General features: G+C 35.7%; 2 protein-coding genes across 5 annotated transcripts in view; both read left to right on the forward strand.

The window, feature by feature from the left end:
* The first annotated feature begins 7827 nt into the window (after positions 1 to 7827).
* Positions 7828 to 55596, forward strand: LOC110733220 (187-kDa microtubule-associated protein AIR9-like). 4 transcript variants are annotated; one of them, XM_021913237.1, is made up of 38 exons: positions 7829 to 8286; positions 8917 to 9812; positions 11333 to 11404; positions 13114 to 13179; positions 13312 to 13383; positions 13468 to 13533; positions 13653 to 13715; positions 13799 to 13864; positions 17973 to 18072; positions 18151 to 18252; positions 23678 to 23904; positions 24008 to 24122; positions 25727 to 25847; positions 26165 to 26340; positions 27681 to 27816; positions 28654 to 28754; positions 28834 to 28881; positions 29987 to 30171; positions 30262 to 30379; positions 30899 to 31026; positions 31126 to 31294; positions 31652 to 31770; positions 32184 to 32352; positions 32739 to 32823; positions 32900 to 32973; positions 33039 to 33158; positions 34993 to 35188; positions 35281 to 35402; positions 35756 to 35963; positions 36295 to 36368; positions 40896 to 41034; positions 45687 to 45868; positions 46953 to 47108; positions 48151 to 48282; positions 48703 to 48761; positions 52292 to 52324; positions 52417 to 52548; positions 55176 to 55596. In XM_021913237.1, the coding sequence occupies exons 2-38, from the start codon at positions 8961 to 8963 to the stop codon at positions 55350 to 55352; spliced, it is 5160 nt and encodes a 1719-aa protein (XP_021768929.1). In that variant the 5' UTR covers positions 7829 to 8286; positions 8917 to 8960; the 3' UTR covers positions 55353 to 55596. The 4 variants fall into 4 exon arrangements, with proteins under 4 accessions (XP_021768926.1, XP_021768928.1, XP_021768927.1 ...); XM_021913234.1 differs by having other exon boundaries at positions 7828 to 8286; positions 17973 to 18252; XM_021913236.1 differs by having other exon boundaries at positions 7828 to 8286; positions 17973 to 18252; positions 35819 to 35963.
* Positions 55597 to 71529: 15933 nt separating this feature from the next.
* LOC110733174 (protein FAR1-RELATED SEQUENCE 5-like) overlaps positions 71530 to 72089 on the forward strand; it is an 850-nt gene continuing 290 nt past the window's right edge. The window contains exon 1 of the mRNA XM_021913187.1: positions 71530 to 72023. Within this exon, the coding sequence (XP_021768879.1) occupies positions 71530 to 72023 (494 nt within the window). The remainder of the gene's footprint in view (positions 72024 to 72089) is intronic.

Raw genomic sequence — 72089 nt, forward strand, 5'->3', positions numbered from 1 at the left:
GGGCAATCCTACCTTGCCCACCTCCTTGTTGTTCTCCTAATTCTCTTGTGGAATTCGAGACGACTAGCCGCCTAGTGTACATGATCGAGATGAGGAAGGTTGCCTTGGTGAGGGACAATTGGAGGATAGGATCTTTATAGTCCAAGCTTTTGAGCATGAGCTATGTGGCCTTCAACCAGGAGCATTAGCTAGCTTGTCCACCTATCTTGTCAAGAAGCTTGCGCATCCTTGTGATTGCATTGTAGTGAAAGTTCAACCATTCATGTTTGTGTTTCTTTCCCTTTTTATTTTTCTATTTTTCTATTTTTCTATTTGTCTCTAAAAACCTTGCCTTGATTTAGTGCGAAGTTGTGGGTTAATCTCTCTCGAAAACCCTCACGAGAGCATACTCGTCCTCCTAAGTGACTTGGGGGTTTAAATGGCTTGTCGTTTACGCTAAAAACGACCGTGATTCCTACGAAAGTGAGTTAGTGTATAGACTTATGCTTTTGGTTATTTTTGTTTGCTTATTTTACTTCGCTCGAGGACGAGCAAAGGACTTAGTTGGGGGGAATTTGATCAGTGGCCATTTGGCCCACTTTTCTACTTCGTTTCTTCCCCGATTGAGCCCTTTGTTTGCCCTTTTTCCTCTATTTTAGCTTAGTTTTGTTATTATTGAGCATATTTGTTACTTGGAGTGGTTTTGAGTCATTTTTGGCTCATTTCCTAAGGTTTTATTCCCTCTCCTTTAACCCATTTCAATTTGCTCCTATTAGAACCTTTCCTATGATTTGTGTTTTCCATCTTACAGGTCCTCCCGTGGCAAAGAAAGCAAGGATTGGATGCAAGGATTAGGCATGCTTTGGAGTCAAAGGGATTGGAGCATTAGAGCCCAAAATATGAAGGAAAGAAGAGTTCAGAGCGGGCGCTCTAGATATGGAGCGGACGCTCTGTATTCCTTGCTGCAGAAAAACCAAGTACCCAACCCTCAGAGCGGGCGCTCTAATGATGAAGCGGGCGCTCTAGCTCCCAGAATAATCAGAGCATTTTCTGCGAGACTTCAGAGCGGGCGCTCTGGCCTTAGAGCGGGTGCTCTGGCCTTAGAGCGGGCGCTCCGTGTTCCCCTGACCGATTTGAACTCTGCTACACGCGTAGGCCGACGGCTCTAATTATTTTACTCTGCACGTGATGCCTAAAATTTTGGGCCTTGATTTGGGTTAGGTTTTAGAGGAGGGTATAAATACCTCTCTTCCTTGTAATTGAGAAGGAGGAGATAGGTAGAGAGAGAAATATTAGAAAATCAGATTTCAGCTTATTGTTTTTTTTTCTTTCTTTTGCACTTTAGATTAGTTAGGGTTTAGTTCCTCATTAGATCTAAAACACTACTCTTTGTTACTCTCTTTCATTTTCAATCCAAGATTAAATCTTTTGGTATTATTTCTATCCCTACTCTTTATTTATTGCTTTATTTATCTATTTTAATTAGTTTTAGCTTATCTTTAGTTGTTATTTCAAGTCAATAGAATAGTTTAATGTCTTAGTTGCCTCCTTGTTTAAACTTGCAATTTCTGGTTTTGATCCTTTATTTTCTTGCTATTAGTATAATATTATCCTTATTTGCTTAGATTTCATGCTATTTAGAATAGATTACAAGTAGACTTAACTTATTCTCTTCAAAGTTAACATCTTTAGTAAAGTTTAATCATCCTATTTTCTGGTTTTAGCCATGTTTCTCTCATTAAACTTAGTTTTTGCTTTTGTTAATGTTCTTGTGTGCTTTGGTATGACCCTTCCTTCTCTAGGCTAGGTTTCTAGCTAGGGGAGGGGGGAAATGATGAACTAATGATGAAATGAATGATATGTGGTGCAAGATTGGGTAGATTGAGAAGTTTTGCAATTGATTCCAACCTAGGTTTTAGTTGTTAGGAATTAGAGATTGATCACCTCTAAGACCCTATTTTGTGTTGCATGCTAGTTGCGCGAGAGTGAGCTTGTATGTGATGATGACTAGGTTAGGGATGACCTCGACCACCGAGGCGGGGTTGGGTAGGCGGTGTTTAGGTGAGCCCGAGAGGGAATCCTAGATGTTGGACCATAGGCCCCAACTGCTTGGTTGACCGATTGAACCATTCTTGTTGCCTCTAATTGTTGAAATCATTGTTAGTTAGGAATTCTCCCCTATCCCCTAGTGTTTGCTATTCCTTGATTTTCGAAGTTTTATACCTCTGCTTGTTGCTTGTTAATTTAGTTCTTAGTTTATTTGTTTCCCTAGTAGCTATAGATAAATCCATCAAAAATTTATTCCTCCCTTTCCAATTGACTTATAAGTGATCTAAGCAAGAGACGTTTGACCTTCCCTGAGGATTCGACCCCTCTTCCACTATGCTACCTTTGGTTAGTTTAGGACGTGGGTTTTCTTTTTATTCTTGACTCGACCTTTAGGAACTAACGACACCTAGGGGGCCGATCACTAATTATAGAGAAAATAAGTCGGATGGATAAAAAAAAATTAGAGTTTCAACGAGAATAAAACACAATTAGCGCCAGACGCTGGTCATTAGCGCCAGGCGCTGAAGGTTAGCGCAGGCGCTAATGCTTGTCGTCAGGCGCTAATGATCAGTTTCATGCGTTTTTGTTTTATCATATCTTTTGATCCAGAAGTCCAAATAAGGCATATAATATGTCGTTGGAAAGCTCTTGAAGTCTACTTTCCAACCCAATTAGAATCAGATTAAAATATTTTGCAGATAAAAATAAATAGCCGAAATAGTAGGACGGTGTCAGTTTTGGATAGAGTTTCATATTCCATTCATATCTTTTTCGTTATAAAACGGATTTAATATTATAATATATCATTGGAAAGATAATTTCAAGATATATCCAACCATATAAAATTTGGATAAATATTATAAGGAACGAAAATAAAATCTGAATATATTCCACTTCGTACAAAACAAGGATTCTAAAATGGAGTAGTTTTATTCAATTTCAAACTCTTTGAAACATAATTATCAATCCTAACTCCATTAGGATTTAAGAGAACCTTCTAATATTCTAGAAAATTATAATCAATCCTAATATCTTTAGGAAAGATAATTAATAATATGCCCTCCTCTAGATCATTGGGCCGCATATAAAAACCAAATCAGGCCCAGTTTAGTAATTTGGCCATAACTTCATCATTATTAATAGGAATGGGCTTATAATATATTGTTGGAAAGGTCTTTTCAAGCCCTATCCAACTACACCATTATTGGACCATTATCATGGACCAAACTAAACTGGAATGCACATTTTTCATAAATAAAGTAAGAAAAGAAATATTTTCAAAAACAAAAATAAGAGATATTTTAGTAAAAACATCCTCATCACTAGACTTTTCACACTTTCGCTTTGTTCGATAATCAAATGACATGAAAGGTATCCATCACTAGGTTTGGTTTTGGGCAGACACAAATGGATGTCTACAATTATAAATTCATTTAGAACCACGATATGCAACATGGTCCCGTGTAGTAATTAACACGATGCACAATTGCATATATCAATCCATCAATCAATTCTGTGTTCTTATTTGACATCAATATTCAATAATCAAGCTAAAAACCTAAGAAATTCAATAGAAATATCCCTACTTTATAAACATTAGAATATTGCTCTTATGAATAGTGTTGTGACAATTATAACCCCAAAAATGTGTATTTACGCATTTGCCCCCATTTAATATTACAAGATTTTTTTTAATATTGTATATTTTTTCTCTGTTATTCCGTACTTTTTCATCTTCCCATTCAATCGGTTGAATTGTTAGTTTCAAGTTTCAACCACAAAGTCACTGACAATCTTCAAAGGTATTTTTCAATTTTAATTTCAATTGTTTTATAGGGTTTTGATTGATTTTAGATTTTAAGGTATTATCCTTTTTAAATTTTAGGGTCTGGGTATTTATCTATTTTTCCTAAATTTGATTGGATTTTGAAAGAAAAAATATATAGTAGATAATTAAAGTGAATGGAGAACCAGAAACACTATAAGAAAGGGAAATATACCAACTTTAGATTCGTTGTTAAAGTGAATGCAGAACCAAAAACACTATAAGCAAGGGTTTTTTAGGATTTTTACTTATGATCTTTAGATTGTACTTTGGTTTTGATTTTGGGGATTGTAGAATTTTACAAAGGTCTCTTTCAACATTGCTATTAGATTCGTTGTTATGAGATGCAAAGGACATCTAAATTTCGATTATAATTTTGGGGATTAAGAGCGTAAAATGAGAGTCCACAACTTTAAAAGATGCAATTTTTCAAGGTACATGTTTTTTAAAGGGAGTAGAATGCCATTGTGCTTAGGCTCTGGATGTATATTCTATATTTGAAGGAAAGGAGGTGTGAGTAGTTCTCTTATCAATCCTAACCTACCTTAAAGGTTTATTGTTACTTGTTAGAAGAGAAGATACCACTTTTCTGGTGAGATTCTGATATGATGCATCCTAATAATGCTATATGCTCTGCATCTAATGAGTATCAGCTTATTAATGATTTACTATATTTCTTTATATTGTTGAGTTGAATTAAGCTGAGCTCAAGCTTGCCTGCATTGGATAACTCAGCTCTTCTTACATTGGGTTTAATTACATAGTATTAAAAAATAAAAAATAAAGCCCCTAGACCAATATACAAAGAGAGGGAAAAAAAAGCTACTCCATATTTTATTATTTTGGATTTTTACATTGGGTTGTTCAAGATACCAAAATTTTATATTAGATGATCATATTAGACTTAACAGCAATACTAAGTATAAATGTATGGTGCATTAGACTTGAGCAAAATCCAAACTCAAAACTAAAATTTAACACCTAAGAGTCCTAACTACTCATAGGGTACTCAAGAACAAATTGATGCAAAATTTCATTATTCCTCTGTTTGTTTCTCTTTGTTTTTCAGCTTGTAATATGTATCAAAATTTTATTCTAGAGAATCATCTAGACTCTATAAGAAAAACATATAAATGTTATGTTTTACTCTTTAGAATACATAAGAAAAGGTTAAGGATATATGATTTTGAACTTAATAGACGATTATTACTCTTTCTAAAGGTTCATTGTATTAATCCTTACCAGTTTCAAGGTATTTAAAGATTGCATAAGACATTTTACGTGCAAAATGCTTACTAATCATAACTATGTACAAGCTAAAATCTTAAGTACAAAGACAAGCCTTGATAACTTCTCCGCATTGGCTAGCCATGTCGCGCCCTAGTAAAAAGAAATGTGAGTCTTGTTCTTACAAAGCAGTAAGCTCCTCGAAAATAAGCTTGATGTAATCAGTAGAAAGCAATGCATGATCCTTAGTTGCAGCTCTTCCTTTATTCCGACGCTTTTTCTTATTCGAGCTTTGGAGAAGTGCCTGGAGCAATCTAAGTTACCTTGTTATAGGATTAATAGGAATCAAGGTAATGCAACTAAATTTGGTAATTGTGTTATGAACTAATTAGCCTAGTATTTGACTCTTTGTTGGGTTGGGTGACTAATCTCTGAAATTTTCCATCGGAATACTTCCTTGTTCTTTGTTTGTTGATACATTTTAATCACATTTTCCAAGACAGAAATTAAACAATCAATATCTCATACCATATTTTGGTAAATTCAAGTATTCAGCAATCACCCATCCAAATTAATTCGTTTTGATCAAGCCAATACACAATTGGAGAGAGATGATACCTGTTTGAGATGCCATGAGCTTCCATAACCAGGATGCAATTGCGATTGGAAGAATGACTCCATTATTTTCTCTGTCTTACTTCAAAATCAACAATTCAAAGATATCAAATTAATTAACATCAAACCTAGAACAAAAAAAAAAATCAATTCAAAATTTTTGAAGAATTATGTTATCTTATATTACTTGTGTTATTCCAGAAAAATCACAATATAAACAGTAGACCAAATTACAACTTCTATTAATTTTTTTAAAAAGAATTAAGGAACAAATAGATGTACTTGGCATACCAGTAGATACCTTACACCCAGAAAAATCCTCGGCCAAATCTCCAGAAAGAAACTTGAACTGTATTTAAAATTACCTTAAAATCAACCCTCAATTTATGGAAAAACAAACACAACCAAATCATTAAAAAAAATCACCTCATCAAAATTAGGAGCAATTCAAACGAAAATGAGAGAGAATGAGAAAGTCGCGCCTTCTTCGCCGTCGTCGTTTTAGCAAAAGAAGTTCTCCTCAACTTTGAATTCGATACAGACTTTAAATTTCGATGATTCAACTTGGAATTTGAAGTAGATCATTTTCTACTAGTGAATTCATCGTCATCGTCGTCGTCGTTTGATAAAACTACAACAACATTACACCTTTTCCCCATTGAAATTACAAACCCTAATGAATAATTTGCTTAATTAGTTTAGTTGATGAAGATGGTTGAAACAATCAGAAACCCTAGTTTTATGACAGGAAACAATCACAAAATACAAAATTACCACAAAAATACCCAAAAAAATATAAATTCACCCAAAAAAAAGGCCAAAAAAAATTATATTATTACCTGACCTTTAACCTTGAGATTGATGTGAGTAGATTGATCAGTAGCAGGCTTCTCATTCTCATTAAACGCGAACCCAATTTTTTTTTTTTTTTTTTTTTTTTTTTTTTTTTTTTTTTTTTAAAAAAAAAAACCCTTAAATAATGAAGCAGCAACAGAAGATGAAGAAGGCGATGATGAAGTATCGAGGACAAAAAAGTGTTAATTGAAGGAAGCAATAGGTTATAAACGTGTCTTAAGAAAAGCATACTAATTTTGATTGTTGTAAGCTCAAATTTCGAACTGAAGAAAATCATGGCTTACATGATTTAGGAGAGAGAAGTGAGGTGAGAGGAAAATTGTAGAGAAAGAAAATGAAATAAGAGAGAGAGGAAAGTAAAGAAATTTGGACCACATGTCAAAGTCAAGTGCTCATGATGTGAGAGGTGAGAGGAGAGAGAAAATTTTGAGGGTAAATTCCGGAAGAACACTATTCATAAGGAAATGCTGGTTAAAATTTAGGGACAATATCGAAAGTGCACTATTCATAAGGAGTTATAGAAATTTTGATGTTTGGTTCTTTTATTGGGTTAGGGATTAGGGATTTTGAAAAGATACTTATATTTATGCGGGAAAATTTTCTCTTATTAGGTAATACTTCTTTTTCGAATTGATGCCTAACTTTGTTTGTTAAAGCAAGTTGAACTTGTTTAACCTGTTCTTTTAGATCGCTTACTTTTTTTTTATTATTATTATTATTATCGATTGTGGTTATTGATATCTTATTTTCGATATTAATACAACGAGCATGTATATTAATTCACCAATGTGATCTACTATATAATTAAGGACTAGGCCAAATTATTAGTATTTTAAGGAATATGATAATAATGCTTAAAATCAGGTTTCTTACACTCAGTAGAAGGTCTAATATTCTCCAGTTTAACCTAATTATTAATTAGATTAACAACTTAATTTAACTTTTAACCGTATGACTCTGATACCAAATCTCACAGCTTAACAATTTCTAATTTAAAATAACAATATTTTCTTCTTTAATAACATATTTCACTTATGCGATAATAGTATACAAATATAACAATTATTTTCTAATACAAACACTTGCATTTTAATATATAAGTATTACCGAAAAGAGTAAAATGACACCTCAAAAACAATATTGAAGAAACATATAACGACATTAAATTTATTATAACAAGCTCAAACTTAAAATAGCAGTATTAAAATAGCAAATGGCGTTTTTCCACCACTTAGTGAATTTTTTTTTTCAAAATAGATATGGACCTTTGTTGTTCGTAGTGTACAATACTTAATCGTAGGAATAACCATCCGTAAGATAGCCAGCATTTGAAACGCAACGACAATCTACTTTGAAATTTCATTGGAGGGAATATTACCCTCCCACACTCCCTCCCCGTTATCTTTTAAAATTAAGAACCAATCGTTTTCTTTAATTTTAATTTAAATAATTTCATTCCCGTTCAAAAAAAAAAAAAAATTTCGTTAAAGAATCTAAAGCATGGATTATCCAACTGACTGCGTTTACACTCTCTCCTCCTTGCATTGCAATGGGCCCCAAATTTAAAAAACGGAAGAATTACTTGTCTTTAATAATTTCTTTCTTTCTTCCACTTTTAAACTATAAAGCTTCATTCACTTTCACTCTTTTTTCTCTCTCCTCCATTAAAGCGTACTTTGAATTCTCCATTAAAGCGGCTTTCTAAGCTTTCTCTCTTCTACGGAAAAAATTTTAAGGTAATAATTCTGTTTCATTTTTGTAACAATTGAATGTCGGTTTCACAATCTAGCGTTTAGTTTCACACTATTGTTTGTATTACATATACTCAATTTTTAGGGTTGAACTGTTGAACTTTTCGTTTTAGTTATGAAAGATTATAACCAGCGATTTTGTTGTTTGAATTTTATTGTTTGCATTTTGAGTTGCAAGTGTTAAACGAGATTGCTAATGTGTTGCCGGTTTTTCTGATTAACTATGAAAATGGTCCTTTTTTCCCGGCCATGCCGGGCGGGGTGGCCGGGTGGGCATGGAGATGAGTTGTTAGGAATAATCATTATATAACCTCAATTTCATTTTATTTGCAACTTTGGTGTATGATTTGCAAGATATAATAATTCCAAAGTTGCAAAATAATATGAAATAGAGGTAGTATTATTATTTGGATACTAAATTGTATTGGTGGGATTTTCCTGTTACTATTCTTGAGTCTGGACGGATTTTATTGTTAATTATGACCTAAAAGACAAATGTGGTTGGTTTGAAATGGTGCATTACTCAAACCTACCAAACTGCGTAATAGTTAAATTAATAATGTCGGTGTTGCAATGATTGATTTGGGTAGTGTGTAACTTGTTCGTTTCTGCTAGAAGAATTGCTTGACGCATTCTTGGAGGTTGTGTTCTGGTCTTAAATGGAGGATCCTATTGTGCAATTTCAACCATTGATGTCTGAAGGGATTGAGGAACTATGCAATGGTTCTGCTGATGGTGGTGAAAAAGTTGTGGAAGTGATGAAAGCAGCTGTTGGGTCGAGTAATAGGAGAGCAGAAGCAAGGAGTAGTTTAGGTTTGAAAACAGGTGTGGCTAAATCATGTGTAAGTGGGAGTCCACATAATCCCAATGTGGTAACTGTAAGGGCAAGAAGAAGTAGCACTGGTGGGTCGGGTGAAAAGCAGTCTATTCCTGCAAAAAAGCAGCAATCTGGTTCTGGTTTGGCGGGAAGAAAAACTGCCGGTCCTTCTGTTTCAGAGCCAGTACGGCGATCATTGCCAGAAACAAGGACGTCCAAGGTTTCTGATGTTGGTAAGAGTGTTAGCAAAATGGGTATCAGAGATACAAAATCAGGGCCAATTTCACCTGGGACTAGAACTTCGAAGATGTCTACAAGCTCTAGTTTAAGTAAGAATGATTCTGATAACAAGAAGTCATTTACACCTGCTATAGGTTCCTCAACAAGTAAGTTTCATTCTTCTCCTTCAGTTGATAGTACAGTAAGCAGCACTACCAAAAAGTTATTGTCAAAGAACTCTACACAGTCAGCTCAATCCCCATCAGTATCAAGTGGATTGAAGAAAAGTACCAAGCTTTCTTCACCTTTGACTCGGTCTCCATCTGTAAGTAGTGGATTCAGAAAAGGTACCGTGTCAGCTTCACGGGACCAGAGTTCAAGCTCATCTGGTCGAAAGAAGGCAGCAACCTCTGATTGCCAGGATTCTCATTTCATAGTTCTGCCACAGGTAGAGACCAAAGCCGGGGATGATGTGGTAAGTTGCTATCATTGCTTTAGTTGCAGTCTAATTGCTATTTGTGCCTCATACTGCATGTGTCTGTTTGTAGAAGCTTGCAACATGATCACAGTCAGGTTCTTATTCCTATAATTGTTAGACTCTATCTATCCTACAAGTTAGGTTGCCTGTAGTTGGGTATGATAGTGCTTCATGATTTTAGCAGAATTATATATTACATATTTATGAAATCACCTGAACTCATTCTTTCATGGTAAATTATTTACAAATTGATGCACTGTGTCTATGAAAGATAAAAATAGTACTTGGTAGAAGACTAAAAATATTGCTTGTTGATGAGCTATTGCAGAATACAAAATGGACATTTTTTTTTGGTGTAAAATCATTAGCTTTGTTTGGAATGAGCAAGGTTTAACCTTTTGATGTTAAAGTGCTCTCTTAACTTAGATATGGACGGAGAAAGTTTGGTTTAATGAAGCGTGGAAAATGGTTTGTTGATATTTTATTGGTGCATTTGTAAAGGATCCAACCAATATGGAGGGTATAGCCTCCCATGACAAGGTTTTGAGATCGAACTATAGTGAGAGATAGTCGGTTTCTCAGATAAATATAATACACCCTAACATCCACAATTAAAGGTAATCCCTCTTAAACTTGTAAAGAAACTGTAGGAAAATCACAATACTATGTAAAAAAAAGGAAAGAACTAGTGACTATATTTTGGTGATTCAGCATCTGGTGCTCATTGGTGATATAGGGAATGGAGTCAAGTCATGAAGAAGTAGGAACTACTTTGTGAGTTTATAATCTAGCATCTTTATGTGCAAAATGACGGTGTTGAGCCCATTAATGATAGTAATCAATTGATTGGTGTTTTGCGTCTATGGTTGGGCATACAGTGGTTGATATTTGGTAGTGTGATTGGTGGTGAAATATTAGATGGTTAAGCTAGAATTCAAGTTAGGGTTGCTGCTGGCTAGAATGAAGAAGGATAGAAAGCAACTAAGAAAGTCACACAGAGCTATTGATGGAGAAGTGGATTAATTGGTGGGGTTTGAGTGTTTTTTTTGGTGTGGTTTAGGGGGAAGCAAAGGTTACAAATTATGAGAAATACAGGCCAATTATTCATATTGTTAATGTCATTCCATGCATAATCATTTTTTGTTGTCTGTTAAAGTTAAGCATATTTGTGATTCTATTATAGTTAGCAAAGAATTTAACTTGTAAATATATGTTTAAAAGTTTTTCTCCAAGAGGACTACTTATCCTCTTGTGTTCCTCTTTGTGAGTTTTTATACATTCTATTCTTTAATAATGTGTTCTTGTTACGAGTTATTAGTAGATTATCTATTTCTACTTTTTCATTCAGTTTAAGTAGAATAGAGTAGATCCCCGTTAGTGCATTTTACTTAGTTATTTTCTTGGATTTGTCCTTCTCACTTATTAATTTATTTCCAACGCTTTAGTATTTCTCTTATCCTTTGGAGACAATATTAACATGCATTTTGCTTGATGTTTGCTTCATGATGTGGTTTTAGAGGCTAGATCTGAGAGGTTTGAGGATCCGTAGCCTGAGCGCAAGTGGTGTGAATTTGTCTCAAAATTTAGAGGTACTTTTCTTATAATAAATTCCTTCTAAGATGGCATACAATGAAAATTGTCTTACTTTCTCTTTAATACCTATATTTGACATACTATCATAAAAAATGTGCATGCACTGTTTATATATTTGATTTAAGCTTCAACGCAAAGTTACAAATTTACAATTTCTTGAATTTGGTGCTAATGGGGTAGAATAGATTGTTACTTTGCTCTAGACATACAGATAGATACGTGTGAAACCAGTTAGATTTAATGATTTATCGGAATGAATGGCTTAAAATGGCTTCGTAAGCTTCCTTAAGCAAAGATACCAATTTTGTTTAAGAAAATTGTAAGTGTTTTGCCATTTTTTTTAGTTTGAAAAAACCACATTTCTTTCTCTCTTTTCCAAATTAAGTACGGTTTGCAAGATTTGTAATCTTGTTTGCAGTGGTGAATCGGCTATTGACCAGCTTGGTAAAACTTTGTATGGACATACAATGTTTAACTTCTACCTTTCTTTCTTATTAGTTGCAAGACTTGCAACAAAGGAATTCTAATATGTCTCACTATTAATACCCTTTTGTTGCAACTGATAAGATGCAGAGGTAGTAGCTCAATTCAGCCTTTATCTCTTAAATATAAAACCTTCTTATGAAGGCGGTTTTTTTCCACACTGCAAGTGTTAATAAAAAAATAATGGGATCTTATGTGGGAGCATGAGATGAATCCACAAGGAAATCCACAATAAAAAATAAACCGCCATCTAAATAAACTATTTACACCTCAAGTAGTTTATTTGATGTAAAAATTAAACTACTTTACATCTTCATTTATTTTTATGTGAGATAGTGGTTTTGCTAGCCTTGCCAGGTAAAACCACTATTCAAGGTATTTGTTTTGCTAGATCAATTGCTGTAGTAGTTACCCCTTGAAATTTTTATGTAAAAAAAGGGAAATTCTCATTGGCAACCCTATGAAATTGCACTTTCTCTTTGGTAAACTAAAAAAAAAACTTAATTTCTTTGGTAACCTTATATTCCTGATTAATCTCATTCATGGCATTAATATGGTTAAAACCTAAGATATCTTGATTAACTAACTGTATTTAGTAGTTGATATACTAGTCTAGGGTTTGTTGATTTTCCAATAATTAGTGAGGAAGGTGAACAATAATTGACAACATTAAATGAAGTAACAATCAACCATAAAGCTTAATGTAATTCTTAATCCTAGCCAACACCAAGTAAAGCAAAGATTTAAGGAGCAATTACCAAGATTATATCAATCACAAAGATAGAGGAGAGAGAAAACCTCAATTGGTTTCAATTAAGCAAAAAGATGTCCAAACAACAAATATCACCCTATTTATAGGGGTATTAAAAAAAGCTAGAGTTTTTAAATTATAGCCCTTGGATTACAAATGAAAGACTAAGATTAAAATGAAAAACCTAAGAGGAAAAAGGACAAAAATGCAGCCTGTCGAACGGGGGTATAAGACTACAAGAGTGGTCCCTTTGAGCTCCGTTGTTTTTAGTATTACTTTCTCTTTTTGTTGTGGTTATTATATTGTTGGTCCTCCAAATCAGTCTGTTGCCTTTCACAATCTACAGACAGGTGTTTCCTTGGCCCCTCTTAAGATGGAAATCAAGGGGCAGTTATCTATGTATGAAAAGCAAATGTATATACTTCTAGAGATTACCTTAATATCTTACCCATTGGTGTAATTTTTTGGCAGTTCGTTTATCTCAGGGACAATTTATTATCTTCGTTAGAAGGCATTGAAATACTTAAAAGAGTTAAGGTCAGTTTATTATTTTGTATTGGTTTCTTGGCACAACTTTGTTAACCAATTACCTTATAAAGCTTATTCGACTTCACTGTGTTCTAATGCAATATTATGTGCAACTAATTTGATGTTGTTTATAATGACCAGGTTCTTGATTTGAGTTTCAACGAATTTAAATGGCTCGGATTCGAACCACTTGGGAACTGCCAAGTCCTACAGGTCTTAATTAGACTTTTTATCATGTACTTGTTTTTATACGAATCTATTTGGCATGCTCTTGAAAAGTCTCTATGTTTCATGTAGCAACTTTATCTTGCTGGGAATCAAATAACATCACTTTCAAGCCTCCCAGAGCTTCCTAATTTGGAGGTTGTCTCTTGATTCAATATACGTTATATTGCACTTGTTTACACTTCATGATCGCTGTGTTGTTTTTCTTACTTTACTTTTTCTGAATTGCTTTTCTTGTTTTCTTTTCCTTTATACAGTTTCTCTCCGTCGCTCAAAATAAATTGAAGTCTCTCTCTATGGCGAGTCAACCTCGGCTACAGGTCTGCTTTTGCAAAATGATAAAGTTTTGGCTTATAGTTCATGTTTATATTTAGCTACTGAAGCTGCTTGTTACTCTCTTCAGGTGTTAGCTGCAAGCAAAAACAAAATATCATCTCTCAAGGGTTTCCCACATTTACCATCTCTTGAGGTTAGCTTTCTGTCATTACCACCTTTGAAAAGAGCTATCTTTCTTTGTTAGTAGCACTAGTTACCCCTGGTCATTCGGGTTGTATTGTGCTATATTGTAGTGCTAGTTTTTCAGCCAATGCATTGCTGGGGTTTCTTGCATCACACAAACTATTAAAATATAAATATTCAGGAATCTTGACTTATATCCAAGAGTCATACTTTAATTAGGTGTATAGTAGGGAGGGGGGGGGGGGGAGGGAGGGTTTATTGAAAAGGGTAAGGGAAAGAGATGGTCTGATTACCTTTGTTGTTTGTTGGCCCAAATTTGTCATTCCCTTTTACCCTATTTCATTTTAACTTACCCCCAAAATGCCCCACCTCCAAAAATTTTCATTTTCTTTTCTCTGACACCCTTAAAACCATAGAGCACCAATAAGACTAGCTCACTACCTCTGGTATTTTACCTTTGGCATCTATTCTTCCTTTTCTTTCTTTGTTTTCCTTGATCCGGTTTCCAAATCTCCAATCTCCATTGTTGTCCTTAGATGCTGTCTCCTCTTTTCTATCTTGTTTATTTGGTTAAGGAAAATTTTTAAATTACCACCCAAAAATGTAACCAATTTCAAACTAACCACCCGTTTAATTTTTTATTTTAAATTACCACCCCTTAAATTAAATAAATGCTCAGATTACCACCCATTTCAAAAATCCGGTGGATTTTCCGTCTGTAGGCCCCACTTAACGCTTATTTTGACCCGTTTGACTGATTTTTTTTTCCTCGATTTTTCTCTTTAAAAACGCTCTCCTAACTTCAATTCACATTTTTCTCTTTGAAATTTGGTGGTGTGGTGGTGTTTCGTGGTGCTGTGTTGGTGCTGCTGATGGTAGTGGGTTGCATTATGGTGTAAGGTTGTAGTATGTTGTGTAACGGTGTAGTTGTGTAACGGTGTAGCTTTGTAGGGTGGTGATGATTAAATTGAATCAATTATGCATTCATTCTAATGCAGAGGATATTAGAAAGTTTAGAGAGAGAGAGATTAGTATTAGATTACCCGAAATCCAAGATTACAGCCTACCCCCTTATAGCATAAGCACAGGGAATCTAATAACAAACTTAGGACAGCTAAAGAAACCGTTAAGGAAAAAGACAAAATAGCAAAACAGAAATTATTCTCAGGCTATGATCTGGCAGCTATGACATGCAACAGAAAAGGAAATATATTAGCAGCATATTAGCAGCAGTCCTCATTAGGTGGTGTAGGTTGGGTTGTGCAGTAGTGAGGGTCTGATGGAGCTTGGTGGTGCTGGTGGTTCCTGTGAAAAAAAGAGAAGGGAAGCAGATCTTGTTCATCCCTATCTCATCTTGAAACAAACACAATGTAAAATTTAGGGGTTTGTATTTCCTTTCTCCTTGTTTGCCTTTCTTGAAGTCATTCTTCTTCCCTTCATGTGTAAAAACCAATTGATCCTAATGGTTAGTATTTGACAGGGTAAAGTCGTATCCCCTAATAAAAAATAATTACCTAAATCACTAACTACAGTTGATAGGGAAGTAGGGTCGAACTCCACAGGGAAACAGGTCTTTTTAATTCTAATTAATTATTATACTCTAAATTATCTAAGTAACCAATATTTTTAGGTAAGAACTCTATACTACGAAGAATAAGTTTAGGGAGAAAAGAATCAATAATAAGGAAACCTAGGGTCACAGTTTCACCAATAATTAATATTCCGGGATAGAACGAAGTAATTAATAATTAACAATGCATAGATAACATGATTAACAGGCTCTCGCAATTTATTAATCAACATAGATCTAACAGGCTCTCGCAATTTACTCGACCTAAGTTCCTATTAAAAATAACCTTTAATATTAAATCAACATCTGCTCGATTCATCAATTCAATATTGCTAAACATTCACAATCAAATTACATCTGCTCGATTCATAATCTAATTGCAAAGAATTAAAACAATTCAATAGGAAATTATCATGCAATATCAAAAAATCAATAATAACAAACTATCCCTTCATATTAATTATGGATCCCCATAAACCCTAGAATTAAACTACTCACTAATCATCATAACTAAGCCAATCAAATAAATAATTAAAAGCATAATCAAGAAAACAATTAAAATAGCTGAAATTAAAAAGGGAAGAAATTGTACCAAAATACGAATTAAAGAACAAAAGTTTTGAGAGAATTTAAGAGAGAGAAAAATACTAAGTAGAGAGAGAAAGTCTAAGAGAGAAGGTAACTACTAATTCCGTACAAAACGTATTTAAACCTTTCCTAAAACACGAATTAAAACTAAACTAATCAGACACTAGGAAAACACGCGCCCGATCGGGCGAAGGGCCGCTCGATCGGGCCCGCCTTTTTTACAACGCCCTATACTGATGTGCCGCGCCCGATCGAGCCTACGCTAACCCGATCGGGCGCGCTTCTCCCTTAAGGTCCCTTTTGCGCGCAGCCGCCCGATGCCCGATCGGGCCCGGTCTTCTTCTTCGAGGCTTGAACTTCGATTGGGCTAGATTTCTCGGCCCAATCCATATTTCCTCTCGGGTCTCGAATACTTGGTCCAAATGCCTCGTGATCCAAATTACCGAGCCCTTAATCACCGGCTCTCACCGATCTTGGGCTCCAAAAGTGGTCGTGTCCTTCTAACTTCCGTAGTCGATCCAATAAAGCCCGGGAAAATGCTCTAAGAGTGCAATTTCCTGTAAAATACAACTAAAACTACGAAAACACTAGAACACACAAATTAATAATAAAAGTGGCCCGAAAGAGCAAAAACACTACTAATAACGACCACGGGACGGGGATAAAACACTATATAAACTAGACATATCAGTATTCTTGTTCAATGAGAATCGAGTTTGATTTATTCACATCTCTTATCCAATTTTGTTTTACCTCAATTTATTGCATATGAATTCATATAAGCTAAATTAAAAACTTAATGTGTCACTCTCGGAAAAGCTTCCCTTAAACGTATATTATTTATTAAGGATTTGTTTGGCATTGATTTTTGTTTTCTGTTTCTTGTTTTTTTTTTTAAAAAAAATACTAAAAACCAAAAATAAGAAACAAAAAAAAGGTGTTTCCACTTTTTTATTGTCAGTGTTCAAAATTGTCGTGAATATAAGAAGTTTGTCTAATTTTTAAGCCATTAATCCATTATGAGACATATATCGTGACTTTGAAAAACAAAAAACAAAAAAAATAGAATACCACAATGATGCCAAACGAATTCTAAGTTCAATGAAACCTTTATATAGTTACGTGCATAAGTTGGATCAAAATATAAGTTTAATTTTAGAACTTAATAAATTATAGGAAATTTTGACTTTTACCACAAAAAAAAAAAAAATAAATCAAAAAAATTGTTTTTTACCACCAAAACTTTTAAAACTTTTATTTTACCACCAAATTAAAAATTAAAATTTTTTTTAACCACCTGTCGTCAAAAATCTAACGAAATTTTTAAAATTCTTTGATTTTTCGTGTCAAACACATGCTTTGTAAAGGTTTTGTGGGGGTATTTTGGCCCTACGGGTCCAATTTGAAGTCAGAATTGACAAAAAATGATCGAAAATGTCTCATTTTGCGTGTTTAAAAATACCTCGATTTGTGTGAACACGCAAAACGAGACATTTCCGATCATTTTTTGTCAATTTTGACCTCAAATTGGACCTATAGGCCTAAAAGGCCCCTAAACTTATGAAAAGCATGTTTTGCGCACAAAATTCGAAGAAAATTTTTTAAACTGTTAGATTTAACGGTTTCTTGACGTTAGGTGGTAAAAATCAATTTTTAGAACTTTTTTTGTTGGTAAACTAAAAGTTTTAGAAGTTTTGGTGGCAAAAAACAATTTTTTGATTTATATTGGTGGTAAAGTCAAAATTTCCTAAATTACATATACCTTGTTTTTTCATAATGTTCTTAATTTTTGTTTCATAATGTTCTTAATATATTTTTGTTTCATAATGAACATAACAAAATCCCCTTTTATTTATTTTTATTTATTTATTTATATTTATTTTTATTGTGTTTTCCACTTTTTTTTGTCTTCCCATATGTTTGTAATGTGTCATGCCTTGACATCACTCACATTGTGCAGCACTTAAGAGTCGAGGAGAACCCGATCCTCCGGATGCCTCATATAGAAGCAGCATCCATTTTGCTTGTTGGTCCCACATTAAAGAAGTTTAATGACAGAGGTCAGTGTTTACCCTTATACAAGAAATCGATCACTATTGTGATAGAATCTCTCATTTCATTTTTACGGTTTGTTTCAGACCTTTCCAAGGAAGAAATCACAATTGCTAAGCACTACCCTACGTGTACTGCCCTCTGCATAAGGGATGGTTGGGAATTTTGCTCTCCAGACCGTGTTGCAGGTTGGTTTTCTAAGGTGTATGATCATTTATGGATCAAGTTAATACCAACTTAGAATCCCTACTTATAAAAAGTATAAGATAACTCTTAGGAATAGTGTGCTACCAACTATACCTTCAAAACTATGAACAAAAATATGTATAAAAATCTGTACTTACATTTTTACCTTCATTAATATGTGTACCCTAACAAGGTAATAAACGCATTGTCAAATGTCTATCCCTAGATTAAATACAATTTATACAAGCTAAGCAAACCTAATACTGGTATAAATCAAGCATAGGGATCGAATTACTGGGAACGAATAAAACACCACCAAATGTTATCAACAACTAAGCTAGTCCGGAATAGGTAGTAAGTAAACTAAAGTCTAAATATGCTGAAACAAGAAATAAAACAGTAAGGGAAATGGTTTAGGTATAGCATTCACTCAAACATAACCAAAGGCATAAAAGTTGAAATAATCATGAACTAAATACGCTTGAATATCGAAGTAAGAGGTCAATCTAGCCACCTACCGGGGTCAATTGGCTTCTCCTAACTTAGCCACCTATCACGTTAGAACCATATATTAGAAGGTGAAATCAAGTAATAAACGATACATGCTAGGTCCGCTATCGCTTCTTCAAGCAATAATTCACCTCCAATCAACTAACAACATGCATTTTGCAAGTAAATTGAAGAACATCAAGCATATAAAGACTTTAACCACAAACAAATCAACTCCATACCCTAAAACATGCTTACGATCCAAATAAACCACAACCATCCCCTTAATGGGGAGATTACTCACTAATCATGCCAACAAGATTAATTAATAAATAGCCAATCATTAATATGATTAGCAAGCAATACTAATAACTAAAACAAGAATAAAATAGAAAGATAAAGAGAAAAGAGTAAGGAGATGCTCATTGATTGAATTGAAGGTCTACAAAGAGGTTGATTAAGCTTCTTCTTCAAAATCCAAGTTCAACAATGGAGAAACCCTCACTTTCTCCCTTTAAATTACTCTAACCCTAATCTAAACCTAGAGAGAGAAACTTTCCTAAAACTAATTAAGAGGATAGAATAATAGTTGATTGTTCTAATTACCCCAAATATGGGTATTTATACTAAGCTAGGAAAAATAAGAAAGATAAAAGAAAATGAGAAAATAAGAAGGAAAACAAAAGAAAATAAAATATAAAAGGAATAAGAGAAGGAAAAAGGAAAATAAAAAGAAAATAAAAAATAAAGAAAATGAAATAAAAATAAACAAAACAAATCCCACAAATCATCTCTCATTTTTCTTCTCGAATTGAAGCTGCTCTAATGGGGAACGATTGCCTCCAATGCGCCTCACCAAACATCATCATCAATCATCATCATTAAATCACCACCATTCATCCTCAACCGCAATTATCAAGCATCAAATCAAGACCGTTCGATCTCCATAAATAATCACGTCCAAAGCTCGTGATTGGTTCGAATTATACCCAAACTTGCGCGCCCGCAAAGATGTCGCGCAATTGCTACTGCCTACAATCTGTTTTCTGGACTCCATTCGCGCGTCTTATCACAGGGCTGCGCGCCCGCGAAAAGCTCCAAATAAATTGGGGCTTTATTGAGGTTCGATTACTGGGCCTGAATTGAGGCTGAATTGCGATTGTGAGGGAGGAGCAGAGGAGGTGGAAACGGTGGGTGAATTGCGGGTTCTGAGGGAGCAGCTGCGACATTTATTTGGTGTGAAGGTGGTGGTTGATTGAGGTGATTATTGCGGTGGTGGTGGGCTGGAATTGGTGTTCGGTGATGGTGGTTGGAAGTTGCTGCTGGGAACGGTTGTTGTGGGTGGCTGTTCTGATTCGGTTGATGCGGTTTGGTTGTTTGCGTGAGCAGGGCTGCTGGGATGAAGGGGGTAATTAAGGTGGCAGGTGGTTGATTTGAGTGTGCAAAGGTGGGAAGATCGAGGGAGTAGGAGAGTTCTGATTGGTGGTGTTGGTGCTCGGTTTGGGTGGCTGGTTGCTGGGTGGTTGGTGAAGTAGAGGAGCTGCGGTTGGTTGATGGGAATAAGTTGGAGTTGGAGTGTAGTTAACTGAGAAGATAGCGAGCAGGGGAGGTTGACTTTGTGTGGTGAAGGATAAGGTTTTGGTGGGGTGTAAGCTGGCAGCATAGTAGCAGCATAGACATTGTTTCCTTGCTCAAATTGGCGCCCGAACTCACTTGACATGAAACCCGAACGCCTACACACAAAATTGAGGAAAGGATTGGGACACAGAAAATAATATAAATAATAAAAATAAGAGAAATAAAACTAAACTAATAAAAATTATATAAAATTATTCTAAGTATATAAAATCAAATGAAATAACAAAATAAACTTAAAAACTAATAAATAAACCAAATAAACTAAAACACGCCAAAATTACCAAACTAAAAAGAAAATTTATTAAATAGAAAATAAGAGAATAAAAAGGGAAATGGAGGACAATAAATACGAAAAATGACTTAAAACTACTCCTTAAGAGTGACTCATCATACTCTCATTAATGTATTCAATGTTTTTTTTTTTTTTTTTTTCATTAAACATATCATCAATTAAATCAAAGTTTTTTTTTGTTCTTAACAAAAACTTGTAATGTTTTTTTTTTTAATTTATTTGAATAAAAAAAAACTTCTAATGCTTTATACTTCATATGTTATTATAATTATTATTATTTAAAATTTAAAAAAAACTTTATGTACAAAGAGACTGTTATTACCAAGAGACTATTTATTTTTACTCCTTCATGGTTACTCTTCTTATTTACAATCTTGTCGTCGTTTAACTACAACTATTGTTAAGGTTTATTAGCTTTTGAAATTTACGTTATTTGATGGCGCATAAACAACGTTATGGGACTGTGAATGACACATAAACAACATTATCAAGAGGGTAAAGAACTTAAAAATTCTAAAATCAAGGGAAATCTATGATAGAATAAAATGGTATTAATTATGGGAGAGAAAATGAAGGAATTTAAGAGGAAAAATATTATTGAGTGATTATTGCTTTAGTGTATTAGGTATATATACTAGGTTAGAACCCGTGCGATGCACGGTTTATATAAAATTTATTTTTATAATTTGTACATTTTTTTTAAAAAAAAGAATAAATATAAATAGAATATGCACCTTGTACAAAATATCTGTATTTTGAAAATTTTAGATTTTTATTAAAATTATAATATCATACTTGTTCAACTTTGCCTAATACATATTTTAATGTAGGAGTCTATTTATTAGTGTACAACTTAAAATTATTTCATTTTTTAAGGATAAAATGATAGGTTGTATTTGTAATATTGAAGCTTTTATTATTCAAATTTCAAAATTTATTAAATATAATAGCTAAAAAAAAAAAAACATGACATCATCATGCATTTAGGCGGGAAATTTTTTATAATGAGAGTGACATATGGACAGTGATGACATCAACAAAGTTTTGTTTTAGTAATAGTTAATAGATTAGATGGTAGTAGAACATTAAAGAACTTACATTTTGAAGTTTTTAGCTGCAATATTTCACATATTATGACCTAAGCTCAGAAAAAAGTCATCGGAAAAAAAATCACGCTAGAAATAGTATACTAAGTATTATTGAAACATGGAAATCACTCAAGAGTTCTAAATTAACAATTGCCCCTTAAGATATGAAGGGATAATAATATTATATGAAGGGATGCAAATCAATTAAATATAATTTAATAGTAATTTTGGAATAATACCCTTTAACTTTAAAGGGTTTAAATTATAATCATCATAAAAGATTCAGGTGTGCTTTCAATCTCTTCTTCAAAGCCACCACATAAGCACATAAACCAAATGGATTAAAAACTACCACGAAACCAAAGGTGTAAAAACACGCCAATACAACTTCTTCTTAAGAGCTAGCCCCTCCGCGTGCACCCTAGTTACTGTAAAATTAACAATGAGACAACTTTCGGAAAATCAAGGTCAACGATGTCATAAAAATGTTAGAAGGAAAAATAGATTGGGCATGTGTAAAGAGAATCTCTAAATCTCTTTAAAAGTTTAAGGAAAAATTATTTGTGCTTAATCTATTATCATAACCCCATAAAGGAATAAGCAAGACGGGTTTATGGCATATTGACTCTTAAAGTCTTAACTTGTAGACATTCAACTGATCTCCAGGAAATAACCTATTCTACAAAAGGAAGCTGTTTCACAATTTAGAGTCATCACTAGCTCACTACCAAGGTATAAACAATGGACATTGGGGATAATAGTTTATCTAAATTCCATTTATACTGTTTATCATCACGAACAATTTCCTTTAGTTTTTGAAAATTGGTTGTCTATCCAAAACAAGCATGTGTCCATGTAAAATCTTCAACTTGGCTTTCCAAATATTTTGTTTTGTAAGTAAATGAAAAAAGTGCTACAGGTTAAAACATGCAACGGAGCTCCCTTAACCAATCCCTCTAAAATTGTGAACTTACCCAACCTTGGATTCTGAAGATTGTATCTAAATGTGATATCCCTTGAATAATTCAACTCTTTACAAATTGGGCCTTGCGTAAAGTAGGCGGTGACAGTTGATACTCTTTTCATTTTTATTTTTTAAAAATTTTGGGAGATGACACGTGGTTCAGAGAATGGGGTACTCCCTTGCATATGATCCCTCTTGATACTAGGACTTAGTTGCCTGTAGTTTTTCTTGCAGTGCAGTGTGATTGATACTTTTTTTTGGATGGGTAATAAAGAATTTGTTAAGGGCATAAAAGGGTGTTGACCCCCCAAAAAAGGAGTAGTGCTAGGGTTGAGAATTTTTATCCCCCAAGACAGTGACAAATTTTCTTTTTCTTAAGAACCTGTGGACAAAACTTGTTCCTTTTTCGATGGAATTATTCATGAGCGCTCTTTGAAGTCAAGATAGTGATGCTTTTGCTGAAGTGCTCGACAACATCAAGTCATCAACTATACAAGATCCTCAAAAATAACATTTCATATGGAGTGACAAGGATTTCCTCTAAGAAATCTGTGGATTCTTTTCCTTCCATGTACACCATCGAATAGTCAAAGGAACTACTCTCCACATGTCTGCAATCCATTTGTTTTTGAATCCCACTCTTGAGCTGTTATAGCAATTCACTTTACTGTTGAACTTTATATATTTCATATAAAAACTCAAGTGCCAAAAAAATAGTTCCTAATGACAAAATGAAGTAGTTGGCTACTTACTCTTCAAATTTGCAGACTATGCTGGCAAGCCATATGATTTCCATTGAAATTATATGCCTGAGAGCTTATTTACATTATCTGTGTTCCTTTTTCCAAAAATTACAAAGAACTGGTGTTCCACCTGAAAAGGGTAGTATGTGTACTATTGAATTTTCTATTTATGTACAGTTTACTGAATATTGCTTTATATATATTCTTTTGCAGACTCAACTTTTGACTTCCTCGTTGAACAATGGAGGGATCAACTGCCCCCAGGATTTCTCCTCAAGGAAGCATCAATTGATCTGCCTTTTGAGGAAGATGCTTGCCGCTGCCACTTTATTTTCCTTCAAGACCATGGTAATGACTCAAACTTGGTTTTAAAATATCAATGGTATGTCGGAGAAGGGGTTCTTTCAAATTTCAAGGCAATTCCTGATGCCATTTCTGAGGTAATATGCTTTTCTCTCTTTAACAGTTCTTGAGGATCCCAAAGAGATTTTTGATCAGTAAATGGTGTGTTGCCTCTGCTTGATCATTTGGTCTCTCTGACAGGTCTACTGTCCAAAGCATGATGAAGTTGATAAGTACTTGAAGGTTGAATGCATTCCTGTATTTGGGGAGACAGAATACCCTCCAATTTTTGCAATTTCTTCACAAGTCTCTCCTGGTGTGTTAATTTTTTTTTGTTTATAGTTTTATTTTGTGGTGTATAAATTTTAGAACTTGGATTGTTAATTATTAAACTATCTTGAATATTTCTTGTTTCCACATCTAGTAATGATGCTTAGCAGGAGATATAATATTCTGTTGATCTGAGTTGTAAAGCCTTGCCTATAATCATTCAATGATATTAGATAGGTTTCTGTGAATAAATGCTGCAAAGATAAATTATTATTGGAAGGAGATGGAATTCTGTGCTACATTCGTCGTCACTTGTTTCCCATTAATGAAATACTCCCTTTGTTTTTCTTTTTTTTCTTTTCTTTTTTTTTTAATTTTATTTGCATCACTTGAGAATGCACGGAGTTTTAGGAGAGTAATATAATATTATGATCGAGTGAATAAATACTTATAGTAAAAGTAAGATGGGAATCATGAAAGAGAAAGTATGTGAGAGAGATAAATATTATTATTATTTAAGTAGGGACTAATGGACTATGGAAGAGAGAGAACCGATAAAATAATTTGAGTGGGGTATAAAGTAAGAGAGAGAAAGGATAAAAATAGAAGTGATGCATTTAAATTAAAACACCCATAAAACGAAAGTGATGCAAATAAAAAAAATAAAAATAAAAATGGAGGGAGTACTTTTATATGTTTAAACTTAATGAAGGAAATAAAATAGTATAGGAGCAGTATTAGTAGCACTTGGTTGCAAAAGGTGCCGGTGAAGGTGGCCTTAGATGAGGAGGGCTGTGATTTTTGATGTCATTGTGTTGGCTTTTGGGAGGGCTTTGGTGGTTGCTTTATAGTGATTTTTCGTGATTGTTTATTCGGATTATAGATTGGTTTTGGCTTGGAAATGGCTTGACGTGTTGTTCTTTTCATTGGGTTTTTTGATAATATTTTAATTGGTTACTATCTGAAGTGTTGGATTACATTGGTAGATGTTTACAAAGGTTGAAAGTCTATTTTGTTGCCAGATGTGTACCTCATCTGTTATTTTAGTTCCATTAATTATGAGCGCTGACCCATGTATAATTTTGCTAGTAATTATTACAAAAAGTTTATTATTTGTACTTAATACTTATACGCTGAGACAGATTAAGATCTAACATAAGTACATAACTGATATTCTTTATTTCTAAATAACGAATGGCAATGATGGTCAAAGTGAGGTATATGGACGATATCAAAATTCAACATTTTACAGCATAAGCACATGCCATTCTTAATTTGTAAATAAGCAATGGCAATGGTGGTCAAAGTAAGGTATGTGGATGATGTCAATATTCAACATGTTACAACTAAACTATATGCTGAGACAAATTAAGACCCAACATAAGTACATAACTTTCATTCTTAATTTATAAATAACCGATGGAAATGATGGTCAAAGTGAGGTATATGGATGATGTCAAAAGTCAATATGTTACAACTTAAAAGAATGAAGTACACTTGTAAGGCAAATGTGTTAGTTATTTACAGTATGAAATGTGGTATCATATGTGCATCAATGAACTAGTCATTTAAATATGAACATCAAACTATTTGGTGACTGATAATCTGATATTATTGCTGTTGCTCATTGGATATCTACTGTCCTTGAAGGAACTGGATGTCCAAAGGTCTTGAATCTTGATGTGCGTGGTGACCTTGTTGAGGGAAACATCATTAAGGGCTGTGCTGAGGTTGCTTGGTGTGGTGGGACTCCTGGAAAAAGTGTCTACAGGTGAAATTTATTTGCATTAATTTTCTAATATTCCATTCCACTGTTAAACCCAAGCTTTGATCTATTAAGAGGCTTTCTAGAAAGTAGTTCTTAAAAGACCCAAAATTTTTCTTGTATTGAGAGGAGGTGTTTCTGTTTTTGGTTGGAAAAAGGCTGATGGTATAGCTGATCCCATAGATTTGTGATTTACCTATGAAGCAAGATATTGAACCATCGTTGCATGACTGTTGCACAGTAGTGCTATTGTAAACTTTCCGACTTATGGATCAGCAATTGCCATTTGATTTTGTTTGTATGATAAATTCACAATCTCACAGCTGGTTAAGGAGAAAATGGAACAGCAGCCCTGCAGTAATTCATGGAGCTGAAGAAGCTAAATATCAATTGACTATAGATGATGTTGATTCAAGTTTAGTTTTTATGTACACTCCGGTAACAGCTGAAGGTACCAAAGGAGAACCTCAGTATGCCATCACTGATTATGTAAAATCAGGTGTGTGAGCTTTTAATCTGCTAATTTTTTAGATTTTATTTCTGTCCCCAACTTTGTTACTTTTAGAATAATTCATTATGAATAATACTCTTTTTTGTTCCTGTTCTGTTTTTATTTTTATTTTTATTTTTTTTTATTTGTATCCTTCTGATCTTTTCGCAATACTATGAATTGGTAAATACAAGCAAAATTGGATTGATTCATTGACTTTTCACTGTAACTGCATTGCTCCTCTAATATGTTCTTTTAGCTACATCCTGAGACCCAAAAATACTTTAGTAGCATTTAGCAAGCTCACATTGATGTATATAAATGCTTAATCTGTTATATGTCGAAGAGATTTATCTGATATGGGCACTATACATTTGCTTGCACTCGGTAGGGTGATTCTCTCGTCCCAAGATAACATTTTCTTAACTTTCCTGTATAAAATGTAAACAAAAGTCAGAGAAGGCGAGTTAAAGATAATAAGTGTTGAGTGTTACCAGAGACTACATTGTGATTTAGGATGAAGAATACTGAAGTGGGACTGAGAATAGACATGCTGTGTTGTGACAGTCATGCAGTTTTGGAAGATCATGTAGTGTAACTGGTGTTGTTATCTTCACATCAGTTAGTTTAATATTGCTAAATTCGTTGTTCTTTAGGTACGTGAATGGTATATATCTTATGTTCAACTGTTATTTATTATCAGGCACATGGCTTTAGGAGAGTTTTGGTATTGGGAACTTTTTATGTTGAGAATAAGTGAATATGAAAATAAGTAGCCAGTATTGTTTATTGTTAATTAATTGAGGCGAGAGAAAGTGGGAACCATAATGCTTTAATTGCGTAGAAAGAAGATGAAAACAAATAAAAGGAGGAAAAGTAAAACATTATATATAGAGTGGAGTCTGGACCCATCTCAAGAAAGACTTTTATTTATTTTTTAAATTTTTTGTGGGACTATCTATTAACTTTTTATTAATTTATTTATTATTATTATTATTTTTTTTTTAATTTTTGGATTTACTCTCAACAAAAGCATATTTGCTTTCTAATATTTAAGGATGCTGTATTGAAATGAGGTGCAATTTAGGAGACATTCACCCTTGTGAGATCTGGATGTGCATGTTTACCCCAGCTGTTTGACTACTGCTAACATACTTCATTCAACTAGAGTTGATTTTTCATTAGCTGGATATTTTGAATGCATTTGATTGATGCATTTTACTGTCTGGTTATGTTTTAGTATTCGTTTGGGATCATAATAACCCTGTTTCTTTCTTGGTGTATGAGTATACAATTCAGAGAAATATAATAGTTATTATTGTCTGACTATGATCATTATCAATGGTCAGCTCCTCCATCAGTCTCTAATTTACGGATAATTGGAGATTATGTTGAAGGCAACACTATCAAGGGTGTTGGAGATTACTTTGGAGGAAGAGAAGGTCCTAGCAAGTATGAGTGGCTGCGTGCCAATAAAGAAACAAGGTTAGCTCATATCTGGTGTGGTTATTGAGTATTCATTACTTTAAAATTTGTTTATTCTTTCTTATTACCATAGTGTTGTTTTATTGGCCTCATATGTTTTCTTGAGGAATGGTGAATTGTTCTATGTACAGGTCGGTCTAGTAAATAAATTTGTCATGAGACATTAGTATGTTCATACCTCATTTGCTTAGATGCTGTATGTTGCCTAGAGTGTAGGAATGAGTGTGATTAGGTGGCAGTTGTTAGAGCAAAGGGTTAAGAAGATCTGCAGGATCAACATGGCACCCTGGTTGATGTTTCATGTCTTCATTCATAGAACATTGTCCAGACAGAACTAAACCAGATCTAGGATTGCCCTACCCAAACCTATAGTTAATATGCAATTTTACCTGAGATGATATTGACCCTAAACCAATCTGATCAGAGAATCAACGCTACTGATAATTATTTTCTTTTATCTAACAATTTATTCACTTACCTTGGCCAAACTGTAATCAAATCAAACACCAGATATTAACCAAATCCAAATGATCAAACAAAATGACTCATTTGTCAGTTGTCACCTCATTTCATCTCTAACAACGTACTAGTCATATAACATTTGAACATTTAGTTATATTATGTTTTTAAATTTCAAGTACTCTATCATAAAACTTTAAATTGGAAAAATATTGGATAAAATTCTGGTCAAATTTTGTCTTGTTCACTGGTAAAAAGTTTCAGCTGTTATAGTTAAGGTGATGCTTAGTTTTTGTTTCTATATTGCTTAGTTTTTGTTTCTTTGGCCACAGAAATCAGTGTAAAAGCTTATCTTATTTCCTAATTATTTGTCTTCAGGGTATCTGAATTAATATTAAGTGGGGCTCCAGAATATACCTTGACACGGGACGATGTTGGCTGCCGTGTGGTTTTCACATATATACCTGTGAATTTTGAGGGTCTGCTATCTCTCTATTGTCTTGCATAGTTTGATATATATATATATTTCTATGTTTCTAATTCTGTGTCAATTTGTAGGTAAAGAAGGTGAATCTGCTTCTGCATTTTCTGATATAGTTAAGCAAGGTAATGGCTAAGATACTCCCTCATTCTGATTCTTCTGGTTATATCTGGAGGTTTGTGAAGAAATTGGCTCATGTGGATGTTTCTTTGTGCTATGTTTGATCTAGTTTTTCATGTTTGAGTTTTTGTCATATCATTGCCATTCATATTGAATCTTCTATATATAGCCTGGGAATCGAAGGAGGCTCATGATTCATGAAGCCATTTCTTTGTCTTTGTGCTATATTGATGTATTACTTTTCCAACATATTTTGTGGGCCAGCAATGCATTGTTATCTAATTTATGTTGACTGTTGTTCATACGTTGGATATATTCCATGGGGCATGATTTAGAGAGTTAATTAACAGCATGTTGATCATCTCTGAAATTGTGTCTGGTATACTAAGTTCCCATTGATATGTTGTAATTTTTTTGATTGTAAGATATTTATTGAAGCATTTTCTTATTTTTGGAAAATGTGTGAGATGAATATGTTTTTGGGAATTTAGAATTTTAATACAACGTATATTTATCATCATTAGAAGATGGTTTATCATGTGACAATTTCAACTAGGGATTAAAAAGGAGGTGGACAAAATGATATTTGTTACGTCTAAAAGTATTAGACAATGCTTTATGGTTTAGTTCTCCTCGAATTCCAGTGTACATCCTTTCCACATCCTTTTTCTTAGTTGATGAAATTTCTCAGCTAAAAACCAGCAGAATATGCTTGCTTAGTGAGGCTCTATATGTAACTGCACTATTAATTATAGCGATTGGACCTTGAATTATTATCTAGCTTGGAGGAATATGTTAATTTGTATTTAGTTTTCCCAATATGCTTGGGTAGTTCTGAGTGTTAAGAGTTTAAAAAGGTTCATATTTTATTTATTTTTACTTTTAGTTTGACTTTCTTCTTTGATTACTGATGACACGAGTCACACGACAGCCACTCAGTGCTACTGATATAGACATTCTATGGTAGCCGTAATAAAAAATATTGAGAATGATGCCTGAGAGCTGCTTGAATGTTTATATTTATTTCTTATTAGATGGATGAACTAGAATTTTGTAAATTGTAAATTTATGTGGAAAGCATACATCCTCATGTTGTATTACAAACTGCAGCACCTCCAAAGGTAACGAATACAAGAATTGTTGGTGAACTTAGAGAGGGAAGTAAGATTACCGTAAGTGGTGCAGTTACTGGAGGAACAGAAGGGGCCAGCAGAGTACAGTGGTTTAAAACAAGCTCTTTTACTTTATCTGGGGAGGATGGCCTAGAAGCTTTAAGCATGTCCAAGATTGCAAAGGTGGGATTCTTAATCATATTATGGGTTACATATATAAGAATCTTTTCCAATTTTGTGCTTATGTCTATTGCCACTATTACACTTATGCAGGCCTTTCGCATACCATTAGGAGCTGTTGGCTACTATATTGTTGCAAAATTTACTCCAATGACCCCTGATGATGAAGCTGGTGAACCAGCTTATGTTATATCTGAGATGACTGTTGAGAGTACGTGTAACTTTATAAGCTTATATAAAATTCGCATATATTATTCTCTCTCTCTCTCTCTCTCTCTTTCCGTCTCTTATTTTTTTTTTATTTTTTTTTATTTTTTTTTGAGAGGGGGTGGGCCGGTGGGGTTCCAAACCGTAGTTTATAAGAGAATGATTGTCACAAAATTGTAAGCTACATTGCGGAAGGCCGGAATCGAATGTTGTGTCCAAGTTATTAAATTTGACTCTACTGTTGCAACTCTTCTCGCATTTGTATTTCAATAATGTAATGAAACTTTGATCATCATTCATTCATTCATTTATAAAAAAAATGTTAGAGGGATGTATTCCTGTATTTTGTTTTTTTAATTTTATTTTTTAATTATTTATTTTTATTTCTATACTGTATATTTTTATGTTTATGTTTATTTATTTATTTTTGTTTAGCTGATTACAATTAAGCATATAGCTAGCATTCCTTCTAAGCCAAGATCAAACTCTTCTCTATAACTAATATCTTTACAACATCTTGCAGCTCTTCCTCCAAGTTTGAATTTCTTGTCAGTCACTGGTGATTATGCAGAAGGTGAAATGTTGACAGCCTCCTATGGTTATATAGGTGGTCACGAAGGCAGAAGTATATACAACTGGTATCTTCATGAGGTATTAGTTACCACTTAGGGTGTTACTACAGGTTCTCTTCTGTCATCTGACCTCCCCTAAAAGTTAACATGTCATAGCTAACATTTTCTCTATTCATAGGATGAAACTGAAACAGGCACTTTAATCAATGAAATTTTGGGGCATCTTCAGTTTCGAATACCCAAGGAAGCGATTGGTAAATTTATAGCCTTCAAATGCATACCTGTTCGAGATGATGGTATGATTGGCAAAGAAACCATTTGCATGGGACATGAGCGTGTTCGTGCTGGTAAATACATCTAATTTACCTTCTTCATTGTATTTATTTCTACAACATTTTTTTGGAAGGGTCTTATTTGTTTTCATCCTATATCATTTGAGATCATGTTTGAATTCGTCTCGTAATCAATTTGGAATTAGATATAGGTGTATGTCAATTGCAATCATTAGTGCCTGCTTCCTTAATCAATGAAAAGGAAACTTGTATCTGGTTGCCCACGTTAAAGACTATTGGGACTCATGTGCAGTAAATAACACATTCTCAAAAATATAGCTGGTTGATCATGATATTTTATTCCTATGTAAACTGAAGACTTTAATAAATTTATAATTAACAGTGTTGGATTCTTGAAATTTTGTTTGACAGGAAGTCCAAGGTTGATATCTTTGCAAATAGCTGGAAAATCTATTGAAGGATCAACATTGGTTGCTGAGAGATTATATTGGGGAGGTGAAGAGGGAGAATCAGTTTTTCGCTGGTTTCGGGTACTGCATCCAGTTTATGTTGCATGTGACTGATATTCGCTCTCACTCAAGTCCTAGACTTTATTTTTCAATGTGCATTTTGAATCAATCTCTGTTCAGATTATTTTTACTATTTGTCATGTTGTGGTTGTGAGCTTAAATTTATTCTTACTCTCTTTTATTTTAATTGCAATGTGGTGGTGGGGGATGCATATTTTCAAGGCGAGGAGAGATATAAGAAGAGAGACCCACATGATTAGGAGAGGAACATAGAGAGCAGTTAGCCAAAAAAAATCAATGTAGCATACATTTTGCAACTTTCCAAAGAATATTTTCGAATAAAAATAGAATGAAGTGAGAATGATCTATTTTTATTTTCGAATTTTATTAGATGCAATTACTGTGTTCTTAGCATATTTTATTTGTAATTACAGACTGATTCAAGTGGGCAACAAATTGAAATCAATGATGCTATGACAGCATCATACACACTTTCGGTTGAAGATGTTGGATGTTTAATATCAGTATCCTGTGAACCTGTTAGAAGTGACTGGGCACGTGGTCCAGAAGTAATCTCTGAGCAATTTGGTCCCATAGTACCTGGTAAATATCTAGTAGTCTTTGATAATGTTTATGGTTTCACGTTTCTGTTATAGAAAAAAATTGAACTATTTAGTTCTTACCTATACCAGATTTATCTGCTCTATGCAACATAGTAATAGGCATTTATACTACCTTGTGCTGAAAATGTTGAGTAACATTCGTTTTAGTGGCCACTATTAAACAAACTAACTTAAGGTATTATGATTTTTTCTTCAATTCAACTCATTGTTTAGAAAACAAACGAGCGCAATTGAGCAATTGACTTGTAGTTTTTTGTGTAAATCAGGTCGCCTGTTTTAAGAATAAAAAAAGAGATTATTCCCCATATTAAATTTGGTTGATCATTTTGAAAATTACTCTTTCTCTGATTATATGACATTATGTAGGTCTTCCATCCTGTGAGGAACTAAAGTTCTCAGGTTCTATGATGGAAGGGGAACGATTGGCATTCATTGCTTCATATCATGGAGGGTGAGAATGTAATTCAAAATTTAAACTTCCTTTTTTCTTCAATTGTACTTCTAATCATCTTTCTGATCCGTTCCAGGGTAAAAGGCAACTGTTGTACTGAATGGTTTAGAATTCAAAACAATGGTCACAAGGAGAAACTATGTGCTAATGGTGAGGAGAGAATTTTCATGCTATATAATGAAATGAATGGTTATCTAAATATGTCATATTAGCAGATTATCTGGATCTAACCCTTGATGATGTTGGGAGCTGCATTGAAATTATATTTACGCCTGTTCGGGGTGATGGAATAAGAGGAATTTCCCAGAGTATTATATCTGATGTTATCATTCCTGGTAGGTGGTTTGAACACACAGAAATTGTGCATGTTTTTGATGTACGTTGACTATTCTTGCTAGTCTGTGCTAACAATTTTTGCACTAAGCTGCTTTGTTCTTATTAGATTGATTAGATTTAATAAAATTCTATCAGTATGCTTGCAGATTTGCTCTTTAAATTGACTGCTTGGCTGAAAGTTACCCCACTTTTTCTTTAATTTTTAAAAATTACTGCCCTAGTTTTTTTTTAGTTGACAAGTTTTGACTTTAGCACTATTCACACACTTACCTTTGACCGTATTTTATGATTTATACGTAATGAAAAACGTAGTCAGGTGTGATCTTGTTAGCTTCGTCACGATATATACTTTCAAAATATCAACTTTTTATAATTTTTGCTTATTGGTAATTAAAGGCATTTGTGCATTAAAAAAAGTGACTAAAGAAATGTGTCAACTAAAAAGAAACGAAGGAAGTAGAAGTAATATTTAGCCTGTGTACCCTGATTTCCTTTTTTTTTTTTTTTTTTTTTTGGTACTAAAAGTTGATTCATAAATAAAAAGTCATACGCCATTACAAAGAGATTTATGTCTAATAAATACATGATAATTGAATCTAATAAAAACATCCTTTCAGAATAGCTACGATCGTTGTCGCAAATCGTAAATTTTTATACCCTCTTTCATATCGTTGTGATATACAAACTTTTTCGACAAAGGGGTCTATTGATTTGCTGTAGCCGTGAAGAAAATTTTCGTCAGATTGTAATAGAACAATTAACCTCTTATTTGATCCTGCACAAATCCTTACCTCAAAAACAAAAGTTGAAAAAAACCACCATAGGGGCACTTACGGCATTGAAGCCCACTATAAGGGTACTTGCTACACTCAAAGAATGTAGATTTATTGTATTTAATAACAAAAACATAAATTAAATAATGGAAAAGGGTCGAGCAATTTGGCTATTTCCGGCCTATGAAACACTTATTTTGAAGAACCCCAGGGAGAAAAAAGAGAGAGAAAATAGAGAGGAGGCTGATTTTTACTTTGATTATGTGTATTTGGAAAATTTACCGGCTACAATTGGCACGATTTCTTGCAGGCAGTGGATGAGGGGATTAACACCACATATAGAATAAAACTTAAGAGTATTACCTTGAAAGAAGTCACCACATTACTTCAACTATAATGTTAACGGTGATGAGAATTGAACCCTTAACTCTGGGTTAGGAGGTAGGACCTATGCCTGTTGTAATGGATTTACAAGGTTAAGTAACAATGTGTTAGTTATGTACAGGGGAAGGTGAAAGGATGGTTGATTGATCTTGAGGAATATAAAAAATTACACAAATAGGCTAGGACGCTAGGTTAAAAACCTAGTGATATCCCCGTGCTGGGTTGTTTGTAGGGGGTAAACAAATTCAACTCCCATTGATTCTAAGGATACTTTGACTTCTTGAATTCATTTTTTTTTTCGTGGTTATACACTTATACATCACCTGTTTCTGACTAATATTTTGTCAGGAAAACAAACTATATTCTGACCTACTTGATTATTAGTATGATTCCTTGAGGCCTGACCCCATTTAGTTTCTTATCATCATAAATTTCATGACACTTGGATTTGGGCAGCTGTCTTCTGTAGAAATTTGTCTTCATGGCAATCTGTTGTCTTGTGATAGTTGGATGGAATATGACATATGAGTGTGGACTATCGATATGTGGGTTTTTTTTTTTTTTTTTTTTTTTTTTTTTTTTTTAAATATTTTTTTTTTGGTAATCTTTTATTCACTTAGTTGAACATTACTAATGTTTATTTTTTTGTTTTTGTTTCTATTTTTATATTTGCCAGCTGATCCTGTGGGTTTGGAGCTTACTATTCCTGGTTGCTGTGAGGCTGAGGTGGTGCTTCCACATACGATATACTTTGGCGGACATGAAGGTCTTGGGGAATATATTTGGTACAGAACAAAGAATAAGCTTCATGGATCTGATTTGAGTAGCATATCTGATACATATGATGATATTGTTATTTGTGGTAGAGACTTGTAAGTAATATATTGCTTGGGTCTGTACATAGTTTAACATATCCATTTCCATGCTGTAGTTCAATAATTCTGATGATGAATTGATGTTACAGAACATACACACCATTTCTTGATGATGTGGGGACATATTTGGTGCTATATTGGGTTCCAATTCGTGATGACGGGAAACCGGGCAAGCCATTGGTTTCAATTTGTGATGATCCAGTTGCCCCAGGTATAAAGCGCTTCACTTTTTAATATGCATGCAGTTTCCTTTGTAGGCAATTCTAATGGATATAAACACGTGACTGTTAACTTATGATTTTATGGACAGGATCTGTTGTTCTTTTTCTTGTAGTAATTTTCTTAGGGGCTGGTGGCGTTGGATGGAGTATGTAGTGATGAGAGCTATCTGGTGCTTCTTTTATTAGATTTTGGCTGTAGATTATTTATTCATCTGTGATTAATTGCCCAAGCACAAGGTTCTGTTACATCCTAGCATTTTGCACCTGGTTGTTTGCTTGGAACTGGGCTGTATGCGAGTTCCGTAGTCACTAATATTAAAGTTGAACTGTTTGACTTTTACAGCTCATCCCATTGTCAGAAATATTTGTGTGAAATCTTTAAATTTAAGCACTTATTCTGGCGAAGGTGAATATTTTGGGGGACATGAAGGATCAAGCTTGTTCAGTTGGTACAGAGAAACAGCTGAAGGCTTAATTACTTTAATTAATGGGGCTGATTCTCTGACATATGAAGTCACTGAATCGGATTACAATTGTCGTTTGTTGTTTGGGTAAGTTATTATAATGTATCTGCATAGTGTATGTAAGAGCCAAGCCATATTGATGGAAGGGGCTGCATATTTGACCCTTATTTTGACTGATTTTATCTCTTGAAGCTATTCGTGATTGCATATTAATGAATCACCTTTTTACATAATGAATATAAAAAAGTAACCATTTCTGGAATAATTTCCATGGAATTTAAATTTCTATTTTTAGTTTTTTACTTTATTTATCTATATTTGTTGATTCTTAATGTTGACTTTTATATGTAACAGGGTAACTTAGATTTTAGCTAATCTATGCTTTGAAATTTTGCTACATTAAATCTTTTTGCAACAGATATACACCAGTTCGTTTGGATTCAGTCGTTGGGGAACTCAGGCTTTCAGATCCGACAGACCTTTTATTTCCTGGTAAGACTGCTTTTGAGGAATGTCCTTTGCATGTGCTATGAATTAGTTTTATGATCTGTCTCAAATTATTAGGACCTCACTTGTGTGTCTGCACATGCATATCAGGTGGTGATGTGTGTGTGTGTGTGTGTGTGTGTGTGTGTGTGTGTGTGTACACACGGTCCTTTGCTTGTGTAATGAATAAGTTATCTAGTTTAAGTCAAGCTATCAGGGTCCCAGTCTTGGGAGTTTTGCTCTTTACTCAAACAAGTACGTAACATCCAGATGTAACACGATCTCATATTATTTCTTGATTTGATATCAAATTTGATATTGTTAGTAGCAAGTAGCAGTAATCCTTAGGCTCATTTGAAATACGCTCTATGCTAGTTGTCTTGGATTATAATTTTAGGACAACAGGAAAACAACCCACATCCCAAGGACAAAAAGCTGAAGTAAAAATGTAACACCCCAATAATTCTCTCTTTAAACCTGTGAGGACCCTGAACAATATTCAAGAGAATTACTGGCGTGCTACCGCCACGTGTTCAAACGTTAAGGCTTTATCAGAAAATAGCAGCGGAAAAACTAAATCAGTTATAAATAAGTTTCAAAACCAACGAATGAAACCAAATTAAGTCATTCAACTTGGAACCATTAAGGCCCTTATTCAAAACCCAATAAAAGTAGTAAGTGATTAAATTCAGTGTTCAAATAAATTCAAACCCAAAAGAAATAGTGTCGAATAAAATCGAATTAAAATAAATTCAAACTTGCAAAAGAAATAAAATGCAAACAACCAACTCTCTACTCAAGATCCCACATGATGAATGCTGCATGTGTAAGAACCTGTGGTAATTCTGCTCCCCAATATTACAAGTGTAAAAATTGGATCGTCACAGGGTCATTGAAAGGCGAAGGCCATGACCAAAGAAAGACACTCAAAGCACGCAATCAGCAAAGCTGAGTACATACAAGCTGCAAAATAAATTAAGAAATCCATAACATGCTACTAATAATCAATCATCATGCATCATTAAATTATAGACTCAGCACACGACTCAACTATTTATATTACTAAGACTCCATTAATTAATAATAGGTAAATCATTATTTTTATTCATTGGATTACGCAATAGACAAGGTTGTCCAACCCATGCTCCATTTGGAACATCAATAAAAGAAAAACCCCATGCCTCCTTTCGGAAACATCAATAAACATCCAACGACCACGGGCGCGACTCCGTGACCGTAGTTAGTATGAGATCTCACCTAACTCCTAGTTTTAAAAAATATTTGAAATAAGAGACTCGTAGATCAGACGGCCTCGAGAAAAGTACACGGCTAATACCCCATGTACCCCAACCCCCGATTGTCATTACTTCAAAAGTGCACCAATCCAGAGTTTTATTGCTCATCCATCTTGCACTTTACGTGATTTACAGGTTTAGACTTGGTGATGACTCATATGCATAACAATACAATCAATCCAATATCAATTCCATCAAGTAAAACAACTTTTCAATTTCAATTCTTGATTTATTAGTGGCAAGCAACATTTATTATTTATTCCTTTACTACCTCGGTGTATAAACACCTTGAGTGCATAAGGTACCCCAAAACCTTAACCTCGTCTTAGAAGACTTAAATTCTTCCTTTACTCATCTTGCTTGCATAATCATGAATGAGTATTAAATTAATCATTACACCAATCATATACCTTTGCCTCTAAGCGCACTTTGCATAATTAGAGCACAAATAATACTTGCAATATAAAATAGTGCACGTCATACGAAATTCACAATGTATAACCAAACAATTTAACTCAGTCATCCCTATACATGATACTAAGTTCTCGATCCGTCGTCCTTAAACATGCACCTAAAAGAAAGGTTTCGTAGCTTGTACGTACCTTGAGCAAACGAATTGGTATGCCACTTTACTAACTAGAAATCACCTTCAATAAACTCCTCTCCTAAGCCAAATAATAACATCTCAATCAATACCCAATCAATCAAATTTACAGCAATACTAACTTATTTTAAAACCTTCAAAATCCAAATCAAACAACACTTTAAAACCTTCCCTTTAGTTAAAATTAAAGGCTTATACATAGTTCTTTAAATTTTCTTCATAAAAACCTTAAAATACACTCTTATACATGAAATTACAGCAAGTTCAAAGTCTAATAAAAATCTGAAAATTTTATAAAACCCCCTAAAAATCTCCTTTTTTAATGGGTGATTAAACCCTCTTTATAAAACATCAAAAGTAATACTTAGAAACTATTTCCAACACTTAAAAATTAAATAAAAACATATATTTATGCTTAATTAACTTTAAACATAATTAATTTTATTAATCAAACTCAAGGATAATATTTTAAGTATAAAAAACTTCGTTAAAATAAAAAACTGCCCGAAAATCATATTTAGAGGCTGAATTTGGCCACGAGAGGGTGGTACTCACTACCAAAGGTGGTGAGTCTTTCTTAAAACGTTGTTTTCACATGGAAAAACTATTTTTTCATCAAAATCGAATGAGTTCAGATGCTGATCGGGATTAAAACGGGATTAATATTAACGAACGAAAATCTAGAAATTAAAACACGAATCTATGTGTTCAAAATAAACTGGAATTGAGTTAAACTAATCAGTAGTTATAATCACCAAAATTTCAAAACATCATTACTATAAAAGCCCTAAATCAATTGTTCATAAAAACCCTAAAATCATGATTTTCAATAAATTGAAACCCTAGGTTTATAATACATAAAATATGAAATTTATAACATAAATATAATCTTAAATTTATAATCTTTATACCATTAAAATATAATTTGATACTAAAAATATAATCTTTATACTAAAATCAAAACCCAAAACAATTAAATTAACATTAAGCAAAATAATGAAACAAAGGAGGATGAAAATAAGACTAACCTTTTTTTGTGGGAAATTTTTGGAGATTCATGGGGTATTTATAGGAGAGAATTATTGTAGGGTAAAAAGAAAGATTGGGCCTCATAAAAATAATGGGTCGATTAAATAAACAAATGGGTTAGGCTTGTGTGATTGGACATAAATTGTAGGATAAAGGTGCATAAAATAATTTGTTCAAATAATTTTCGACCCAGATTAATAATTTGAAACTTTAGAAATTAAATTATGAAAAATAACAAATAAATATTATAAATAAAATAAATTTTCATTTATAAAATATTTAAAAATACAGGCCGGGGTGATTACAAAAAATATTTCCAGCATTTTTATTGCCATATTCTTACCCACTTGCTCTCATATAATGTATTCTGTTTAGTGTCTTCACCTTTCTAATAAAATTTTTGTTGATCAAAACTTTAGTTGATCAGTTGACCAACTCTTATGGGGTTTGCATGAGAATGAGGTATTCGATTATAAGAGATGGAGGAGGAAGATTTTGGTGGATGACTATACGGAAAACGGAATAATCACTTTTGGTTCATATAGCCAACCCCACTTATGGGATTAAGGCTTTGATTGATTGAATGAGTTGACCACTCTAATGTCTTTGGATTCTCTCTCTCTCTCTCTCTCTCTCTCCCCGTGGTGCTGCGCTTATATTTGTTTGAGCTGAGCTGGTTCAACCCTGGAGGTCAAAAGTAAAATGTTGATGTGGCTTGGGAATGATGAACAAAGGTAACAAATTAACGGGCAGATATTGACGAAAAAAACTTCCTCCTGTCAAAAATCTAAGCACTCGTCTTTTCTTGATTTTGTGGACATAATATCTTGTATCCTGATGTCATAGTGTTTTTTTTACTAGCCCTTCATTTACTTTATGAATAATATTTCCCTGATGCCTTGGTTAATCTCCGACTCCCTGATATAATGATGATTTCTGCTCAAGGCTCCTTTTATATGGTAGGCTGATAGCCCTAGGTTTAGAATTAACCCTAACCCCTATCCCTAATCCCATTAAAAGTGGATAGTGCCTCAATTTCTTATGAATAGTGCTTTGGGTGAGAAAACCTTGAAGTTTTCTATAGCTACTAAATTCAGCCCTAGTTCTCGTGAAATTTTTCTGAAATGATTTGCATTTTCTGACTCATGTACCCTCATTTATCATGCAACATCACACTTTGTCTTTTAATTGTATGTATGGCACCTTTGTTTTTTCTATCTCTGAACACATCTCTATCTTTTTCCTGCGCTCAGTGCTTGGGTTCTCTTAATGGCATTAAAACTATCCATTTCAGTTCCTGCTTGTTTAGCCTTTCTTATCTTTTGTCTTTATGTTGTACTTTTCCTTTGCAGTTCAGTTTCTTTTATCTGTTACTATTTTAACTTACAAGCAATAGATTGCTTGCTCTTCTGTGGCTTTTCTTCTAGGCAAATTTTGTATGAGGTAGGCTTGTTCTCAGACATAATAGAGATGGACTCTCAAATTGTCTTACCTAATTACACGACTTTGACATAACTTGTAATTGTTATGGATTTCTATTACAAATTTGTACTCTATACCTTGTCTTTTTCTCTTGGATGATGAAAAGCTTTTTTCTTCCTTTAGAACTGTTGAAAATTGAGATGGTTGCTCTCACTGGAAAAGCAATGGAAGGAGAATTGCTCACTTCCGTTGAAGTTATTCCAAATAGCGAGAGCCAACAAATTGTTTGGAGCAAGTATAAGAAAGATGTCAAATATCAGTGGTAAGGTGTTGATAATTGCGCAAATGCATCATATTCTCTGTGTGTTTTTGACTTAATGAGTGATGAGTATTTGAGAATTTAATTTCTTTAGCATTTCTCCAAAATTCATCTATTTGGTAAATTCTTCTTAATTCAATGCTGGATCAATATAAATAATTTACTTTATTAGCTTTGATGTTGGTCATTCCTAGAAACTAAATGTTATGTACAAAGTCTACTAGCGTGATAGTAGCTCTAGCCAATAACAAGTTGACAACAGAAACAACTATCCCAAAAGGATGTGGGGTCAGCTAACATGAACCATCATTTGTAATCATTAGTGAAAAGTAAATTAGGAAAAATATGTTAAGAAAGTATACTAAGTAGAGTGCGAAGCCAAAGTAGAGCAAGCTAGACTAGAGAAAACATAAGGAGTTCTTTTTTTTGGTTTGTTGGTTTTTTAAAAAAAAAGAGTGGCTGACAAATTAAGCTAAACAAAGTGATGGTGGTAAAAACATTAGTAAATTTTTATATGCAAGCTGGGGATTTTTTAAATTTAAATTTTATTTTTTATATGTCAGATATTATATAGAATTTTTAGTAATAATAATAAATTGAGGATATTTTGGCTTATAAATTGAACATATTTTGGTTCAATATGAAGTTAACTAGTGTAAATTACGTTTAATTTGGAAATTAACACTATTTGATAGGTTCTCCAAATTCAAGATAATCCCTAAGGGAAGAATAGTATATTATAATTGATATATATATTAACTTATTCTTTTTATACGAACTAGAAATGAATCAAATCTATTACAATATACTTTGTCCTAACCCAATTAAAATATTTGTTGGAACAAAAATTTAGTTAAATGTGAAAATCAAAAGAAGAAAAGGTAGAAAAAAGAGAACTAGGGATAACATGAAGTTGGCTTACTTGGATGGAACATTTGACAAAATTTGTTAAATGGTGGCAACATTAACTTATTTCCAATGTATAAAAAGGCGCAAGGCGAACTAAGGCGATAGGGGTCTTGGAGCCTAGGCACAGGCGTTAGGCACGCGCCTTGTCAAAGTGAGGCACACTTTTACTTAGATAAGCCTTTTTTTTTTTACTCACAAGCATACATAATCCACTAAATAAATCAAGAAAGCACATAATAATTCAACAACGTATCTAAATATTTTTATTTTATATTAATTTTCCAAGAGCACAACATGTAGGTGATACACACATCATGTGTTTTTTTTTTTTTTTTTTTTTAAATTTTTTTTTTTAATAAATATTATGCAACATATATAGTCATCTCCTTGCGCAATGTCTTCCTCCATGTCATCTTCCTCAAGTGATTTATAGCCCTTCATCTTCTTCAATCTTCATTTTCTTCCCAATCCTCTTCATCTTCTTCCCCTTCTTCTAGTATTATGGTTTTCCTTTGTGACGAACTTCGACTTGTGCTACCTCCCCTTCCTCCAGAACTACTCCCTTTAGACCTCAAATTAAACCTCCGTTCATACACTCCAGATGCACTTGCAACTTGTTCCCATGTGAGACCATCATCATCCTCAAATACTAATGCATCTTCGGCGTCTTCTATCCTCCCAGTTAGCCACTCATTGGAGTCATCGATGTCTTTTAAAGCTATCGGATCAATTTTATCACGTAACTTATATCTTTTAATTAATACTTGATTGTACTTAACATACACCAAGTCACTTAATCGAGCTTGGGTGAGCCTATTTCTTTTTTTGCTGTGAATCTGAAAATGAAAAGTATTATCAATTAGTTTGTGTATATAAAATTATGAAATAGTTCACATTAGTTTGTAGAGAACATTTCCTTACATGTTCAAATGTACTCCAATTTCTTTCACACCCTAATGCGCTACATGTAAGACTTAGGATTTTGATGGAAAATTGTTGTAAAGTGGGAGTTGAAGAGCCATAACAACACCACCACTCAGCTTCAAATTCATAAGATAAATAGTATATTAGTACATAATATATAATTGCACAACAAATTTTATACTACCTTCGTTTCACATAATATGCAACAAACTCCCTTTCACATTCCCCAAGACAAAATTTGTTAAGCAAAGATTAGTAAAAAAAGGGTCATGTGATTAATTGAATGAGAGAGAAAGTAAAACCACCAATACCCACCTTGTAACCCACCATCTTACCAGTCACCACCACTAAGCAAGCAGCTCGCACCACCACCCAAACCCCACCCAACCAACTCGCACCACCACCAATCAACTCGCAGCACCATCCAAAATCCACCCAACAAACTCGCACCACCACCCAACGAACCCACCCAACCAACTCGCACAACGAGTCGACCACCTTACCACCTCCAACAAATCGAAACCCCAACTAACTCATACGACCATCACCAACCAACCGTCCACCAACGAACCCACCCAACGAATTGAACAACCACCTTACCACCTTCAACAAATCGAAACCCCAACAAAACACCACTAATTTAGATTTAAAACCCCAGCAAACCACCACCAAGGAAACAAATCGAAATCCCACCTCACCACCACAAAGATCTAAAACCCTACCTTACAACCAACAAGATCCAAAACCTCACATCGTATTGGTTAAAAAAAACCCATCCAATTTAGATTTTGAAATTCGGCGAGCTTTGAAAAGGGGAAAAGAGCAAACGACGCGACTTTGAAAAGCAACAAAGAGGGGCGGCGGCGACGTACTGGCTAGTAGGTGGGCGAGTTGATCCGGCGGTGGTGGTGGTTCGGTAGTTGTGAAGAGAAGAAAGAGAATAGTGAATAGGGCTTGTGGTGGTTGAGAGGGAGGAGAGAGAAAAAATTGGTGGTGATGGTGGTGGATGTGGTTGTGAGGGAGGAGAGAGAATGTAGGTTAGGGTTTTAATTGTGGATAAATTAATTTGGATTATGAGGTTAATATGTTGTTTATTGAAGTTAAGTAAACTTTAGTAAGGGTATAACTGTAAATTCACACAAAAAATTTACTATAATAGGAAAGTTTGTTTTTTTTTTTTTTCACATAATGTGAAGCTTCCGTAAATGGAAATTGTTGCAGATAAAGTGAAACAGAGAAAGTATTAAAGGTAAAAGTGAATAGAGAGGAAATTTATACAAGGAGCCTTAGTCTTCCTATGTCTTATTGCCATTGCATTTCCAAAGAGACCATGTGCTTGTTTGTAAGATGTTAGCTCTTCCATGATCTTGTCTTGCTTGTCAACAATAGGAACCAACCTTTGAATACATTCATACAAGCCATTTACTACTTCTTTACATTGCTCAATTTGAAGAAGTGTCCATCAGCATGCAAAGGGCGATGTAGCCGACACTCCCACCTTTTATCAATTTTAAACACTTCTTTGTACTTAGACTCATTTCCATTGAAAGATGAAGCAATTGCCTCTTTGACACGGTCCATACTCCATAGCCTCATAAATATATCCCATGGGGTTTTTTTCTCCATCAACCAACCTTAATGCACGAATTAATGGACCACTACACTTCAATGCATACACAGTTCCATTCCAAAAGGAAGGCATCAAGATAGTTTCAGTAGCTCTTTTGCCTCCCAGTTCTTTGGCCCATTTACTAGTCCTCCATTCTTGAGATGTAAACATCTTTTTCATATTATCTTGTTGCTTATATATAGATAAAAGTGTGATGAAAGCTGTTGCAAATCTAGTCTGTGCGGGCCTTAGCAAGTTTCTTTGTTTTGTGAATTCCCTCATCAAATTCAAAAGACCCGGGCGTTGATAAATGAAGCTGTTCATCTGGGCCTTATTCGGGTTATTGATAAAGTCCTAAAGAAAGCAATTCTTATAAGTAGGCGAAATATCAAAAGGACTATTTTTTTTGATATTATAAGTAGGCAAAACAAATGTGAATTACTTTTTGTTTTAATATTTATGTTCTTCATGTAATGCTGATAGTTTGCTAGTAGTGTTCAATCAATGTACGTAGATTATACTTTTACAATGAATAAGTTTACATTCTCAAGATAAAGTTAAACATCTATAAACAAGTCTTAAAGAATCACATCATATGCACAATTAAAGATAACCCATGGTCACATTGTAATCCTACAATACCCATCGTTTGCAGTTACATGGTAATTACCAAATTTCTTAACGAGCTTATATTTGAGCAAATAAAGTAACATGAAATCTAAAGTATAATGAAATCTTCTTAAAACTATATTCCCAAATAGCTGGAAGACAAACTATATTTTAGATTCTTAACGTTAATTAGTGTGGACTTTTCTTAAGTTAACAGTCCCCTCTCCCCTACACCAGTCCCCTCTCCCCTACACCAGTCCCCACTTTTGCATGCATGTTGCATCAAATTTTATGGAAGAGGGTATTCGTTTTGTTCATTCAATGCATGATATTTTTCCTTTATAACATATTTGTTTTAATGGTCTTAGTTTAGCATACCTGTGGTATGCCTCTTCAAAATTAATGTTCCATCCCCATGAGAGTTACTTTGCCCACTTTGGAAGCCACATTTGTAAAGGAAAAAGAATTCAACAACTTAGCCAGAAAGTGGTGTTTTCATTTTTCAAAAGCATTTCTTTGATGAATATTCCTTTTTTTTTTTTTTTGATTGATTATTATCTGAAACTTTAAGTTTACCTTGGTGTTGACATGCACTATGCTGTAGGTATTATTCTTCAGATTCTGAGGATGTCAGATCCTGGGAGTTACTTTCTTCAGAAAGTTCCTGCTCTTACAGATTGCGTTATGAAGACATTGATCGCTGCTTGAGATCTGAGTGTATTGTTACTGATGTCTTTGGAAGGTCAAGTGAGCCCGTATATACTGAAAGTACTCCTATAATGCCAGGTATATATTTTTTCCCACTTTTTCTCTTCTGTTCTTCTCCCAGATCCTAAAATGAATTACTCCATAATACAGATACAAAGGGAAAAAAGAAGAGGGAAATGATTCACGATGTATACTTGGGAAATAACATCTTAATTCGCATGAGTATGTCATAGTTGCTGAATGGATTTTTAGTATCCTAAAATATTAGTGTTTCTATAGAGAAGCTAGAACATAAGTAAAGAAGTTGACTTATATTGACTGTCATTACTGATGTTAGAATGCACATACAGTTAGATGATTATTTTTATTTTATATGACCATGTGATGTTTGATTGTATATGGTAGAGGTTGATAATTCTATTCCATATCTTTATGTTTCACCCTTTGTTTACCTAGTAATGACCAATTTCTGTTGGGTTAGATATCTGAAATCTGCTTTATTCATTGCGTATTTGAGCATTTTACATGGAATAGGCTGTGTCTAATGTACTGTTTTGTCATCAAAGAAAATTTTCTTCCCACTGTTCTCACTTGAGAGATACTGAGCTACTCAAATGGATGATAAACAGCATGAAGGGAATGCAAGCATAACTAATTGCTGTAATGTCTTTATCACTACTGTCCTCAAATAATTGTTCCATTTACCATTTTGGTCAGTCCCTATATGATTGTCTTATTACCTTAAATGGAAAATTCACCTTTTATATAACACATCCAACTCATGCGTTGTGGGCCCTAGTACTAGCTATCTCATTCTCTCTTTCTTCATAAATCAAGCAATGTTGGACCCTCCATCAACTCTTGTTTCCTTATTCAGATTTTAATTCTTGTTTTTCCTCTATCCAACAAAAAAACCTATATACCCTACTATCAATGTTAATATGTGTTTGCAAGTCCATAAGGACAATAATTGGAGGATTGAGTGAGCACAATTCTTTGTTTTCTGAGCTGACGAGTCATGCAACTTACATTTCATGTTACTTGCTTAAAGTTGCCGCTATTTAATCAATACAATTTCCACTTGGCTCTACTCAGGAGTCATGTTATCCTTTAATATTTATGTAGGAGTTGTTCTATCAAATTAATTTCTTGCTATCTTCAGGAACACCTAGAATTAATAAACTGGAGATTGAGGGAAGAGGATTTCACACTAATTTGTATGCTGTTCGAGGAGTTTATAGTGGAGGAAAAGAGGGAAAAAGCAGAATACAGTGGCTTAGATCCATGGTTGGCAGTCCTGATCTCATCTCTATTCCAGGTATGTCCGTCAGGCTTACTCTGTGTCTCCATAAACTTCATTATATGCTATCCTATTATCATCTTCTTAAGCATGTACATGTGACCTTGTCTAATAACTATCATTGTAACCTACTTCCTCCGTTTCTATTTAGTTGACGCGTTTGATTTAGGCACATATATTAAGGAGAGGAGAGAGAGTGAGAGAGAATGATAAAACAAGTGGGGTAGCTTGTAAATGCAAGGTAAAAAACTTACCCCAAAAGGAAACATTTCAACTAAAAAAAAACTTCCTAAAAAGGACTACGTGTCAACTAAAAAGAAACGGAGGTAGTATTAACTATCATAGTAAAACCTCATCATTGGCAAATGACATTCATAGTGATATGATAGATCATTTTATACATAGAAGATGATTATGTAGAATATGTGGTCTTTCGTCCTTAAAGAACAGATTAATGGAAGAGTTTTATTTAATGTGTTGTATGGGATCATCTTTTATATTAAGATTTAATAAAGGCATTTGAAACATCATATTGAATTTATAGCAGGATGTAGCATCGTTGTGTCATTTTAGGCTCATCTGTGCTGGAGAATACAAACATTATTCTTAGCCTATTAGGGAGCCCCCCAGGAATTGGCTGTTGGAATAGAACTTGGCTGGGGTTAGGGGAGTATCTTGTGTCATTTCAATTGTCTATGGTTAAGAAGCTGCTGAAAAAATGTCAACCAGGCTGAAGTGTGTTAAATTTCATTTCGAGTAAATAGTGTAGGAGAAGCTTTTTGAATCTGTCTATTGTCGCCGTATGGATAGTGGGTACTCTAATCAATTGCAAACTACCATATGTGATGTGCTATGAAGTTTCTTAAATTTTATATCTTCATTGAAAGACTTAGTGAGGCTTTTTTCAAATCTGAATTGTCAGAATTTTGCATTATTGTTACTGAACGTATACTTAAGTCACTAACAAACTCCGATATGCATTATGCTCATCGGTATTCACTAAGCACAGCATTTATTGTGACTGTGAGAACCTTATGAGTTATGATATTTACTATTTCAGGAGAAACGGGAAGGATGTATGAAGCTAATGTTGATGATGTGGGGTACCGACTTGTAGCAGTATACACCCCTGTGAGAGATGATGGAGTTGAGGGACACCCGGTCTCGGCTTCAACAGAGCCAATAGCAGTTGGTAAACACTTCTGTAAATAGATATTCATAGATTATTTCTTAAGAAGTTTGCTTTTGTTTAGTTTTCTTTCCCTATCATTTTGTCTGATGCAGAACAGCAGTTATCTTCTTTTTTTATACCCAGTTGGTTTGCTTACAAATCATATGGCTGTCATAAGATCATATTATCTCCTTGTGCTTGTGATTGCGGAACAAATCATTTCAACATCATTGCATAATTTGATTCCATCGATGCCCCTTCCCCTTCCCCCCCTCTAGCTGTTTAATGTTACTTTCAGTCACTTTTCATTGAGGAAAGTTCTGAATGTTTTATGCTTACATGATAGATCACTGTACCCTTGTAATTTTTATTTTATTTGAAAGATACCCTTGTAAATTCTAATAGTTCCTAAAATCTGACCTTTTGCCTTGTTGCTTGCAGAGCCTGATGTTCTTGAAGAAGTGAAGAAAAAGCTTGATTTTGGTTCTGTGAAGTTTGAGGTACTAATGTGCTCAATACAATTTAATTATTTTGATATGAAAATAATTTGTAGCTCAATTAATATATTATAATGATCTCTTTGTGGTCATCATTTGTCTTCCAAATAAGGCCATGCATGAATTTCAAAATTATGGGTTGTCTTTTGATCATCCTGTCTTTCTGTGCCAATAGTTTATTATCTGTCCTCTCATGCATAGGTGGTCAATATTATTAGCTTTCACCCTTTCCATTTCCAATTAGTGTATACATGTTAATAATTTTGGTCCTGTAAACAAATGAATTTTAAAAGTCCACAAGAAACAGAATTTGTACCTTTCTGGTCCATGGGGCGACTTTACTTACTGTTAGAACAGTTTTGTTTGCCAAATCTATAATTGTAAAGTTTCAACACTTTAAACCTGATTGTCTGGAGAACAGATGAACAATATTGTCACAATTCGCGTAAAAAGATACTCCCTCCGTCCCTTTTTGATCTACCCTTATGCCATTTTTGGTGGATCTAAATGATGTACCCATCTCATTTTTTTTTTTATTATTGAAGGATAACATAAATAACCCTTTTATCTTCATTTTCTCGTCTTTATTTGGTGATCTTCCTATATTACCCTTTATTTTGCAAATATATTTCTGCAAAAGTTAGCTTTTCCATGTGAATTTGATTTTCCCATGTATTTCCACTACTTTCTCTCTCTACTTTTTTGCTTCCAATGTGAATTTAGCTTTCCCATGTACTACTACTACTTGAAGTTCCTCCTTCCCCTTCTTATCCTGTTAAAATTGGTCATAAGGGTAGATAAAAAAGGGGCGGAGGGACTATTATTTTGGGCCAATATGATATGGAATCATAGGCCATTTTGAGGTTGAATTTCTGAATCAAATCCAAATGTGTATTTGAAGGAATCAAAGTACATTCACAAAGGCCCATAGAGTTCCAGAACAATACTGATAATTTGCTAATTTCATTTGCTTGAATGGTTTAAGACGGTTCTAAAATTCTCACAAGTAGTTGTGCTTTAGGCTTTAACAAAAGACCCAAAATAGTATTATTTGGCTAAGTTACTGTGGTCATTAGGAACACAAGACATACTCTCTGTCTTGTGTTATTTTGAGGTTTGTTATCAAAATGCTCTTGTTATCCAAATATTTGAGGAGGCCACACACTTGTTGATCATTTTTATGAAGCCCATATCCAAATATAAGTTCAGCTTATCCAAGTGTTCGTGCTCATATCAAAAAATAACCCATGACAAGAGTATGTCATCATTTTTTGTGAAGTCCATCCATAAAATCAAATCCTCATTATTGTTGATCTTTCCTAAGTCTTGCTTTTCTAAAATAGTTTATTCCAAGATTTGATGAAGAATACGAAGGGCCAGAGGGTGAGTTTCTTTCCACGAGTTAGAATGAAATTATACTCCCCGATCTTTCTTGCCACCACCAACCATATTTACTACACGCTAAATTTTGCAAACTTCAAATAGATATGCCGGCATCCGGATTAAAACAAATTAGCTCATTGTGTTGCTGGAGGGTGAGTTTTTGAGGTCTGTTGTCGAGTTGGAATAACCAAATAATCATTGTTTCCAATTTAAGTAATTATAGAAGATAAGAAAACTCAAGATTTAAGTCCGGGTAAGTTTTGGAAAGCCAAATCATGAACCTCAAACCAAGATTATAAGTAGAACCAAGATTATAAGTAGAAAAACCAAGTTCTCTTCAATCCATAATATTTGTGCTGCTTCAATTAAGTATCATTGGGTGCTATTCAGTATCAACCTCTTTAACAAGGAGGAAATTGGGGTTCTTTTTCTAGCAAATATTTTAGTAGGGAGAGTGGGTTTTTGATCAATAAATTTGATAGAGATTGTATTTTTTTTGAGTACTTGAGTGCAAATTGAGTGAAACTTGATTAAGGTTTAAGAGTTGTGGGGTTTGAAGTAAAAAGGGTAGTGTGAGAGTGTTAGCAAGATATGATATCCAATTGAAGTCAGTTACTCATTTAGTGGGTGCCGCTAGTCTTTTCTTGTAGCGAGCACCTGCTCAATGGTATCTCTAATGACTTTAGGCACTCATATCCTTCTACCTACATTAAGAGGGTTTTGCAGCTCAAATTATTGACTTTAAAATTTTTTCGGAACTTTATGTGGTATCTTAAGGCTCTAATTTTTCCTATATTTCCCACAAGTACGTCTCTTTATGGGCTTTCAACACTACCTACTTGTGGCTCTTGAATTAAACATGGTATTTCTCATTATTTGCAATCTACATCCAAAATGACAAAGTAGAGAAAATGCCAGAATAAAGTTATTTAATGAGAATAAAAATAGCTTGCCCTTTTGTGTCTTTAATGCAGTGTCTTAACTTGATGAGTCTTTCTTGGATCAATGTGGATTAGTGTGTAAACCGTGCCAATCTTGACACCTTCATAGTACAACTCGTAACGATATCCGTTAACTAATGAACGAACTTGACTTATCCTATAACTCAGCAACCCCGTGTGGAAAGACCTCTTTCACAGTTTCACCTCAGCGAACCTCTACACTTTGAGCTTCCTAGGAATTAACCTTGATTCAAAAATGTACTAGAGACTTTGTCATCAACATGGAGCTCCTTTTTGATTTGGAAATCATGCCACTTTTTGTTTCAAGCCTTACACACACTAGCACAAACATAGGTTCTTCCATTTTATGCAAATCCAATTACCTTTGCTCAGTGGTGCTAGCAAGATCAAAGTTTATCTTCTTGATCACCCATTGAGTTTGATTCTTTAACTCAAGCGACACAACTTCCCATAGACAAGCTTGTAAGAAGTTCCCAATTTGAGTCTCCAAAGGCCAAAGAGCTGCATTTACCTTCTCTCCAATTTTTCCTATATTTTGCTGCGGTCTTTGGGAGAACCGGTTGATAAACTATCAAAGTAAAGGAAAAGACCCATGATAAACTTTTTCTCTTGGTTGTAAATTTGGGCTTGGCTGGTGATATGCAAGACAACCTTGTGATGAACTACATCTTCAACATCTTTTGGAATGTACCATGAGCAAAGTGAGAACCCCCATCACCAATTATGGTTCCTGTAATTTCAATTCTCAGGAAAATAATCTTCTTAAGCACCTTCATTGCAACTTTGTGATCATGAGTAAGAAGACAATGGCCTCAACCCATTTCAATACTGCACTAGGAAAGGGAATGAGAGGAGGGGAAGAGAGAGGGGTGGGGGTGGGGGTGGGACATATCGGATGTTCTAATCTAATGTGTGACCCTTTTGATGACAGAGGGGCTGATTTTGGTAATCTAGTACGATACATAATTGTTATCTAATGCTCCAAGATGACTAAAAGTTACAGAGCTATTAATCTCACTTCATTATGATTCAATATTCAAACATTAAATCTCACTTCATTAGAAGTGGGCATGATATTTTGCTTCAATTTTCCTTCAATCTCACTTCATTATAATTAAAATTCAAAGGCATGTGGACCTTTTCCAGTGTGGTCTGGTTAAGCTTAATGACTTGTACTGTTTACTACAGGTAATATGCAACAAGGCTCCATCATCCAAGAAGGTTGCTACTTCTGCTCCCTTTTTTTTTTTTTTTTGTATATTATTAAAATTTTCTTTTGAATTGATGATTTAAAATACCATATGACATCCCAGATTTTGGATACTGGGGGACTTGAGAGGAGAATGCTTGAAATCAACAGAAAGAGAGCCAAAGTGGTGAAGCCTGGTTCTAAAACCTCTTTCCCAACTACTGAAATGCGTGGCAGTTATGCTCCTCCATTCCATGTAAGTAATACTCAGGTTGGCAGAATGTCACTTTTTGTCCATCATATCATTTTAACTATACTACAGTATTTTGATAATGTTCTTTTTCATTGTTTATGTCAGTTGGAATAGTGGCACATGAGTATTGTCTTTGCTTTGTTCCACTATCTCAAATCCATGTGTTAAGATGTATCAGGATACTAACTACGTAATTATACGCCATACTATTAACACGATTAAAAGATTTTAAACCAGAGCAAAACAGTACATAATACCTTATCTAGCTGCTGTGAGTTGTCTTTCTCTTTTAAAAAGAAAGTGTTTAGTTAATGTTGCCCTTGCTAGAAGATGAAACGCCAACTTTATCTCGGTCAAATCAGTTTTTTGTTATTGCGAGATTAGTACTTAATTCTTTAAATTTTGAACGTGGAGCCTGAAGATACTTGATAAACATATGATGGTGCATTGATGCCATAGTTTATATGGTGTTTCTTAATGAGTACTCTGTTATTAATTTTGCTAACTGATGGTAATGTTTGTAAAGTCCGTAATCTGGTGGTATTGGCCTTGTTTTGTAATATTTGTAGCCCAGGAGAGAGGTCTACTGTTCTCCGAAATTGCAAAGTTGTACCTTAGCACATACTTCTTTTAATGTACATTTTCTTTCTCCTGTCTATTAACCTATACTAAAAGCAATCCATCTATAACACTTGTCATTATCTTGTGAAAAATTTTCCCGTCTTTTTCACTTTTCTCTGTCTTTTTTTTTTAATTTTTAATTTTTAATTTTTTTTTATTATTATTTTTTAATCCTATTCTATATATACCTAAATAAAATATTTCTGAATATATTTATATACCTTATATTTTGTAATATTATTGTAAAAAATATTTAACAACCGTGCATTATTGCACGGGATTTTAACCTAGTTACATGACTAATTGGAGTGAAGTATAAGAGAGGGTACTCAACTTTGCCAAAAGTTGGAGATTGGGTACTTAACTTTCATTTATTGCAGTTAAAGTACTAAACTTGTACTCTTACCTTTTTTTTACTTGTTGTAGTCGGTAATAGACAGCATTTAATAGCAATTTTTTTTTTTTTTTTTTTTGCCTTATGTCTGATACTAAGTTCAATAATTGTCAGAGTAAGCATTGCAAATCAGATTTTAAAAATATAGTCGTATAAGCTTAACAATATACTAGTATAAAGATGATGAGTATTGAGTATGCTCCATTATCTTCTTGTTTGAATTATTTCCAAAATAACATTATTTATGACATTTTCATTATTTCCCTTTTAACAAATTTTCTTGTTTAATTTATTTTGAGTAAAAATTACGGAATATTTCAGTTGAGATAAGAGAAGATGCTTGCAAATTTACAATTTCACCACTTCAAATTCAATCAACAATAAAAAAAGGAACTTTAATTCATTAAAAAAAAAAAAAAAAAAAAAAGAGAAAGCTGAAATTAGTTTTTTTTTTTTAGCTCAAATTTGCAACAAATAATGGGAGAGGCTGCAAATTTAGAGAGAATTGAAACAATGGTAGTAGTAGAGATTTTTTTGATGGGTTTTCACCCGTTTCTTTAACTAGTGTTTTATGGCAATCTCGTAAGAGGCGTGGTTTGTTTTTTCTCTCCTCTTTTATTTTTTTTTTTAATTTGTTCATGATTAATTAATTGAAGCATATTCAAGTATTATTTGTGTGATTAATTGTCTTTAATTCATTTTTTTTCTTTGGATTATTGATGGAGCAGTGTTGGGAGAAGAAAAACATCAATTCTCTTTAACCAAGGCAATTGCTCTGATATTCGAAAATCAATTTTTTTTTATAAGTAAAACCGGTTGTAATCTGTTAATAGAGGTAAACTCATCGGAATATTCCCTCTGGCAAGTACTCTACCAAAGTTGAGTACCCATTTTGCAACAAGTGAAAGTTGAGTACCTTATTTGCATCTTCTTTGATAGTTTAGTACCTAGTATTGGGCTTAACTCTGACTAATTGACTACTACAAAGCCATCTAAGTAATGGTGAGGACAAATACACTGCAACTGGAACCAAGACTTAATATTAGATTGTGATTTAAATTTAAAATTGAGATTTAAAGTTTTATATTATTTTAAAGAATAAGTTACTCCTCCGTGTTATTTTTAGTGACACAGTTTGATCGACACGTAGTTTTAGGTGATTTTACTGACTTTAATAAAATAAGATGTTAGTGGGGTAGGTTAGAGGAGTGAGAAATGATAAAGTAAAAGAATGTGAGAGGAAGTGGGGACTATAAAAGGAGTGAGAAATGATAAAGTAAGAGATAGTGGGGTGAAGATATATTATTAAAATGTAAGGAATTTCTAAAAGAGGAAGTGTATCACTTAAAAAAAAACAGTCGTTTAAGGAAATTGTGTCACTTAAAACACGGAGGGAGTATTAGTTCTTGCGAATCTTATTCGTGGGTTGATGTAGATTAAGATGATTTAGGACAAAAATCATCCAATGCATAATCATAATCTGACCTTTATCTGAAGCGTGATGGACTAATACATTTTTCTTAAAAACAGGATCTGTCAATTGGTGTATTACAGATTTTCTCAGTTTGTTTTGGTTGGAAAAGTTTTAATCATAACAGGTTACTTGTTTGATCAGGTGGAGGTTTTTCGCAATGATCAACACCGGTTGAGGGTTGTGGTTGACAGCAATAATGAAGCAGATATTATAGTGCATACACGCTACTTGAGGGATGTAATTGTGCTTGTTCTCAGAGGTTTAGCTCAAAAATTCAACAGCACATCCCTAAATTCTTTGTTGAAAATAGAAACATAGGAACTTGTTCACAGTTTCACACAGCGAATCAATGTAAAGGTCATTTTCATCAGTCTGAAGTAAGGTTTGTTTCATATCCGTTTATTTTCTAACTTGTATCGAAATTTTCATTAAAATTCATCATAGACAATGTCAGGTCGTGTAGCTAGAAGTTTGGCTCTGTAAATTTATTAATTTATGACGATGAATAGAGAATTCAATGATGTTTTAATACTATATGTATATCATCGTATATTTTATATCTTCTTATGTTCGTCATACATTCTTCTATAGGAAAGTTTGATCCAGGTTATCAGCTTTTTCCCAGCAGCATCCAACAAAGCACGATCATATAAAAACATTTCAATGATATGAGATAATCTCAGAAAAAGCCCCACATACTTAATAAGGGAAAGTGATGCACATAAAGCTTTTAAAAAAAGTAAATATTAAGAATTACTCCGTAATAAACATTAATTGTACTGATGCAGCGATTCATGCATGTTATGAATCTTTAAATTCATTCTATTTTAGAAAGTATTTATTAAAGCTTGATTCGTGGAGGCGGATGCACGATCCGCATGGTGTATCCGCTCTAAAGTACAAAAAGGCGGAATGAACAAGCAGGTATATATTAAAGTACATGGGAATATAAAAGAACATAGTGTTCATTTATAATGTACATGGACATATACATAAAAGAATATAGTGTTCATTTATAATGTATATTAGATTTTTGTGCAACAATTTGGTATATTATTTTTGTATAATAATATAATTATTTTTTTTATATAATGAAATAGATAAATAGTACTATAATTATTTTTTTTTACCATACATTAATTACAATCATTTCAAATTTTTTTTTATACCAAATGTTCACTCTCTTTCCAAACAAAACTTCAAACCCATTTAAATTCCTCAAACCTCAAGCAAAATTTCAAGAAATTCGAAATTTTGAGTCCAAAATTGTTCAAGATGACAGATAAAAACGAAAGGTAAGACCAAATTCGACATTCATACTTGTTTATTTGACATTCATACTTGTTTATTTTGTGTTTGAGTGTTTGTTTTTTATAATTTTGATTGAAAATTGTAATATTTGATTTTATTGGGAATTAATTGCGATTTTGATGTTATTTGTTGTTGCAATGAGAAATAAAATGAAGTTCTTGAAGAAGATCGTCCAATTAAACCAATTTTGAAGAAGAAATTAAAGCAAGCAAATAGACAATTTTAGAAAAGGTTGTAGATTCAAATAATACAATGTACATTAAAATCAAAACGTTTTGCGTGAGACTGGACTCACGTGAGTCCGGGTTCCTTTTTTAAAAAGGCGCGGGCCTGATCAACCCGACCAAAGCCCGCGCGCCATTTTATAAAGTGTCTGAATTTTCGATTTCGTTTTCATCATTTTCATAAAATTTCGTGCGCCGTTATTTACTGAAATTTCATTTCGTCGAATTTCAACCACTTCATTTCCTCAAATTTCAGAGAATTCAAATTTTCAAATTTCATAAAAAAATGGAGAAATCAAATAATAAAATGATGATTGAAGGAGATTCTGATTCACCTATAGAATCAATTTCTAGCTCAATTACTGCTGAAAAAGGTACAATTTAGTTCATAATTTTGATTGTATGCAATTTCGAATCATATTTAAGAATTTCAAAATTATATAGTTCATGATTTCAGATTGTATCATAGTGAATTTGAAATATGAATTTCTACTTATAATTCGCATGCAAGCCAAATTGAATTTTAGATCGTAGTAAATTTCGATTTAATATCATATCGTATTTAAATTCGAGTTAATTTCGACTTTTTATAAGCAATCAACACCAATCGAATTTCAGATCGTAGTTAATTTCGACTTATTTGAAAATCAGGCTTAATTTATATTCCAATCGAATTTGAAATCAGGATTAATTTGTATTTCACGAATTGTATATATTACATGTCGCAGAATATAAATTTTAATTTTAATCCAGTTTTTTGATAATTTTAGAATGAAATCCAAATATACTAACACTAATGATGAATGCAGCAGATAATGTAATTTTAGGAGACAATATCAATGAAGAAAGAGATGAAGATGCTGCAAGTATAATAGGTATACTTGATTAGGGGATTTTTCCCCACCAATCACCATCTGACAAGTGGACCAATCAGGTTCCGCCATGTGTTCGTCACATGGGCCAATAGGAGCCTGCCACGTGTCAAGCAATGATCCGTCCACTATGGACCAATTACGACACGACACGTGTCCTTCCCATGACACCTGGGATAACCGGTCACCTAGGCCCAACTTCCGAGGGAAGCCCAATCAGCCCAAGGTTAACCTAAACCTAGATTGACACGTTTCCTGAGGTTATAAATACCTCCCTTAATCCTCATTAAGGGAGATAACACTAAAAAACGCAGATTACTCACATTAAACACTCTCACCTAGAGAGACCCAATCACTTTAATTTCCGCATTAATTACTCCTTAATCAAGTACTAACTTGACCGTCGGAGGCGGATCTCCAATCATCCGGAGCATCCGTTTGTTTTGCAGGTACAGGCGTCTGGTTCCAGTCTCGGAATTGTAACTCTCCCGCAGGACATTAGAAAACCCCAAAACATCTTGGCGCCGTCTGTGGGGAGAGTACTTATGAGATGACATCCACGTTTGTACCGGCTCCTGAAGAGAGACGTCCCCTGGACGACCCTCTAGTTCAGTCGGACCACGATACTGAGAATGAATTTGAAGTTGAAGCTCACACAGCTTCAGACGGGACCCTAAGGGCCCGACGTGCCCGTCATACCGAAAGGAGGGAACGGGAACATCTTCAAACTGGAAGCGAGCCAGCAGGCGCACCGCCTGTTCGGCAGCAGCCGACTGATGGGTCTGCTCCCATCACAAGGAACGAACTCATGACCTTCATGAGGGACTGCAAGGGAGAAATTCAAGAGTTGATTAACAAGAAGCCGCCTGCTCTGGACAAGGAGCAGTCGGCTAAGAAACCCTCCACTTCACGGAAGAGGAAACCAGTTCAAGGGCAAGAGGCGACCCCTCATCCTAAACCGATTGTCAGAGTCGGCCTCTACTTCAAACTTCCAAGACAGTCTGCGAAATACCTCGATGAGGCATACTCAGTCGTATCATGAGAGTCAGTCAGGCGACACCTCCCGTCAGTCCGGCTTTCATAGCGACCAGGCGGTACCAAACTTACCGTTTGTACCGCAACAACAGTATTTTTTACAGCCACCTCCGTTTGGTGGACATGCAGCAAAAAATGTCCAACCTATGGACTGGCAGCTACGGTTGCTTAGACTTGGTGAACAGCCGTCGACCTTCTCCAAGGAAATTACTGAAGCCGCTCAGCCGGCCAAAGTGAAAAATGTATTAGTAGGCGCCTATGACGGCACTACTAACCCAGAAGACCATCTGATGGCATTCACCAACCTGATGTACCTTCAAGGGTTGGATGATCCCACTTGGTGCAAGTGTTTCCCAGCGACTCTCAAAGGAATCGCACAACAATGGTTCGGCAACCTGCCGACTGGTTGTGTAAATAACTTCAAGACGCTTGCTTACTTATTCACCTCCAACTTCGCCATGAACATCCCTGCGAAGAAGACGACCCTTGATTTAGGAACAATTCAGCAGGGCGAGAAGGAGGGGCTTCGTTCTTACATCAGGCGGTTTAACCTGATGAGAATACAGATTCAAGGGTTACCGGATGAAGTAGCCTATACTGACTTTTTCAGAGGTCTCAAAGACGGGTCGACCTTCAAATTTGATTTGGTCCGAAAGAGGGTGGCGACTCTTCAAGAGGCCTTGATTGAAGCGGAAGCCTATATACAGGCGGCTGATCTTTGTAGTACGGTAAAACAGTCAGACGGGAAAACGTCCGACAAAAGAGAAGGACGACAGAAGCAGTCGTCAAACAAAGACGAGAAGAGAAAAGAGGTCTGGGCAACTGATTCCTCTAAACAGCCGTCCCAGAAGAAGAAAAAAGAATTCAAACCATACTCCCCAAAGTATGTGTTTAACAAGGATAGCCAATTTATCCTAAAGGAAATCAAGGGACGGATCTCAATTGAGAAGCCGGTCCCCATGAAGGGTTCTGCAAACAATCGGAACCAAGAAAAATTCTGTGATTATCATGAAGATGTTGGTCATCACACCAATGAATGCATCAGTCTCATGCGGTATCTGGACCGCCTGGCTGAGCAAGGTGATCTTGACACTTATGTCAAGAAATCTACGGGGAACACTTCCTCAAAAAAGCAGTCGATCAAAAAGAATCAACAGGCCGACAGCTCCGATACAGATGATGCAGTCGTCTACACCATTGCAGGCGGCTTCTCAAGAGGCGGCCCCACTATTAGGGGCAACAAAGACAATATCAGACAGTTAGATGTAAATTCCGTTCACCAAGAACGGCCCTCCAAATATTCATTTCCTGAGATTGTCATCACTGAAGAAGATCTAGGAGGGGTAAGAGGGCCGCATGACGACCCTATCGTTATTGAATGTAAAGTGGCCAACCAGAGAGTTGGCCGAATCCTCATAGATACCGGAAGCTCCTCAGATCTCATCAGTAGCAAATGTCTGTCAAAACTAAAATATCAGACTGATTGCATACATCCGGCATCCCACCCTTTAGTAGGGTTTGGAGGAGGAGGAGTCCACCCAGTGGGACGAGTGGATTTACCCATCCGCCTAGGCGAAAAAGGGGAAGGACGACACATGGTAGTCCGGTTCCTGGTAGTAGAAGAACTCTCGGCCTACAACATGATTCTGGGACGACCAACCCTGAATAATTCCAAGGCTGTTATAATCCCATCTCTTATGTTGCTCAAGTTTGAGAGGGATAATGGAACAGTAGGGTCCCTAAGGGGAGATCAGAGGATGGCCCGAGAGTGCTATCTCTCGGATGTCAAGCCCACTGTTATGGCCACTGGGTCGAGTGGTGGAAAAATAGACCTTGACAATGTCAAGGAGAGTGCGCCTGTTCAAGAAGCAGGCGGCAAGAAGAGAAAGGCATCCCAGACGGGGGCCGCAAGAAAAGACAGAAAATAGCAATCATTGGCAGAGGAGCGGTCGGATGAATTCCGCCCTCAGCCGGCTGGTGAGCATACGGACTTGATCTTAGACGACTCACGTCCTGAGCGAACAGTCAAAGTTGGGACGACTGCTCTGAGAGTCCTGGGTGACAACTTTCACAAACTATTGAAAGAATACAAGGACATCTTTGCATTCGAAGTCCATGAAATGCCAGGCATTAGTCCTGATCTGGCGGTACATAAACTGGCCGTGGATCCGAAAAAGAAGCCGGTACGGCAGAAGAAGCGGAACCATGGCGAAGAAAGAAGTCAGGCGGCAGCCGCCGAAGTTAAAAAATTACTTGATGCAGGGTTCATTCGGCAATGTTACTTCCCAGACTGGGTTGCAAATGTGGTGCTTGTTAAAAAGCCGAATGGCACCTGGCGAATGTGTGTAGACTACACAGACTTAAACAAGGCGTGCCCCAAAGACAGTTACCCTCTGCCTAAAATTGATAACCTGGTCGACTCAACAGCCGGCCATGCTTTGATGAGCTTTATGGACGCCTACTTTGGTTTCCATCAAATTCTTTTATGGAAGAAAGATCAGGAGAAGACGGCCTTTGTCACTGATCAGGGGTTATACTGTTACACGGTCATGCCGTTTGGTCTTAAGAATGCCCCGGCCACTTTCCAGCGAATGATAAACACTGTGTTCTTTGATCAAATTGGGAGAAATGTTGAGGCATATATTGATGATATGATTGTCAAGTCTAAACTTCAGAAAGATCATCTGTCGGACCTCCGAGAAACTTTCGCCACACTCAGGCGGCACCATGTCATGCTCAATCCCAAGAAATGTGTCTTTGGAGTTGAGTCTGGGAAATTTCCTTATCAATCAGAGAGGAATAGAGGCGAACCCTGAGAAGGTGCAGGCGGTCATTGACATGCAGTCGCCTCGTACCATCCGAGAGGTTCAGAAGTTAACAGGTTGTCTGGCGGCCTTGGGAAGATTTCTAAGCCGATCAGGCGACAAATGCCTATACTTTTTCCAGGCAATTAAGAAAAAGGCAAGGTTTGAATGGGGGCCGGATGCTGAGGCGGCCTTCCAGAAATTGAAAGTTCACTTGCATTCCTTGCCGAGGCTGGTCAGCCCTTTGCCCAAAGAAGTACTCTACATGTACCTGGCCGTCTCTGATCATGCGTTAGCGCTGTTCTCCTTGCTGAAAGAGACGGCTGTCAGCTCCCGGTCTACTTTGTCAGTCATGTACTGAAAAATGCCGAGTTGAGGTATCCCTTAGTGGAGAAATTTGGTCTTGCACTCTTCATGGCTGTTAAAAAATTGAAGCCCTACTTTTTGGCACATGCAGACGTCGTGTATACAGACCAACCTATCAAGCGGCCACTGACCATCATGGAGTCGTCAGGCCGAATGATCAAATGGGCCATAGAAATACAAAGCCTCGAAGTTACTTTCGAGCCTAGAAAAGCAGTGAAGGGGCAAGCCTTTGCTGACTTTATTGTTGAGATGACTCGTCCTCCGGACTCTCAAGTTACAGACCAAGTCTGGAAGGTATATGTGGATGGAAGCTCTACTTCAAATGGTTGTGGAGCAGGAGTCATATGTCAGTCGCCAGAAGGCGACAGGTACGAATATGCTTTACGCTTCAATTTTCAGGCCTCAAACAATGAGGCAGAATATGAAGCTTTACTAGCCGGAATCCGCATGTGCAAGGCGGCGGGAGCAAGAAAAATAGACGCCTGTTCCGATTCACAATTGATAGTGAGTCAGTACAATGGCGAATACGAAGCAACCCATCCGGCCATGATCAAGTATTTACAGGCGGTCCGACAAGCAGTCGGCTCCCTTGAGGATTTCCATCTGACCCAAGTGCCGAGATCAGAAAACAACCAGGCGGATGCACTTTCAAAATTAGCATCATCCGCCTCCTGTGATACTCCTCGAACTGTTTTTTGGGAAGTAATGGAGAGGAGAAGCATTGAGGAAGAACCTATTGGAATCTTAGACAGAAGCTCAACCTGGATGGATCCAATCAGGGCATATCTGACAAATGGTACCCTGCCGGATGATCATCAACAGGCGGCAGCACTGAAAAAACGAGCAACCAGTTTTGAAATAATAAAGGGAGAACTTCACAAAAGGGGGTACCTTCAACCCTTCTTAAAGTGTGTTACTCCAGAAAAGGGGCGAGAGATACTGGACGATCTTCACTCTGGTTACTGTGCTTCCCATATAGGCGGTAGGACGCTTGCTCAACGGGCAAGGCGGCAGGGCTACTTTTGGCCTACTTTAGAAGCAGATGCGATGGTGATGGTGAAAAAATGTGACAAGTGCCAAAGGTTTGGCAAACTAATTCACCGTCCGGCTACTGCCCTCACTACCATTCATAGCCCACTACCGTTTGCTAAGTGGGGCATGGATATTCTGGGTCCATATACGCCTGCTACATGCGGAAGGAGGTACATACTTGTTGCCGTCGACTACTTCACTAAATGGGTAGAGGCGGAGGCTGTAAAGGGAATCAAGACGAAGGATGTAATTTCATTCATTTGGAAAAATGTCATCACTCGGTTCGGGGTTCCCATGTCTATAGTTTTTGATAATGGTCCCCAATTTGAGACGTCTGTTCTCAAAAGCTGGTTGGGTGACCAAGGAATTGCACACTACTTTGCATCTGTCGGCCGTCCACAAGCAAACGGCCAGGTAGAAGCCTTTAATAAAATCATCTCAGACGGTCCAAGAAAAAGATTGAACGAGCAGGCGGCCTATGGGCGGATGAATTACCACATGTTCTCTGGGCCATTAGGACGACTGAAAAAGGGGTGACTGGAGAAACTCCATTCCTCCTAACTTATGGTGCGGAAGCTTTTCTTCCAATAGAACACTACGAGCCGACTCTTTGAGTAATGCTATATGACGAAGAGGCAAACTGGGAAGCCATGCGCCTGACATTAGACTCACTTCCTGAAAGGAGGGGCAATGCTGTCTTGCGCCATGAAATTTACCGCCTGAGAATGACTAGATCATACAACAAAAAGGTACACAGGCGTCCACTCAAAGTGGGGGACTTTGTACTTAGAAAAATGGAAGCAGTTGGTAGGGCTAATGAGTCTGGCAAACTAACTCCCAACTGGGAAGGACCCTACCGAATCTGTGAAGAGGTCAGGGACGGTACCTACCGTCTGGGAACACCAGACGGACAACCGTTGCCTCGAACTTGGAATGTAGATAATCTTAAGAAATATTTCTTTTGAATGATGTAAATAGTCAAGTGCTACTTAATAAAAGTTTGCATACTTAATATTCAATTTTGTACTAAGAGGGGCACGCCTACTAACAAACAGTCGGCTACTCTCCATACTTAGTTTTTATTCTTACTTAAGAGGGGCATGCCTGCTGACAAACAGTCGGCTACTCTCCATTGAGTATTTTACTCTATCTTCAGAGGGGCATGCCGTCTGTACCTTTACAGTCGGCTACTCTCCATTGAGTATTTTACTCTATCTTCAGAGGGGCATGCCGTCTGTACCTTTACAGTCGGCTACTCTCCATTGAGTATTTTACTCTATCTTCAGAGGGGCATGCCGCCTGTACCTTTACAGTCGGCTACTCTCCATTGAATATTTTACTCTATCACCATAGGGGCACGCCGTCTGGACATGTAGTTGGCTACTCTCCATAGAAGAGGGCCGACTGGTTCCAAAAACACAGCCACCCCCCTTATACTTAACTAAAAATGATCAGGGCCCGGCCGACCCTGTGCCTAAACAGGCGGCTACCCTCCTTTTACTTAGCACCTACGTTCACCAAGAACTAACCAAGGCCACAGGCCGAATGATCAGACCAGGCGCCAAGCCAACTGATCCAATCTTCAAACCAATACGACTTGTCCCAACATCATAGCAGGAGCCCGGCGGCATCCCTCCGGATGAAATTCGTCGCAGAGAGCAGCTCCCTTTTGGGTGGAACATTGCTCTATAAACTAATTACACGGCACCTATACGACTGTCCCCAAGGGCAACCACGTAGCCGTTTTTGAGACAAGGATAACTCTATCACTAACCAAACCAGTGGTAGTAGTTGACATCTGAGTCAGATGACCGCCTGTATTACTTGGGATAAATGCAGGGGGTACCTCTTGAGTTAATAGCCAACAAACATTGGCGAATCAAAAGGTTCAGCCGGCCTCCGCCGCCTGGTACCTTCACTACTCAAGCAGGAATGACGGCGACTGAGTAACACCAAAGTTAACTCATAGTCACTCTCTCAAACTTAGTATGGAGCCTAAAAGGTATGAGTCGTCCGCCTGTTTTTAGAAAACAGGGGCTCTCAACCACTACTCCTGCTAGGTTAACAACCTATGAGTTAAAAGCCAACAAACATTGGCGAATAAAGGGGAACAACCGGTACCCACCACTTGATACCTCTACTACTCAGTTACTTGGCGACTAGGTAACAATCATGATTACTTGGTCACTCCTTAAAAATTTAGTATGAAACTAAAAAGGTGTTCATACAGCACCGGCTCACACTAGATTAAATATGGCGGGGAACAGTCGTCCTAGACGGCCTAAAGTCTCTAGCCTAAAAACATGACAAGTAGGAAACCACTTTCCTACTTGGTTAATTTTATATGACAAAACCGCCTGCTTAAAGGGGATCCAGTCTTTAAAATGGTTCGAATACCGATTAAATAAATGGCCGACTGATCGTCTAGCCTGGAAACAGACGACCAGTCGTCCAGGGGCATAGGCGGCGTGACTAACTATTTGTACCTGTCTGCAACTATCGGCCATGTAAAACAGTCGGTATAGTGTACAATTGGATATCAGAATATTCAATACTTGAACGAGTTTGAAGCAAAACAAAAATATTCATTAAAAGGAAGCCGGTCATTAAAGACCGGCAAAATATTCAGAGCCCCGACCCCCTGGCCGGGTAATACAAACAAACGGCACGCAGGCCGTGGGAAGAAGACATAAAGCTTAAGAAGGGGGCAGATCTTCAATATCAGCAGCTGCCGCCTGGTCAGCACTCTTCTTGCTGGACTTGGCTTCAGCTGCATCCTTCTTTGATGCATTACCCCCAAGCGGCACAAGCGCCACTACCGGCTGCTCCTCCTCCTCCAACGCCTCTTCCTCAGCACCCGCCAGGATCTCTTGATTATATCTATCAGAACACTGGCGGTACGTTTTTTCCCATGAGGCAAATTCGGCATTGGGGAAGAGGCGGCCCCAAGTCATGCGCTAGATTTGAGCAGAGTCTTCCATCATCTCCTGGACCAGCTCTTTCTTTTCTTGCTCGGCCTTTTCCGAGAGCTCCTGAGTAAGACTCTTCTCCTGGGTCACCAGGCGTTCCTTTACGCTCGCCAAGGATTTCTCCAAGGTTTCGTATGAGGACATCTTTTGGCGAAGAGGTCTCAGCTCGGCCTTGAGGTTGTTGATGGTCGCCTCCAGCTCGCTATTCCTCTTCTGGGCCGCCTCTTACTGAGCCCGGATAGCGGCGGTAGCTTGCGCCTCATAATAAAGAATATCAATGGTCAGAACTTCATTTTGGGCAATTTGAAACATTGCCTTATCACAGTCAGAGGCGGCCATAGCTTTTGCAGCCTTTACCTCTTTGTTCTTCCGGTCAAGCGGCTTGCGAAGGCCGTTCACTCGGAGCAGGGCCTAAGTAAAAAGGGGAACAGGCGTCAGTTTCCAAACAAAAAGAAAACAGGCGTCCTGGAATTCAAATACTCAAAAATATGCTAAGTATACCTCAGCAAGGACCCCTGCAAACCCGTCTAGGTCAAGGGTGCCGACACCCCTGACCGCCTCCCTTTTAGCTGGAGGAACGGCCTTGATCATAGACTTGCCACCTCGACCAAGTCAGGCTCATGAGGGCCGGCTGCATCAAGCATAAACAAACGGATTAGACCTAGTAAAGAAGGGAGCAAGTCTAAAATTTACAAGGACAATTTCATACTTCTAGGTGGCCCAGCTGGAGTTTTAGAAGAAGTGGCCGGCTGTTTCTCAGCCGCCGCATGTTTCCTGGCAGAACCAGGAGAGCTCGCAACAGTCGTCCTCCGGGCCTTGGGGTCCGGCTGTTGGGAAGAAGAAGCTCTTGGAGCGCCCGTCTAAAAAAGAAGAAAAGAGTCAGTATATGCATAAACACAACTCCAAAAAGAGGGTGAAAGGTTCGAAGCCCACCAAGGGTGCCCCCTTATTGAGGGAGTCGGTTGAAGACTGTTGCATGATGGAGGCCCGCAACATGGCCGCCGCAGTCTTGGAGGCGGTAATTTTTCTCATGGCGTCCGCTGCAAAAACAAATAGCAAAGTTAATAAAAGTCATAACAAGAAATGCACGGAACAGCAGAGTATTCGACATGCCGGCTACCTCTTGAGCACCGACTGCTGAGGTCACAGGCGGCCAAAAAGTACTCGTCGTAGAGCCATTTGAAGCTCGGGACGAAGTGCAGGGGTACTTGCTCTCGTACCCCTGAAGTAGAGTTCACCTTCGACTCTACTTTGAAGAGTCCTTTATCTAGGATCTCTTTCTTAGCCTTGGGGGGAACAGGCGGCATGCTGCGGCCGCCTGCAAGAAGGGGCAAATTCCTGTTCCACCTGTTGAAGCGCTTGTTCAGCTCGGTGTCTGAACTCTCAATGATGAGGAAGGTGCTCCGCCAGTCCTTCCATTTGTTTGCTTTACCTCTCGTCATGAGGTAGCCCCTGTGGCTCGTCAATTGATACCAGCCGGTACCGCCTGCCTTAGGGGTCCGGCTGAGGTAGTTCATGTGGGCGAAAGCCTCGAAGCTCGGCTCCACCCCGTGCAGTTCGCACCCGGCCACATAGCCGAGTACGTTGACCCAGGAGTTCGGGGCTAACTGCCATAACCCCAACTCATACCCATCCAAGATCCGCTGAACAACTGGATGTAGTGGGAAGCGCAGCCCAGCCTTGATGGCCGCTTCGTAGCAGCCAAAGCAGGCGCCATCATAACTGGTACCAGCCGGCCATACGACTGTGTCTTCTTGATCCGGCACGAACACTAAAAAGTCGGGGCCCATTGTGTGGTTTGCGATAAAGCTCTCCACTTTCTCTTGCATGGCCGTGATCCGGCCTCGAGGTACCGTGCAGTAGTAGGGGGTATTTTTCTCTCGGTGAGAGGCGGATGGCTCCGCCCAATCGTCCCCCTTCTCAACTGCGTGAGAAAGCCTCGCCTCTTGTAGGCGACTGTTTTTCTCTTCTGTGTCCAGGGAAGCATGGCCAGAAGAGCTAGACTCGGAATCGTCCTCTGACGAGTCCGAAGAGGACGACTCTTCCCCTCTCCCGGAGGGGCCCGCCTCCTCTCCTTTAAAAGGAGCAGGAGAGAATGTAGAATTGTTAACTGTAAAATGGGAAGGGGTCACTTTGACTCCTCCCTCAGAACTGCCGGCTTTCAAGCCGCTTTGTTTCACTTCCACATCTGGCGCCTGGTCAGATGTTTCACTAATCGGCACCCTGTGGGAGGAGCCGTCTGAGTTTGAGATCCTGGCAGTCTTTTTTGTTCTGGCCATCATGCTCTGCATAGACACAGATACAGTCGGACTTTGTATAAAGGGCAAAGATGGGTCCAGAAAAGGGCAGACGGCACTCCTAGTCCTAGATTCAGCCGTCCCCGGTGACCGGCTGATCACTAACCTAGGTCGTGTCGTGTGCTTCCGTGGTGCCATTTCAAAAAAGAATAAAGTAAAGAGAAAATTAAGAGTAAGAGAACCGACGGTTACCTGAACGAGTGACGATTGATGAAGTTCTGAAAATCCTTTGTAGTCGGCTTGTCAGAGCAGGCGGTAGGCAGAAAGGGTCCAAAATGTCAGAGCAAGTTCAGGGGTCCGAATGTTCTCTCACAAAGTTTTCAAGTGTGAAAATGACCGAAGTCAACACTCCTTTATATAGGCGAAGTGAGAAGGCGAAGGGTCACTTCCAGAATTCAAAATTTTGGCGGGAGAATCTCTCGGCCTCTCGCCGAGTGACACCTGTAGCAGGCCGTCGCCTGTTACAGGGCGATACCTGTCACAGGTAACACGTGACCAGTCACGTGCCACCTGTGAGGGGCAAATGATTAGGGGATTTTTCCCTACCAATCACCATCTGACAAGTGGACCAATCAGGTTCCGCCATGTGTCCGTCACATGGGCCAATAGGAGCCTGCCACGTGTCAAGCAATGATCCGTCCACTATGGACCAATTACGACACGACACGTGTCCTTCCATGACACCTGGGATAACCGGTCACCTAGGCCCAACTTCCGAGGGAAGCCCAATCAGCCCAAGGTTAACCTAAACCTAGATTGACACGTTTCCCGAGGTTATAAATACCTCCCTTAATCCTCATTAAGGGAGATAACACTAAAAAACGCAGATTACTCACATTAAACACTCTCACCTAGAGAGACCCAATCACTTTAATTTCCGCATAAATTACTCCTTAATCAAGTACTAACTTGACCGTCGGAGGCGGATCTCCAATCATCCGGAACATCCGTTTGTTTTGCAGGTACAGGCGTCCGGTTCCAGTCTCGGAATTGTAACTCTCCTGCAGGACATCAGAAAACCCCGAAACAATACTGATAGTTAAATGTTCTGTAAAATTCTTAAATGCTTTGTAATTTATTGATGCAGACAATATAATTACTGACTAATATTATATGAAACCTGACTGAATTAATTTTATTCCTATGGAAACCTATTTCCTAAAAAAAAATTATATGGAAATTAGTGAAAATAATGTAAACCTGACTATAATTATTTTAAAACTGACTATTATTAACTTAAAACTGATTATCATTTTCTATTTCCTGTTTAATATTATTTCTTTTCTTTCCAACTCCTATAATTTCTAATTATCATTATCTACTTCCTGACTAAGATAATATATTTCCTGACTAATATATTGTAATTTCTGACCAGAAAAAAATTTCTGATTTGATAAAAAAATAAAATTTCTGTATGCTATGATATATCTGAATATTATTATCTTAAAACTAACTATCATTATCTGTTTTATGACCAACATTATCTAATTCCTGAGTAACATTTGCTAATTCCTGAGTATTATAAATTTAAAAACATTTAATTACTGTATATAATATTGATAATAAAATTTCTGACTATTATTATCTGTTTCCTGACTAATATTATCTTAAACATGAATGAGTTAATTTTATTCCTGACTAATATATTGTAATACCTTATCTAAAATATCTAATTCCTGACTAAGATATGTTAATTCCTGAGTATTATAAACTTCAAAAAACATTTAATAATTTAATAACGTCATACAAAATAAAAAATAAAATAAAATCATTTAAATTTAAAAACAAATTACATATTACTGAAATGTTATGTTTATTAATTCAAATATAATAAAGTGCAAAACATTGAACATAAACTACTAATAACATCCTCTATTTTTATTCTTTTTTCCCCCTCTACCTGGTTGGATTGCCTCTTCTCTTTTTCTCTTTCTCTTGTTGGCTTCTTCTTCCGCAAAAATTAAACGTAATCCATCAAGAAATTCAGCCCAGTCTTGCACCATCCCATTGTGAAAACCATAATCATTATGCCTCATAATGTCATATGCAACCCACCATTCATTTGAATTATGATTTCTTCTTACTATTTTTGGAATCCAAAATTTGTAATACCATAATTCATTATAATATTTACATGTACAATTAATCATCGCCTGCGCTTGGAAGGTGCACCTAGGGAAAATATGCATGCATAATGTCTCTTCAATAGCTAATGCTGGATGTGCATCTTCTAAGGCATCAATTGGGTGTGCAATATAATTAGCCATCTAAAAAAAAATAAACACATAAATCATAATAAAACAAAATAAAATGAACTAACAAATGTAAAATCATAATATGAAAAAAATATACCTTTTGTAGTAGCAGTAGTTATTTGATATTCTTATCAAAATAATTAAAATTCAAACTGAAGCAATTTATATTTTTATATGAATTTTTTTTTTCTTAATATAGTTTCTTGTACACTGTGGTTTCTTATATATAGTGTTTAGAACGTGAATTGGTGCAGTGTTTTGGAAGAGGGAAGGTCATGCCTTTTCAAATATGTGTTTTTCATTTATAATTAACCTCGGTTCTAGTAAATACATTTAATTTTATTCAATTAATTTTATGTCTGGTAAATGATTTTACGTGTTTTTTGAGTGTTTTGAGTGTTGATGTTTTGGAAGAGGGAAGGTCATGACTTTTCAAATTCTAATTCTTGTATGCAATAATTTTTTTTTTTTTTTCTGAATATAATTTCTTAAACCTGACTATATCATTTATGTCCTGAGTAGTTTATTATCTATTTTCCTGACTGAGACAATTTTATTCTTGACTATTATAATCTAATTTCTAATTCAAACAATTTTTTGACTATTTTTTGAGTAATATTTTGACTATTTTTTGTCACTAAAATTAAATTAATAAAATTGTTCAATTTAATTTCTGATTGAAACAATTTTATTACTAAAATATACAATATAATTTCTGATATACTCAAATTAATTCCTAATCAAAACATTTTAATACCTGACATACATAATTTAATTCCTGACAAAACAAATCTAATAAATGACAAAAATAATCTAATTCCTGAAGATAGTGAACATTGAACAACATATAATCAGATATAAATATTATTATTTCTGAATGATATAACTTTATTACTGACCAATATTACCTGTTTCCTGATTAATATAATCCTAAACAAGACTGAGATGATTTATTTCCTAACTAGTATTTAGTAATTCCTGATTTAAATAATCTATTTCCTGACTAAGACATGGTAATTCATAAGTATTATAAATTTAAAAATATTTATTTACTGTCTATAATATTGTAATTACTGACAAAAATAAATTAAGATATGTTCATATGTATACTTTTGTTGCAAATTATTACAAATATGACAAGGATGAAAACATAAGTAAATGTCTAGCAAGTTATACAATATCAAACTACAATGAGGGATATGTGTTATACAAAGCTCATTCAAGATCTATTGGTTTCAGTGTCAGAAAATCAACAAAGAGAAGAGATTCCAATGATAAAATGTATGAGTTTTATTTTAGATGTTCTAAGGAAGGACATACAAAGGGTAAAATGAAGATAGCAGGTGAACAAAATACCGTGGAAATACCCATATTGGGTAAAACTGATGCAAAAAAGAGAAAAGATAGGGAGGTAAATGAGACAAGAACTGGATGTAAAGCCCATATTCGTTTCAAGAAAAACAAAGAAGGAAATTTCGAAGTTGTTACACATGAGTTGGAGCATAATCATGAATTGGTTATAGCAGTTCAACGACATCATCTAAGATCAGAAAGGCAAATATCAGCTCCAATGGGTGAACTAATTGAGAGCATGATTGAGAGTGGTATCAAACCAATGGATTCTTATAATTATATAAGCAATGAAGCTGGAGGAGAAGAATGTGTAGGTCATACTAAGAGAGATCACCTTAATTATGTATCAAGGGTGAAAATGAGTATGGTTGAAGGTGGAGACATGCAAAATGTATTAGACACCCTTCAAGAAAGAGCAGATCAAGATCCCTCATTCTTTTATAGATTAAATTTGGAGAAGAAAATAATGCTGTGAGCTATTTTTGGCGTGACTCCCAAATGCTTGAAGATTTCAAAGCTTATGGTGATGTTTTAATC

This window comes from Chenopodium quinoa, unplaced genomic scaffold (assembly GCF_001683475.1).
Source record: "Chenopodium quinoa cultivar QQ74 unplaced genomic scaffold, ASM168347v1, whole genome shotgun sequence".
NCBI lineage: Eukaryota > Viridiplantae > Streptophyta > Magnoliopsida > Caryophyllales > Amaranthaceae > Chenopodium > Chenopodium quinoa.

What these genes read in the sequence shown, in the direction of transcription:
- LOC110733220 (XM_021913234.1), top strand. Translation starts at nt 8,961, where the DNA reads ATGGAGGATCCTATTGTGCAATTTCAACCATTGATGTCTGAAGGGATT. An exon ending in ATCTGATGTTATCATTCCTG is followed by an intron (nt 33,159 to 34,992) that starts GTAGGTGGTTTG and finishes TATATTTGCCAG; the next exon opens with CTGATCCTGTGGGTTTGGAG. An exon ending in TTGGTTCTGTGAAGTTTGAG is followed by an intron (nt 48,762 to 52,291) that starts GTACTAATGTGC and finishes TGTTTACTACAG; the next exon opens with GTAATATGCAACAAGGCTCC.